The 71244-nt window shown below is 43.7% G+C and overlaps 1 protein-coding gene and 2 long non-coding RNA genes across 8 annotated transcripts; 1 reads left to right on the forward strand and 2 right to left on the reverse strand.

Moving 5' to 3' along the window:
• Window positions 1-18583: 18583 nt before the first annotated feature.
• Window positions 18584-21209, reverse strand: LOC140635052 (uncharacterized). Its single transcript, XR_012032394.1, has 2 exons — window positions 21105-21209; window positions 18584-20979 (listed from the first exon to the last, which is right to left on the reverse strand). It is a non-coding gene; the product is annotated as an uncharacterized lncRNA (long non-coding RNA).
• A 582-nt stretch (window positions 21210-21791) lies between these two features.
• Window positions 21792-25327, reverse strand: LOC140635054 (uncharacterized). Of its 4 annotated transcripts, none has more exons than XR_012032396.1 (4): window positions 24491-25202; window positions 24081-24181; window positions 22397-22883; window positions 21792-22190 (listed from the first exon to the last, which is right to left on the reverse strand). It is a non-coding gene; the product is annotated as an uncharacterized lncRNA (long non-coding RNA). The 4 variants fall into 4 exon arrangements; XR_012032397.1 differs by having other exon boundaries at window positions 24081-24108; window positions 24491-25200; XR_012032395.1 differs by lacking the exon at window positions 22397-22883 and having other exon boundaries at window positions 24491-25185.
• GATA6 (GATA binding protein 6) lies at window positions 25322-57547 on the forward strand. 3 transcript variants are annotated; one of them, XM_072829010.1, is made up of 7 exons: window positions 25322-25627; window positions 27067-28238; window positions 32719-32885; window positions 36355-36480; window positions 37341-37428; window positions 37524-37627; window positions 56144-57547. In XM_072829010.1, the coding sequence occupies exons 2-7, from the start codon at window positions 27110-27112 to the stop codon at window positions 56321-56323; spliced, it is 1794 nt and encodes a 597-aa protein (XP_072685111.1). In that variant the 5' UTR covers window positions 25322-25627; window positions 27067-27109; the 3' UTR covers window positions 56324-57547. The 3 variants fall into 3 exon arrangements, with proteins under 3 accessions (XP_072685111.1, XP_072685112.1, XP_072685113.1); XM_072829011.1 differs by lacking the exon at window positions 25322-25627 and adding an exon at window positions 26320-26782; XM_072829012.1 differs by lacking the exon at window positions 25322-25627 and adding an exon at window positions 26320-26544.
• The last annotated feature ends 13697 nt before the right edge of the window (window positions 57548-71244 follow it).

Raw genomic sequence — 71244 nt, forward strand, 5'->3', positions numbered from 1 at the left:
GGCAGGGGGAGGGGAACATAAAGAAATTCAGCTCCATAGGACTCATTAGATACAACCTCTTTTTTGTAGCTGAAATTTGTGTCTAAACCCAAGCTGGGGGTCTCACTCTGGCCCTCTGGCCCTCAAGGTGTATCAAGTGTCTTGCTGGGCACAGCAGCAGGTTTACTGTCACAGGGCAGCTCCACTCCCACAGAGAAAGACTGCTGAGCACAGAATCTCTGCTTTCTGAGGCATGAAAGTTCCTTCCTATACTGTGTGGTTCTAGGCTGGCAGAGTGGAGCAGGGAGAGGTGGAAGCCTCACTTACCTAAGGACATGGTAACAGAGACAAACATAGCATTGTTCCCTGATTGTTTTTCCCTGCCTATGGCACTACAATACCCCAAGAAAATCAAAGTTGTCCTTTATATAAAAAACAGAGAAAGATTCCAATCATCCTAATTACTATTTGCACACCTCCATGTCTAATGGCATATTCAGACAGCACCAGTAGGTTCTGAATTAAGGAATTAAATAATTGACTTTTAAGGACCAGTTCTTTTAATCTGATTTTGATTTTCCTACCTTTATTGAGATGTGATTGACATATATCATTCCATAAATTTAAGAGGTACAACATGGTGATTTGATAAACATATATATTGCAAAATCATGACTACAATAAGGTTAGCTAATACTTCACATAACTACCATTGTGCATGTGAGTGTGTGTGTGTGTGTGTGTTGACATTTAAAATACTCCCTTAGCCACTTTCAAGTGTATAACACAGTATTGTTAACTACAGTCACCATGAGGTACGTTCAACCCCCAGAACTTACTTATCTTTTTTTTTCTTTAGTGGGGAAGGGGTGGACAGGGGTGGTGGGGGAGAGAGAATTTCAAGCAGATTCCCCTGCTTAGCATGGGAGTCCAACTTGGGAATCCATCTCACCACCCCAAGATCATAACCTGAGGTGAAATCAAGAGTTGGTTGCTTAATTGACTGAGCCACCCAGGCTCCCCTAGAACTTTTTCAACTTAACGAGGGACTGTTCTGTAGAAAATACAGGTGTGATACTCTCTCCAAACAACTGAAAATCTTACTAACACAAGGCACACAAAATTTAGAAATGATGCAGTTGGTGCTGAAGAAAGTCAGAGGAGTCACACTAGCGATGGCAGGAGCAGCCTGAGAAGACAACAGATGGGCAGGCTTAAACTCGGCAAATATTACAGTACATAACACATGCAAGCGTGCTGAGTCCTGGGAAGGAGATTGGGGTTGTATGTGGGGGCTGTTAAAGGGGATCATTGATTTTTATTGCACTCACGTATCACTTGCAATAGTCAGTGGTGTGCTGGTAAATGTTTAAGAAAAAAAGTTTATATTGTAGTGTTCTCCATGGTGTAAATACTGCCACTATGGATAATTTCAAACAACCAATGTAAGACCAATCAGTTCACAAATTCTTGGAAATTTAATAATTCAAGGACGTATTATGTGCCAGGCTCTGGGTCAAGCACTGGGAGAGATGGAGAAAAAATTCTGATGCAATCCTTGTCTGCCAGGCGACAGAGATAGAAATAGAGCCAAGGAGCTCAAGAGGAACTAGTGGGAGGACACATTAGCCTCGGCAGGGTGTGGGGAAGCAGGAGAACCAAAGAAAGGTTTCTGAATGAGCTTTGAAAGATGGGATGATAGCTAAGTAATTAGAGAATGGGAAAAGGCCCCAAAGCATGAACGTACATGCTGCATTCAGGGAATTACACAAGATTATTGGCACTAAAAATAGGATGAGGCTGGAAAAGAAAATTGGGGCCATATTATCAAAGGAGATGAATTTTGCTGTATAGTAAGGAGAGCTACAGATAATTTTTGAGAAGAATCTTGCAATAATTCTTTTTTTGAAAAAAATGATTTTATTCATTTGAATAATTTCAATTATTTCAAAAATAATTTGAATTATTTATTCATTTGAATAATTCATTCATTTTGGTGGGGAGGATGTGGAGGGGCAGAGAGAGAGGGAGAGAGAATCCCAAGCAGACTCTCCACTGAGCACAAAGCCCCACAGGAGATTGATCTCAAGACCCTGAGATCATGACCTGAGCCAAAATTGAGTCAGAGGCTTAACCAGCTGAACCACTCAGGCGTCCCAATATCCAGCAATAATCCTGATGGCAATATGGAGACAAACCTGTAAAAAAGATCACTGCAATGTTTCAAACAGAATATAACAAGAGCTTCAATTAAGTCAAATGTAGTAGAGATAGAAATCGGGCAAATCCAAATGGCATTTAGGGAGGAAGAGCTGACAGGCTATTGGACTGGCTGAAGTGAGTAGAAGAGTTTGGTTGCTTGAAGATAATACCCAGGATTTTGAGAAATGACCACTCTGCCACCTGTGGAAATGAGTGACTTGAGAGAGCCCAGCTTATCGTTTTCTTTGTATCTTACTGACATTTGTGAGTTTGAAAGGGAAAAGGTCAGAGACATGAGTAAGGCCATGCACATGGCTTTGTTGTTCCTGTGTTTGGATTTATATATCTTGATTCTGGATAGTTATGTTATAAAAATTATGGACTTCTGATTTGGGATGGAGAGCCTTTGACAAATTTGGGAAATAATTATCCCAGGAGTTTACTGGATAAGTAAGAATTTATCCATGGAGCTTGAAAAGAGAATAAATGAGAGAAGGGAGGATAGCACCCAGGTAAACCTGTGAATCCAGTTATTCTGAAGAGCAATAGGCATAACATAAAAAGAATAAGGGAGTGGGAGGTGTTTGGTGATTCACGTGAGAAAACAGTTGGGAGGGAGGCCAGAAATAATACTCGGTGCCTTAGATGTCTGTGTACAAACACATAGGGCATAGGTAACAAGCTAAGTCAACTTGGGATTATAACACCAGGTGTAAACATGATCTCCCTGAAACCTTGTGAATGGGACTCAAGACTTACGCACAGTGATGAAATCAAACTTATGCCCTTTTCAAAAGAAGCATGCCTACGAAGCAGAGAAGGGGATTCATGTATGTTGTAGAGGAACGAGGTATAAGCCCATTGAAGAATGTAAAAATGAATATTTAGAAGGAGAGGATCAGAACATTACTATATACCATTTGGCCAGAGGTCATGGGGAAAAATTAAATTTCACATTTGTATAAAATAACTAGATAAAATTCTTCAAAATTTGTAATGGGAAATCTGACCCTGATTTCACAAACATAACCTTTTTATATCCATTTTTATGCTTGAAATTACTGCATGTGGTCCCTGACAAAAGCTTTATTTAAAAAAAAAAACTATTTTAGAGAGAGATCATGCATAAGCGTGAGGAGCAGAGAGAGAAGGTGAGAGAATCTTATGCAGACTCTGCACTCAGCATGTAGCCTGACGTGGGGCTCGATCTCACGACTCTGAGATCACCAGCTGAGCTGAAACCAAGAGTTGGACATTTAACAAACTGTGCCATCCAGGCATCCCCTAACAAAAACTTTTTAAAAATCAGTTCTTGAAACTCTCAATAATCTCTGTTAAGGAAAAAAAAATTTTGTTGTGTAAGTAGGTGACAAAAAATGGAAATGTTTTTATAATTATTTAAACATGTACAATTGTACTATTTACAACTATTTAAAAACATACAGTAGGACTATAGAGAATCAAACAGTACTTCCCTTTTTTTCTATTGACGTGTAATGTTGAAATTCATATGATAAGGCAATCAGATTCTTTATGATAGGCAGATACACTCAACTTGTCCATGGGGATAGGTTAATAACCCCCTGTAGCCAAGGACCAAAGTCTGCTCAAAGGGGTCTGCTAAAAAATTGAACAGTGGAGGGGCTTCCACCCAGGAGTTAAGTGTCTACCTTTGGCTCAGGTCATGATCCCAGGGTCCTGGGATTGAGACCTGTGTTGGGCTCCCTGCACAGGCGGGGAACCTACCTCTCCATCTCCCGCTCCTCCTGCTTGTGCTCCTTCTGTCAAATAAATAAAATGTTAAAAAAAAAAATTCAACAGCGGGAGTCTTTAGAAAGTGTCAGGCCAGACACATGTTGATGCTCTCAGGAGGTCTAATCTTATGTGGAGCCATATTCCATCAGTACCTGGATATGTGAGTGTTACCTCACATATGAATTGTGCCTCCCCCACCACAAATTCATATGTGGAAGTCCTAACCCCCTGTACCTTAAAATGTGACCTTATTTGGAAATAAAGCCTTTGAAGATATAATCAAATTAAAATAAGGGTGGGCTCTAATCCAATGACTAGTCCTTTTAAGAAGAGGGAAATTTAGACACAGAGGTGCACAAAGGAGAGACAATGCAGAGTCATGAAAAGAAGATGCCAAGAGGAAAGGCCTGGAACAGAGACTTCCCTATCAGCCCCCAAGAGGAATCAAACTTACCGACAACTTGATTTTTGGACTTCTGGCCTCCAGAACTGCGAGACAATACATTTCTGTTATTTATTTTATTTTATTTTTATTTATTCATGAGAGACTCACAGAGAGAGGCAGAGACATAGGCAGAGGGAGAAGCAGCTTCCCTGCGGGGAGCCTGATGTGGGACTGGATCCCAGGACCGTGGGATCATGACCTGAGCTGAAGGCAGACACTCAACCCCTGAGCCACCCACATGCCCCATTTCTGTTATTTAAGCCTCTTGGTCTGAGGTGCTTTGTGACAGCAGCCTGAGCAAACTCATCCAGTGCAAATACAGTTCAGTCTCCAGAAGAGGGAGGCCACTGGTAAGGACCAGGCAGTATGTTCGGGTAACAGCCAAGCAGGGGAGTGGAACTTTAGCCTCAGAGGAGGAATGAAAATGAAAAAGGGGAATGGAGACAATGTCTAGTGAATTTTGGGCAAACTGTGAAATTCAAGTTGTTCCCACTGACTTTTCCAAAATTCATCTTCCAAACATAAAAGATCTTACATCAAGGACAGAGTGGTAGGAACCCAGGAAAGCTGCTTGCCTCCAGGGAGAGTGGCCCAATGGTTGGGCAATGTCATGGTGTCTGAGGTTCCTAGTACCCATGGCTGGGTGGAGGGGGCAGGTGGATAGGCAAGGCAGTTGTGTGAAAACAGATTTAAGTTTTATTATATAGAAGGATAAATTTTGGGTCAAAATTAAGAGAACTTTCACTTTTTTCTCTGTAAAAACATCTGAAATTTAAAATATCATAGGGAATTCGTAAAATAGAAAAAAAATCTCCCCATGATTCCACTATCTTTTTAAAAAAGTAATCTCTACATCCAATGTGAGGCTCAAACTCACAACTCCAAGATTAAGAGTCACATGCTCTACTGACTGAACCAGCCAGGCACCCCAACAATTCCTCTATTTTAACCAAATTCACCATATATTTCCTTTGTCTTTCTTCATGTGTGTATATTTTAGGTAGTTGGATATAGTAAGTGTACATACAATTTGAATACTGATTTTTAAAGAAATAAAATTATAGTCTACGTATGTTCCTATTCTGCTACATGATTTCTTATTAAGATAACTTTGAATGGTTGCGTAAGCCCACAGAGTGCCTGAAGCATAATAAATGATTCCCTGTTGACAGATATTAAGGTTGTGGTTGGTTTTTTCCTTATCAATTTTTTCTTTAAGGTTCCTTCCAGCACTGAGAGTCTATGATTCTATGTTTGGCAAAGGGAAATGAAAACTACTTCTCAAATTATCTTTTCCATCTCTAATTACTTTTAAGAAAGGGCCTTTTGGGATATCCTGACATGTTACATTAAGTAAGTCAGATTTCTTTTATTTCCTGAGTATCACTTCACAAAAATAATTTTAAGAAATTTCTATCTGGTTGCCTAACTTGGACAGTTTTTCCTCCCAGATGTATCCCAAAATTTTAAAAATGGAAAACTAGTACCAACAATTTTTAAACACCTTTCATCCAGATTCCCCCAACATTACCATTTTATCTAACCACAGTACAATGATCAAAATTGGAAAAGTATTTTTGATACAATACTCATGAAATCTGCAGACCCGATTCAGATCACACCCATTGCTCTACTGTGCCCTTTTTCTGGATCCAGATCCAATGGGGAATCACAGGTTGTATGAGCTGCATGTCTCCTTAGTCTCCGTTAATCTTGAGTACTTCCTCAATCCTTCTCTTTCACACCTTGATACTTTTGAAAAGTACTGGCCAACTATTTTATAGAATGACCCTCAGCTGGGGTCTTTTATTTCCTCATGGATTTTTCATACCACCAAGGATGTCACGCCCTTCTCAGAGCACCTCTATGAGGAAGCACATGATGTAGATCTGTCCCATTACAAGTAATGTTAACTTTAATCATCTAGTTAAGGTGGTGTCTGTCAGATTCCTTCACTATAAAGTTACTATTTTTGCCTTAGTAGGTACTGTGAGGACCTACTCTGAGATTTAAAGATCTTGTTTCTCATTATACTTTCACTGACAAATTTTAGCTTTTGTTGATGATACTTCTCCAAATCAATTAATACAATTAAGTATTTTCCACATGATGATTTTTCTTTTTTTTTAAAAAAGATTTTATTTATTTATTCATGAGAGGCAGAGAGAGAGAGAGAGAGAGAGGCAGAGACACAGGCAGAGGGAGAAGCAGGCTCCATGCAAGGATCCTGATGTGGGACTCGATCCCGGGACTCCAGGATCACACCCTGGGCTGAAGGCAGGTGCTAAACCATTGGGCCACCCAGGGATCCCGATTTTTCTTTTTTCATTATTCTTTTTATTGTTGTTAGTTATAATTTCTTTGGACAGTTTTTATAGATTTCCTTAACCCATACAGCCCTTGATCATTCTTTCGTTAAAGTAAAAGAAGAGAATATTTATCTAGTGCTCACCCTGTGTTGTTCCTGTCATCAAAATGTAACGGGGCTGCCAAAGGCATGGTGGTGACAGAGCATCTTCATGCATCTGCATTAACTCCTGATTTTCTGAGTCTCCCTCAGCTAATTAGAGCTCATTCTGCCAAGGAATCACACACACTTTTTCATATACTATGTACCCATGAATCATGACTGTAAAGTGATAAAGGAGTAGCAATTGCCACTTCAGTTCTGCAGATGAGAAAAATGAAACCCAAGGAGGTAGATCCATTGCCTGGATCAGATAGTAGCACAATTGGAACTAGTTTCTAGTCCCTGGAGGTTTTTAGTTCCTATCTGGGGCTGGTCTAAAAAGTATATCCTAAAAGACAAATAAATAAATAAAAAGTATATCCTTCTATTTGTGTATGGATAAGATGATATGTCTTCAAGAAAAGATGCTGCTTTGGAACAAATTTATTATTAATAAGACTATCATTCTTTAGGGTATTTTGTACTGTTCACCATTATAATCCAGTCTGTTATTTGCAAATAACAATTATAATAGTTATTTAAACATAAGCTTCTTTCAGGTATAAATTTCATTGACTATTTCCATCTCAAGCTGAATTCCTGATGATGACCTTAAATTCTAAATATGGAATCTGCCATTTATCCAGAATGCAGAATGGTTAAGAGGTTCTGGTTAACTGAATGTTACCCTATGTAGCCAGCTCATCATCTTTCAAACTATCCAAGCACAAAGATGAAAGGCAAGTATTCTTTAAAATCAGACAGTATCGTATGTTAGGACAAATAGCAACTCTGAGTGGTGCCATTAAAACAGGAGGTAGGAGATAAGCTAATTTAAAAAAGTTATCTTGGGTATGTTACCTTATTTTCTTGCCATTGATCTTTTTTTTCTAAAAAGAGCATGTAAGAGAAAGAATTTTATATTAGGTGGACTTTTGGGTGGTTGGTTAGCTCAGATTTTAAAAATGTACTAATATATCTGTTAAACTAGTTTCTTTTCTTTAGGGTACCATAATTAGAATTTACCAATGGGACAGCAAGCATCTGCATTTGTTCATACAATCAAGACCCACTGTAAACTCAACCCTCCTGGTTGGTGTTGTTTTGTTTTATTTTTCAGTCATTTGTATCCCCAGGGCTCGTCTCTGTGCCTGGTACAAAGTAGGCACTGTATAAATATTTGCTGACTAATCCACTGACCCACTGACAGCCAGACTTTATATCCAGAGTGAGGGCCCAGGCTGGGCCTTCCTGAATTCCTGGGATTTTTTTTTTCTGATTTCAAAAAACAATACATGCTCTTTATAGAAACTTGTAAAATAGAGAAACACACACACTCAAAACAGAAAATAAAGCTCTTCCTTATCTTACCAGCCATAAAGCTGATTATGCCATAAAGATGAGCATTTTCCCATTTATTGAATATTCTTCAAAAACATGTTTTTAATGGCAATAGAATGATCCATTGTGTGGATGTGCCATACTTAATCATTTCCTTGTTGTAGGTCATATAAATTCTTTACAATTTGCCACCATTGGAGATAATATTGTAAGGTTATACAATAAACTCTTCAACTAGTAAAGCTGATTATCAAGTTACTTTCCAAAAAGATTATATCCATTTAAGTCCACTTGCTAGTGCCCCATAGATTTTAAATGCTGACAGTTGAGAAACAAGGGTTTTGAAACTACTCTTTTTGCTTTTAAATAGCTTCCAGCGTGATGAGAATGAGCTTAGCCTTTTCCTGCAGACTTAATTCTGGGCCCCTGTGAAGGGTAGAGTAAATCACAGGGGAGTGGATAATTTGGAAAACATGCCTGGAAACCTCAACCTAAATTGAAGAGAGAGCATTAGTCCTTTACAAAAAAGCTTTTAGGATAAAGCAAAGAAGCAATAATACCCCAAATTGAGTGATTAATAACACAAAACAACTAATAATATTATGCTGATTGTTGACACTTTATTTATGTCTCAAGTTAAAAACTATTTTCTCTTTTCAAAATACAAAATCATGCCAGTGAAAAGGAGAATATATTTGGGCTAGAAACTAGTCAGAAGGAAGGAGGACTTCACAAAAAATTAACATTCAATAAATAAATACAATTTTAAAAATAAAAGTTAACATTCTGAGGAATAGATTCATTTCACTCTGAAACAAGAACCCGATTTTCAAAAATAATATGTAATAAAAGCCAAACTTTCAAAAATTATTTGCTAATATTGTAAAAAAAGATTCCATTTTGGTGCTTGTCTTTTTCTGCAACTGCTTATTCTACCTCAGAGTCTGGTAGATCAGGTGTAAGACTGGAAGCTCTGCTCAGTTCCTACTACAAGTACCCTTTAGCTCCTAAATATAAGATGTATGCATCTCTTTATTAAGTCATCATTTAAAATGACTATGAGTCATTACAAACATTTGTAAAGTATTATTATTGCAATAGAAGAGTTTAAGTGTTTAAAATTTAACCCTTGGAAGGACAATTCTTTTCCAGGCTTCCAGTCAAGCAAAGGTTGCAATACTTGGAACTCTGTGGAAAGCTCTAGAAATCAAGCTCTGGGCTGTGAGCCAGTCATGCAGTGAGAAACCACCATTTTAGAAAGTGGGATTTTTGGAGTACAATGGGAGTGAGACTGAAATCAATCTTTATGTGGGGCAATTTTGCTGAGAAGCCTGAGTGATTGACCCTTTACTTTATTTTGTGTTTTTACTGATTGTCATGAATCACATTCCAGCTTATTTTCCAATCACAAGCTTACTTATTACATTTTACAGCTTAATGGCTCATGAATAAACACTGTAACTACCATTAGTCAAAAAGAAGATATTTTGTAGAGAGTTGGGTAATGTGCTTTTATTAATATGAGGTAGTTGGGAAAGCAATATTGACTCCACTTTCTTTGTACAGTTCTTTAGATGGTCTCATGGTTGACCTTGTAATCCTAGTGCATGATTGACCAAAGACAGACCATCAAAAGTGGACTAGAAGCCACCACAATTTTGCCCCAAAACATGCTGGCAAGTCAATGAATACCAAAGCTATTTTCTCAGGAGACAAAGAGTAAATCATATTTTGAGGACCCTTGTGTTTCCCTTCAACAAGGAAGCATAACAGAGAGGAAGGTGAAAGACTTGTAACCACTATTAAGTGATGTAAGAAAAGACATGTTTTTCTTTTTTTTCTAAATATTTATTTATTTATTTATTTATTTATTTATTTGGGAGAGAGAGAAAGCATATGCATATGAGTGCCCAGAGGGAGGGACAGAGGGACAGAAGGATAGGCGGGGGAGAGGGAGAAAATATCAAGCAGACTCCCCACTGAGCGTGGAGCCTGACGCAGGGCTCAATCACAGGACCCTGAGATCATGAACTGAGCCAAAACCAAGAGTCTGATACTTAACCAACTGAGCCACCCAGGTGCCCCAAGATACTTTTTTCTATTTCTATTAACATTTTCCTGTCTAGCGGTGGTAGATCTGAAGGTTCTAAGCTGGAGTGAAGGTCTAAGTAGCTGGGATTTGGGACAGAAACTGAGGATCTACAGTCTGGGCCTCCTAAAGGATGGAGGTAAATTGTATTCTAGGATGAACCGAAGTAGAACATTTCCATTTCCATCCTCTGCTCCCCATACTTTTATGCCTGCCTCTATTCATCTAGCTTTCTCAGCTCCACCATGCCACATAATACCTCCCTTGGTGGCTGGGGTTGGGGTCAACGGGGACAGATAGTTTCATGGATATTATTGGTATTCTGCCCATTTCTCCTCTTTACCCAGCTCAATGGACCATGTCTTCATTTAGTTTACATCATCAACCATGTACTCTGAGGTGAGATGATCTCAACCTCACCTGTTAGTTGGCTTAATCCGATCAGCCCATTCCACTTCCAAGGCTAAGGGTACTCATTTAGGTGTGGATATATGACTTACAGGGTCCCATCAAGGTGAGTCTCGGGACTCCTGCTTGAAATGCTGACTAGGGTGCTCTCTTTTTCCTTCTTATTTCAGGAAGTATAGGGACCACTGCAGTCCTTTTGCCACCTGATAGAAGTGACCTAAAGATAGAGTCAACAAATGGGAGAGGCACACAGGAGGGAGTGTGCCTCCTGTGAGGGAGTGTGCAGAGAAATGGAATGGGAGCTCCTGGGTTCAAATGACTCTGAAGCTTGTCTCACTCAGAACTTCCAGTTACATGAACACAATTAATGTCCTCATTTTTCAATTCAGTTAGAGGACTTTCTGTGTTTTGGAGCCCCAAATATTCTCTTTACAGAGGCATGCAGATGTCTTGTATCTAGGCATCATAAGGGAGATCTCCAGGAGCACTGTCTCCCTCTTTTTAAAATAAAATATTTTATTTTTAAGTAATCTCTGTCATGCTCAAACTTACAACCCTGAGATCAAGAGTCACACACTCTACCGACTGAGCCAGCAAAGTGCCCCAGTAGTGTCTTCCTTCTGACATGATGTTATGAATGGTAGTCAATCACTCATGTTAACCTAGAATGTAGGGAATCCCTGGGTGGCTCAGCAGTTTAGTGCCTGCCTCTGGCCCAGGGCGTGATCCTGGAGTCCCAGAATCGAATCTCACATTGGGCTTCCTGCATGGAGCCTGCTTCTCCCTCTGCCTGTGTCTCTGCGTCTCTCTCTCTTTCTCTGTGTCTCTCATGAATAAATAAATAAAATCTTTAAAAAATAAAAAAATAAAAAAAAAAAATAAAAATAAAATCTAGAATGTAGATTAAATGGTATATACTTGTAGTGAATAATGCTAGAAAGTAATACTGTTCAGGTATGTACAATACTGTATAACAAGAGGGGAAAGGGCAGTATTTGGGCTCTAATCATCACTTATCACATTATTTCTATGACAATATCTGCTCCAATAAGTGACTTACAAGTGAACTTTTAGGGACCCTCTGGATCTCAGGTTTCTCACCAGGGTGCATATTAGTTGAAGTTTGAGGTATCTTCTAGCTTTAATAGTCTATATTCTTTGTTACCAGTTCATTTCAAGTAAGTAAAAGTGAAACCCTGTAATAGGACAAGCATTCTTGAATAATAGGGCATTTGAAGATTGTGCATTTCCCATTCAGCAAGCTGTATCGTGTTTGTTTTCACACCAGTTGAAGATTTGCCATCATTATTTTAGTCATTTTTTAAATTCTAGCATACTGCTCACCTCTTGCCTTTAAATATTTGTACATAGAATACCTTACTTCCCATAGCAAAATCATTTTTTGATTTGTCAGTTTTATGGAAACTTTAGAGATCCAAATAGGCTCACATTTCTAAGCAAAAGCAAATAGTAATTTCCTCCTTCTCAACCCATGGATTTGTCAAAGCAGGGATCCTTTTCTAAGAGTAGAGATATTTGCCATCTTTAGATGGTTTTTCTTTTTTAATGTCGTTCTTTTTTTAAAAAGAGATTTTATTTATTTATTCATGAGAGACACATAGAGAGAGAGGCAGAGACACAGGCAGAGGGAGAAGCAGGTTCCATGCAGGGAGTTCGATGTGGGACTCGATCCCAGGACTCCAGGATTATGTCCTGAGCAGAAGGCAGACACTTAACCGCTGAGCCACCCAGGTATCCCATCTTTAGATGGTTTCAATCCCAAAATATAATGATTCAAAATACTTTTCCTTAAACACTTAAGTAATAATAGATTGAAAAACAAGTAAGCACAGAGGATGCCTTGAAACAAACAGATCTATGCCTGGAATTGTGATTAGGCGAAAACTACTTTACCTATAGGTGTGGTAGGTGATGGCTTACCTTGTAGAAAATAAATGTTACTAATTTACTTAGTAACATTTAGTAATTCCTCCCCCAACTCTCCTTCACAAGACCGCCAAGAATTTGGAAATTCTACCAATCACTCTTCAAAGAACTTCTACTACAAGTCCCCAGTAAAACAATAATATGTTATGTTGGATGGGCTGGTGATCAGCTCATTGACTTCCAGTACCACAATAGCTTAGATCAGCTCGAAGGCCACTTGTTTGGGGGTGAGTTGGTGGGAGAGAGAAGAAGACACAAAGCTTGACTGTGGGGTAGCCTGATGAGAGTCCCTATTGATTACACAGTACTAGTTAGGAAAGGTCAAAGATGATTTGATCTATTTCAAGCTGCTGCCTTGAGCTTTCCCTATATCTTCATTCACAGGAAGTCAATAGATCTCATTCTCCGCAAGTCTCAGAGGGTGTGGATTGGTATAGCTCCTTTTCCCCCACATTATTCCCATTCTTTGCCCTTTGGTTCCCCATTGTATGATCTCCTACACAGAAGTCTCACCAGGATCCCTGTTCTATAGCCTGACAGTTGCTCTGTAAGCAAGAGAATGGCTGATTTTATATGCTAATTCTCTTGCCTAAATGATGTACTTAGATTATGTCCAGAAATAGTGCCTCTTCAGTGAACCCCTAAGTTGGTGCATAGAGGGAGGAAGTGAGAGACAGTTCTTCTTTTGCTTCATCCTTGTCTCCAGCTCACAGTCCCTGTATCAGTGGAGAGATGAAGCGAGTAACAGAAAATGTGATACTGATGTTGGTTCTTGATGTTGTGGAACGAAAGAAGTGCAGTTGAACTGATGTGGGCAATGAATCTATTTGGGGTACAGCTAATTAGGTAGGATATTTTATGGTGACAATTCCTTAAAAAAGGAATCTGTACGGCAGGACCTTATCTTTGTAAGATACTCCACCCTCCACCTTTTTTGGTGTTCTGTGAGAATGTGTTTGACTTTAATTTCTTTATCAGGTGCCCCATTTCCCATGTATTTGAGGGCTTCTGGGAAGGGAGGACCCTTGGTGTGAATGATAGCTGGTTTTCTTCCAACAGGACACCAGGCCTCACACTAGGCACATCCCCTCCAATGAAAAGAAATTTTGACTACCCTGAACAATGACTGTACTCTTAAACTGAATTTAGCAAAAAATGAAAGGACTTGACATTGTACTTGAACAAGCCCTTCAGAAGTGCCTCTTGTACTCTTCTCCACTTTTTGGTGTGAACTTATCCTATTCTATTTTTGGTGTGCACCAGTTAGTCATAAATCTGTTCCTTTGTGTTATACCTAATGGCAAAAGGCATTGCTCTTAAGACTGAAATCTGTTCCTTTAATATCGACATGCTGGAAACAAAAGAGGAGCATGCAGCCAGCATGGAAAAAGGAAGTGACATCTTTGCTTCATGTTCATGGTGCTGGAGATATTGCTGATGTTTACTAAATTCTTCCTGATTTGAACAATTAGCCATTAATTCTCTTAAAGTGCTCTTTCCAATTGGCTTCATAAATTATTGGCTAATACAGAATTCTGAATACAGACAATATAATATTCTTAAGTGGCTGAATTAGGGGGGAATTATGTGGAGAGTATTCTGAAGTTGAGGGGTTGTAGAATAATGTGAAAGTATGCAGTCCATAAAAACCAAGACAAAGCTTCAGCTGCAATAATAGCCTCATAATAGCTTCTTTAAATAGTACACATTTCCACAAGCTACAGTCATGATTTGTTTGTATTAAGATTATTGAGTCAGAAAATGACTCATAGATATCATTTGATAATCAGCTTTATTCAATATAAATTCCCCTGCAAAAGTTGATGTTCAAATACTCTGGCTGAGGAGTCTATTTAGTAGAAGAAAAAATTGAATTTTAGGAAATGATATAAAGAGATCATTGTTTTTACTGTGAAATGATGTGGTGTTGATAATGCTGGATTTTATGCTTTGGTTTGGAGCACTGCATCTGAAATTTTCAATATTGTCACACTCAACTGTTTATTCAATGAGTATTTAGTGAGTGCTTTGTGCTAGACACAGTGTGTTAATGGGGAGACAAAAATGAATGAGACAAGATCTGTGCCCTTCAGGTCTTACAGACTAGAGGAGCACAGGGATGCAAAACAAGCCACCTGTGATTCACTATGTGTCACAATGACCATAATGTTGCCTAGGCATAAAGGTGGCAGCCATAATCATGAGAGTGTGGTTGGGTGGGTGGAGGAAGAAGAGGGCTCCTCTGTGGTACAGACATATTGTGATGGTCTTTGCTGGTTTGGGGGTGGGTTTTTCAATCATTAGAAACACACCAGTTGTGACTGTGGACACAGTCTGGGAGAGCTCATGAGGACAAAGCAGGTACAGAAACCCCAGGCCACATTTTAGCCATCATGCAGTGCTTCTCCAAGGGAAAAAGGTTATTGGCTCTGTCAGAAAGAAGACTCTTTTACACTCGTTAGACATTAAAATATTTGCAACCTGGAAGAGTTTCATTGCCTCTGAAACTTTCAGTTTTGCCTCTGATGTAAACATGCTATGGTGGGCAAAAGCCCAGGACTAGGCACCTCGGTGGTGCAGTTGGTTGAGTATCTGACTGTTGATTTCAGCTCAGGTCATGATTTCAGGGTCGTGGGATAGAGCTCCATGTGAGGCTCCATGCTCAAAGCGGAGTCTGCGTGTCCTTTCCCTCTGCCCTCATCCCATGCACTTTCTTTCAAATAAATAAATACATACGTACATACATGCATAAAACCTTAAAAAAAATCCTAGGACTCCATTCACAGGTCAAATTGTTGGCACATTTGTCACTGTGAGGACAGCACACCGGAAGGTGCCATATTAAAAGGGTGAGTTTATGATCTTAAATGATCCCCAATAGGAAATGTCGGATATTCTCAAAGCCTTTTCTCTGTATCTTTAGTTTTCTTTATGCCTTTGATTGCCTTTCTCCTTAACTTTTTGAGTGCTTGATACTCTCTCTTCCCCCTCATGTCTCTTTCCCTTAAGGGGTGGCTTGAACTAGAAATTTGCATTTGTACTTATTTATCAAACAATTCAAATCTGCACATGGAGCCAGGTACTCTTCTAAGCATTTTATAAAAATCAACTTACTTAGTTGAGTTGTCACAATTCTTTGGAGTGGTTGGTTACTCTTATAGTTGCCCCCTTTTTACAGATAAGAAAAGTGGGAAGTAGAGATCTTTAAAACATCCTTACGGACACACAACCAGGGAGCTAGCTGAAGAGCTGGGATTTGAACCCAGAAATCCATGCTCTCAGCCTCCACACGGGTGCTGAGTCCAGCCACAGCACTAAAGTGTGGGTACAGTCTGCCTCAGGTCCACCAGCTCAACCGCTCAACCACTGGGTAGGCTCTTTTTCCTTACTTACCAAGGCTTTTCACTTTGGCCCAGAGCATGCTGAGCTCTTTACAGAAAGATGCCTTTGAAATGCAAAGGTTGACAGCTTTATTTGTGGATCTACACTGTGGTTTTTGGCTGGAGTCAGCTGGGCACCAGCTATGTGGTAGTCAGTCTTTAAAAATGGTGTAATATTCACACTGTTTTTGTTGGATAATTGCATGCCTTTAATTTGTGGTATTATAAACAGAGCAGTAATCTGGTTTAGGAGTAGCCAGAAAACGTTATTTGATATCCATTAAGTCAAGCTGCTATTTTTATTCACCTCAGTAGAGGTGAATATTATTATGGTCCAGAAAAAGCAACGTTGTAATATATTCTAATGGGTGCCTCCTGACTGGATAGAATGGGGGAATAACAAAAGAACCTTCTAAAGAAGGTAGGGAACAATTCTGCTTGCTTCCCTAACCAGTGAGTACAATTTTCCCTTTAGATATTACAAGAGTTTAGCTTTCTCTAGAATATGAGCTTCTTAAAATTTATTTATTTGACAGAGAGAGAGAGAGAGCAAAAGCAGGAAAAAGGCAGAGAAGCAGGCTCTCCGCTGAGCAGGGTCCCCCAGATTTGGGGCTCCATCTCAGGACCCTGGGATCATGACCTGAGCTGAAGGCAGACCCTTAACCAACTGAGCCACTCAGGCTCCCCTAGAATATGACTTTTTTAAAAGGGAATCACACCTTTTTTAGTTCATGGATTTGGAACAATGATTTTTTTTAAAGACCTACTTAAACCACTGTTGCCTAAAATGTTTACCTTACTCTGAATATTCTGAGAGCTGAAGATAAATGAAAATGCTAAATCATGTAAAAATATTTAGTAAATGTAAAGTCCCTATATAGTAACCATATTGGAAATAAAATATTCATCATCAGTGGTTGCTTTTTATCAGTGTCCTGTGATTTAAGTTTACTTATTATATAATTATAGATAAAAAATAGGTTATTTAGATAGCATCTTTCATCCAAAGACATTTCAGTGATTTGCAAACTTGAGCCTAAGTTAACCGTTTAGTCTTTGGAGATGAATCATTCCTTTTGTTTAGCCCATTGGTATAGTATTTAGATTAACTTGTAGGTTTGTATTTAACCTGACACAATCCAAAAGAGCCAGATCAGATATGTGCTAGCAGTCTTCCTGGGGCCCCGACAGAGCTACATGCAGGGAGGAGGGCCCAAGTCATTAGTTTGTGATTAATGTTTATAGAAAGTAATATTTCTAGCATTTTATGGATGTAGCAACTGAGGCACTAAGGGGTTAAGTGGCTTGCCTTCGATCACAGAGCTGTTTAGTAGATCCAGGCAAGTCAGGCACCAACACAAGCCGACCATGATTTTACACTTAATTCTCACCAATTTAAAATTTTCCAAGTTATAGTTCCTGTACCTGCCCGTGGGCAGGTTATAAACTGGAAGTTGAAACTACAATGAGAGGATGTTGACAATCATTTTCTAGGGGAAGGAAGAGACCAAGGTTTGCTTTGGCTAACAGAGCTGGCAAGGGGGCCATTGTCCCCACGGACCCAACCCTCTCGGACCGGCTGGCTCTCTGCTGATCCCCCAAGGCTTCCATCCATGAGGATTCAATCAGCCTTAGGGCTGCTGGCCGGGGTGGGGGGGCAGGAGGACTGTAAATCTGGGAAAGCTTCAAGTATTCAGGGTCTTGAACTTTATCAGGTTTGAATGTGTGATTGTGAAAGTAAAGAGCAGAGAAATGACAGCACTCAGTAAATCAAACGTAGAGAAGATCAGGACTGTCAGAGACAAGAGAAAAACAGGCTCTGGGCACAAACCCTGGTGAAAACCTGCAGGCAGGAGAAGACTTTTATGTTCCCTCCAGACTGTGTCTTCTGAAAAACAAATCTCTTTCCCTGTCATTTTATCTAAAGAACAGTATTCTTTGTTTTGTCCCCCGGATTTCTTTCTTTACGTTTTCATTATTGAAGTTTAGATCTTGTTTTGGAAGATGGGGCTGTATACGGAAAAGAAAAGAAAAACCAAACTCAGAAGGAAAATCAGTTGAAAAATGGCTGGAATGGCCTGGATTTTCCTCTATCAGCTATGTGTTCCATAGTTTCTCAGTGATCTTTATTTTTCTACTCCTTAACAAAATGTAACTAAAGTAGAATAAGCCTCCTGAATACAGTGATACCAAACTGAAAGGTACAAAGCCTGAGAGTAGTATCAGATGATCAGATCAATTTAATTAGCGCCTCCCACCCCTTCTATCTAATGCCAGTCCACAGTTGCCCGCCTTCATGGCCTCATCTTTTAACTCACTCCCATCTGTTACCAGAAAGAAATTCCTAGGCAGGGGGTACTGTTGTGGACTGGGATACTTTTCTCAGGGGATGAGTAAACTCATCTCAGGGGATGAGTTTACTATCTCTGTCCTGTAGAAGATGTTGGAGTCTGCTGCTGGCATTTGTAAGGGAGAACTACAAGGAATGTTTCTTCTTCAAAGGAACCAAGAGCAAGGAAAGGATCTATAAGTGTCTCACCCCATTCCTTCCTATCATAATGCAATAAATAAAATCCTCACTGCTGGTATGTAGAAAAAGCCTGAGACCTTTAATGAATGGCAGGACTTCAAGTTGGTGCGCAAAAATGTTCTTTCCTGCAAATTATTTAGCTCTGGGGAACAGCTGGGTCACACAAGAAATTGAAATTTGTTGTGGTACATGCAAGTCTATTACAGTACAGTTATCGGTAATAATAGTTCACACTTACGGAGTGCTTGCTATGTGCCAGGTACTCTTAGCACTCTACCTATAAGAAATCATTCAATCCCCTTAACAATCCTGAAAGGGGGAGGTACTTTTATCATCCCCATGTCACAGATGAGAAAACCGAGGCACAGAGAGGGTGAGGCAATTTGCCCTGGTCACACAGTTAGAAAGTGGTGGCGTCAGGATTCCAACAGAGGTAATTCCTTCAGTCCGTGGACCAGAATGACTCCCTTCTTTACAAACTCACTGTGAAGGCTAGAGGACAATGTGAGCCTGGGCACATTTGCAGAGAAAGGATCAAGCATCCCTCTCCATCTTCGAAGCTGTCTGTGGTACTTTGCCTAACCGGCTCTACAGAAGCGCCAACCTTCTAGACTGTAAACACTTCAAAATTAGTTGCTAACCCTTCTTCTTTGTGGAGTATATACGCAGTGCTATTGGGCAAGTGCAGGAAACTGGAGGGCTGCATATGGGCAGACAACTCTTGGTTCTGATTCTCTGCATATTTTCAACATGACTGAGTGCAGAGGTTGTAATTCTGGGTGGCAAATGCAGTAGTTTTTTATTTGAGGGGGCACTTTCCCCTCTTTAATTGACTTAAAGGAGCATGAGTTACTTAGCAGATCTCTAAAAGCTTATCACCTCCTTTTCTGCTTCCCCTTAGCACTCCCCCCTCCACCTCCACCTGGCCCAAGAAAAGTAAAACAGAAAGGTCTCTGAGCTGAGACCAGCTCTGTGGCAGTGGCATCTGGACTCTGACCCTAGAACTGGCATTGTCTGCACATCTAGTGATACCAGCAAACCCCAGGGGAAGCCCAGATCCTGTCTGTCTAGTGTGTTGGAAATTTATGTATCTCTTCCACCTTTTGGGGAGCAGAAATGATCCCTTTCCTTCTGATGCCCTGATTTTCCCTATCCCTGGAGGCTGGGTGAGGGGGAAGGATTAGATAAGGTGGAAGGGTTTGGAGTTCACCTTATTTGGAGTGGGGCCATGAGAAAAGAGAGGCTTCTTTAACATCCGGGGCCCAGCATGAGGTGACGAAACCGAAGATGTTGGTTTGCCCTTTGGAATTCAGAGTCCAGTCTCCAACTTCACCATAGAACATGGGGGGCAGCATAAGATACGGAAAGAATCCCCACTGCAGGGAAGCCAATGCAGTCTCTCTAATCTGCCACCCCAAGGTTCTTATCCACCCATACTGCAAAGAGGTAGAAAAGGCTTAGGTGAGCCTAGAGTGGGGAAAGCTACCTCTACAGGGGGGAAAAGAAATGACTTGCAGAACCCCCCCAAAAAAACATGGCACCTGGCTCCCCAAGACCAGTTCCCGGTCCTGGGTCAGGAAAGTGGATATTGCCTGCTTCACCTTTAGTGAGAGGGAAGGGAGCACTCTCCGGGCAGGGCCTCCACCCAGCTGGCAGCCCTAGGCTTTGTGTAGTGATGCCAGCAGTAATTAATAATGACAATAAATATCACACTTCATAACCAAACCCAACCTGGCGATGACTGAATCATGGGACCTCTGCCTCCCACCTGCGTGCTGGCAGTCCCCACCCTCCCCATCGGCCTCAGTCTCCTTTGGATGCCCAGTTCCACCCACCAGGTTCTGACCGGCGGCCGGCGGAGGAGGAGGCCGGGGACTCAAAAGTTCTGCTCCCTGGGACCAGAGATTTGGAGGAACTCCGACCCTAGGCAAAACCGCAGGGGGTCGGGGGAGAGTGGGAAGGCAGGGGTGGGGTGACCGGAGTATTATTATTCAGCATCAGAAAATAATCAAAACGGGATAGTAACTCAGGCCCTCCTGAGCTGGGTTTAGATTTCCTGCCAAGCGCAGGGGCTCTGCTTTGGGAGCCCAGGCCCCTGGAGCCCGGAGTGCCACGGCTCCGGGGGACCCCGAGGCCTGGGCACCTCCACGTTCCCGGTGCAGCAGCCACAGGTCGCGCCGGGCCGGTGGAGGTCTGGCCCGCGGCGCGGAGATGCCAGGCTGTCGGGACGCACCAGGCCGGGGGAGGGCGGCCGGCGCCGGGCGGAATGTCTTTATCGGGATCAGAGAGCCACGGGCTTCTCCTTCGCTTCTCTAAGCGATCGCGGATAGACACCTTTCGATCTTTTGCCAGGCATCTTGGCCCTTAATAGCTAAATTTATTTGGTTTAAAGCGGCCTTGGGAGAAGCAGGGAGGCAGGCTCTTTCGTCGGTCATGGGTGGCCTAGATAACAAGCTTTAAAAGAGAGAGGGAAGAAGAAAGTAAAAAGGTTAATGGACCAGGGGAGGGCGAGGAGGCGCCCAGCGTGCGGCTTCGCGGCGACCCTCCTCCGGCCGCCCCTTATCGCGGCGCTGACTTACCCGCGGCGCAGGCAGCACATTAAGTCACGTAAACAGCGCGCGGGGAGGAATGCCACCGCGGTGACCTCGCGCGCCGCCGCCGCCGCCGCCGCCCGCCCACCTCCGCGCCGGGCAGGCGGCCGCCGGGGGCGCGCGGGGGCGCCCGGGGCTGCGGGGCTGCGGGGGGCGCCCGGGGCTGCGGGGCTGCGGGGGGCCCCCCGGCCCGGCGTCCGCGCTGCGAGTTCCTCGCCCCGAGTGACCCGCGGCGGGCGGAGGGGGCGGGGAGCCACGCCAGGAGGTGGGGGCCACCCGTTCCCTCCGCTGCGGACTCTTCGCGCTCCCGCCGCCACCACCTGACATGTCTAAACAGTACTTTCGGGGTTTCCAGAATTAAAAACAAAACAAAACAAAAAAACGCAAAAAAAAAAAAAAAACCAACAACCCCCAAACAACCCGTTTCCCCCCCCATCCCCCCCTCAAACGGGATCAGAACTCTCTGGACGCGCCTGCATCGGATTGACAGCCGCTGAGTCGCGAGACAGGCCGCCCCGACCCGATTATTGGGCCGGGAGGATGGCTGGGGCGGGGGTGGGGGCGGGGGCGGGGGAGGGCCGGGGTGACCCTTGTCCTTCGGCACAAGCATCCCAGGGACTGGGAGGAATCCGGTATAGACGAGAAGGCCCCAGAGATCTGGCTTTTCAAACGCTCTCAATGGGAAACCATGTTTTTAAGTCAGAAATTGTACTGTTCCTTTCTGAAACGTCGCTGGAGCAGCGAGGAGCTTTGTGAACTGACAACACGATGGGCTTCAGTTTGCAGGGGTAAAGGCGTGTCGTTCCGCGGGTCTCCGCCCGGGTCTTGAAGCTCCTCTGGAAGCAGGGCGCGACCGGGTCCCCAAACATCCCTTCGCTTTTGGCAACAAAGCCTCCGCCCCCTGCCCAATTGGCTGCTTTATTCTGGCTGGATTTGAACCGCGAATAGTAGTGTGGCGCGACCCAAATGAATCAACCCTGGGGACAGGTCGCGTCCCAGAGCCAGCAGCTCTCGGAGGACGAGGAGGGCGGCTCGAGGACGGAAGGCTCACTCCGAAGGGGCCACTCCCTGAGTCTAGATAGTCGGGAGAGAAATAATTTCGTTTCAGATTAGCAAACTCACCAAAAAGGAGACCGGCAGAAGGAAAGGGAAAGGAAAAAAGAAAGGGGGAGTGGGGGGAGACCCATGAAGAAAATAGAACTTCTAAGAGAAAGGGACTTCTCCAGCTCTAGGGTTCCTCCCTAGTTTAGGGAGCACTTTTTCCCACTGAGTCCCCCTACCTAGACCAGCTGCAGTGCTCAAAGGAAACCCGGAGCGCGGGACCTGGGGTCCCTCAGGGGGGTGGCTTTGAAAATGTGCCGCTCCTGCCCGGGGATGTTTTCCCCAGGGCCAAATCCAATGCATTGGGAAAATGGTAAACTGGATGGGTCAGTCTGGCATCCCTGCCTTTCTGTCTGAACAAACTCTGCGGGATAAACAGTTTTGTTTTGTTTTAAAGTTAACTGAAGAGAAAAACATTTTACCATCCATTCCTCCCTTTAGTTGGAAAACCAGTCTAAAAAAATTGTGACGGTGCAAAGGAGCAAATTACAACCTCCCGCCCTTGTTTTAGGCAGTTTTAAAAAGAGATTGGGAATCTGGAAATTAAAATGCCGGGTCCCTTCTGGAGCCCTTAGGAACTATAGGCTGCCGGCCGAGTTGGTCAGAGTCTGCCTGGCTGCTCACCTCTGTTCCAGCGGTGCCAGAGCCAGCTGCTGCGAGCTGGAGCTGCGGGAAAAGCAGGTCCCTGGGGGTTTAGCTATTGTCCAAGGAAATTCACCCAGACACCTTCATACTTGCTGATATAAAGAAACACACTCAACAGGAATCAGGTTCCGGGCTAGGTCTCCTCAGGGCTCAGGCTTGGAGGCCGTTCACAGCTTGGAATTTAACTTAGACAGAGGATTTTTAAAAACTCATCTCCATTAGAAATCACCTCACTGAGATATGAATTAAGGAAAAAAAAAAAACTCCTCTGCTTTTAAGAGTAAACCTGAAAATCATTTCAAAACAGTTGGACTCAAAAAAAGTCAAATGTCCACAACGTTTCTGTAACTGCTTGCAAATGAGATTCTAAAAAACTTCAGTCTACTTAAAAATTTGGTCGGAACTCACGTAACCCCCTGTTCCCCCCCGCCCCCCCAAAAAAGGTATTGGAAGCCCTGGCCAGTGTTAAGCGGAAGGCGGACTCCAGGTCATTTCTTCTGCTAGTCCCATTCGATCGAACTCAGGTTAAATTTTAAAGCCCTGAATCCTGCTCCGGTGGCCAATCTCTGTTCCAGAGTTTTCTACCTTCACTCCACCCGAATTGAGGCCACATTGAAACTGGGAGCCACCACAGTGATTGGGGGAAGCAAAGAGGCATGTAATAAAAATGACTAAATTGGATGAGAACGGTTTATGGACAGTCGTAATAGCAATTTAGAATTCAGAAGTGTTTAGCAGCAATTTACAACGAAGAATGGGGAAAAAAAACCAACCAAGAGTTCTCGCCAACTTCCTCGATTCCGCTTCTTCCCCTCACTGCCAGGGCCTGTCCCCTTTCCCCCGTTGGACACACAGGTTCACAGCTCATAATTATATTGAGAGGAAACATACTTTTAACGATGGGGGTCTCACGATCTCTCAAAATCATATTTTACAATGCCTCTAGCTACGCCCGTTCAACTCTGCTTAGGCTCCTCTCCCTTCCCCAAATGGAAAAAGACAAAATAGAAGAAGAAGAAGAAGAAGAAGAAGAAGAAGAAGAAGAAGAAAAGAAGAAGAAGAAGAAGAAGAAGAAGAAGAAGAAGAAGAAGAAGAAGAAGAAAGAAGAAGAAGAAGAAGAAGAAGAAGAAGAAGAAGAAGAAGAAGAAGAAGAAGAAAAAGAAGAATAATAAGAAAGACAGAAAAAGAGAGAGCCCAAATGCTTTCAGGGAGACTGACCTTTAGAAAATCATTTACTTCGATTCACCTGGGGAAAAAAAAAATGTAAAAATCCATCCTCCCAAAGCAAATTCTCTGTCCGCTGCCTTCTGGGGTCACATCTGTCGGAAGAAATCTTTTTGTGAGCGAAAGGGACCGAGACATATATCACTGCTCCTGCGGCGGATGAACCTGCGGCCGCGCGCCTCGCTGCTGACAGATCCGCGCTGATAACCCCGCGACGTTCATTTCCAGTCCCTTCGCCGGCTCGGGACCGTATCAGTTTGTACACAGTTGTGATAACCATTTGGAGGGAGCGAAGAAGGGGTGTGTATGTGAGGGTGGGGGGTGGAGGAGCGGTATTTCCCGCTGGGTCCAGGGAAGGTGAAGTGAACCCCCTCCCTCTTTCCAACGACTTATCCGAGACTTACCTGCAGTTCTCCGGGATAAGCTCAGAGCAAACGGGGACACGAAAACTTGGAAAGCATCTCGGGGTGCGACTGGGGTGGAAGCCCGTTTCATCACGCGCACCTTCCGGGACTAGCCTTTACGTACACCACAACCCCGAATTCAGAGTTCCCAAGGGTTAGCTGGTAAGTGTCGACGTGAGCTTCCCGAAACCTCCTAGGAATTTAGTCTGTTTCTAAAAAGCCTGGCAGAGATAGGGAGTTGGGCACTGGATTTCCTTCTTTTCCATATTCTTTGGAGCCTCAATCCCCGACGGTCACCACGACCCGAGCCCCAAGGTCTCGAGGAGAGGTCGGGGAGAGTTTAAGGTAGTTCACATACAAAGGCAGAGCAAAAAGCTCTTTTAACGTGGACGAAATAGAGCGGAAGGGCCGCGGAGTAAAGCACTTTCCCCCTCATTCTGGGGGCACATTGACCCGAAAGCTGGCGCGTCCCTCTCGCCGTGGTGGCCGCGCTGGGCTGTGCACAGCCAACTCCTCTCGTGCCGCACCCCCACCCCCCCGCCCCCGTAAGTGCGTGTGTAACTGGGGGCGGAGGAAAGTGCTGCGCAGCCGGATGGGTGTGGGTCGCCAGCCAGGTCAAGCGTTCCGCCACCTCCGCCCCTCCCCGTGCGTCCCGGGGCTCGGCGCCCCCTCGGTGGACTCGCCCCCACTCCCAGGAAGGTCCTCGCAGCTCGGCCCACACCCGCAGGCTGCGCGGCGCTCATTGTCTGCCCCGGCGGCGCGCTCCCCTCCCCCAGCCGCCCGAGGTCCCCTCCCCACCCTCTTTTCTCTCCTCCCCTCGCTCCCTCCTCCTCCTCCACCTCCTCCTCCTCCTCCTCTTCACCTCCAGCGCCCAGCTGCTCGCACAGCGCAGTTCCGACCCACAGCCTGGCACCCTTCGGCGAGCGCTGTTTGTTTAGGGCTCGGATGAGTCCAATCAGGAGCGCAGGCTGCAGTTTTCCGGCAGAGCAGTAAGAGGCGCCTCCTCTCTCCTTTTTATTCACCAGCAGTGCCGCGCAGACCCCGGACTCGCGCTCGCCTGCCGGCGCCCGCAGCCTCTCTCCGCGCTCGAGAGCCCTCTCCGCCGCAGCCGTTCTCCATGCGCAGCGCGCGCCCGAGGTTCGGCTGCTTTCTCGCTCGCTCGGGCTCCCCTCTTTCCTCCCCTCTACCCCCTAACCCGTCGCGGGCCCCTCAGCCCCGGGCTCTCCGGCCCTCTGCGGGCCGCGGTCGGCTGGGAGGGTGTCTCCCTTCTTCTGTCGCGGCTCCCAGGTTCCCGGGACAGACACCGCGGACCAACTTCTGCTGTCTCTTCCTCTCTCTCTGAAGCGCTTATCTGCGCGCAGCCTTATCTCCGACTTATCTGGCGCAAAGGGGCGGGAGCCGGCAGTCAGGCGGGCAGGGAGACTTCTTTCTTGCTATCTAGACCGGGTCTGTGTGTGGGCATTAATTTTAGTATGGTTATCTCCGATGAGCCGAAGCGATCTGGAAAAGCAGCTCGGAGGAGGCCCGCCTGGCTGCATTTCGCCTCCCTTCCCCACTGCCTCCGAGTCTCCCCGTCTCTCTTCCTGCTCTCCCCTTTGGGGTGGCCTCGGCCCCGGGGCGGTCTCACGCCCCCCGCTCCCGCCTCGAGCCCCCCCCCCCCCGCATTTCCCCCTCCTTTTCTCAGCGCTCCGCTCCACCCCGCTACGTCCGATTCCGGAACGGTCCGGCCTTTCCGCGGCTGGGGATGACCGCGGGGTGGGCGGGGGTGGCCCCGCCGGCGTGAGCGCACGCGCTGGTGGCTGCAGGCGCGAGCCGTGCCTAAGGTGTGCGGCGCCACGGGGAGGAGGGTTGGGCGTGAGACTGCGGCCCCGCGGGCACCCAGCAGTGCCTGGGCCCGGAAGGTCAGAGCCTGCGGTCTCCGCCCCGGCGCCCCACCTTCCCTGGGCTGCAGCACACTTCAGTCTGGAGCTCGCGTTGCGTCCGGTCCAGGGCGGTCCGGGAAGCTCCGGGGAAGCCGGTGTGGGAGAAGGCGGCGGTTTCGTTTTCGGGGACAGGTTGCCTTCCTTTACGCTAACGATTGTCACTCGGGCGGACCTCACACTGAGGCGTCCCGGGCGGGGACTCCCGCAGGGAGGCGGGAGAAGGCAGCGCCGACGAGCACGACTGCTTTAAAAAGTTCTTTTGTGCGCATCGGCCGGGAGAGAGCCACTCTGGGGCGGAAGGACGACCTCGGCGGGTCTCCCCGTCACCCCCGGGAACTGGCGCGCGGAGATGGAGGATGCTGCGGAGGGGGTGGGCGGCCGGGCGAGGGGCCCCCGGCGGTGCAGGCCGGGCAGGGCGGGTTTCCCGGGCCGGGGGCGGGGGGGGGGACCCCGCGGCGGATACCCAGGCCCCGCTCCCCTCCCCTTCCCCAACACCCCCCACCCGCCCCGCCCCGCGCCCGCGCCCGGGCCGGAGACGGGATGTTGGAGGAGCCTCATTAGCTCGAAAAGGCAGTGGGAGCGAGGTGCCGTGCGGCCTGCGCGTTTGGTGACCCTTTTTGATTTCTCCTCCCGTCCCCGCCTCCCCCCACCCAGCCTCAGGAGCTAGGAGTCGGCTTGGAGAGGCGCCGGACCGTGGATGGCCTTGACTGACGGCGGCTGGTGCCTGCCGAAGCGCTTCGGGGCCGCCGCCGCGGACGCCGGCGACTCCGGAGCCTTTCCAGCGCGGGAGCGCTCCTCGCCGCCGTCCCCCATCTCCTCCTCCTCCTCCTCCTGCTGCTCCCGGGCTGGGGAGCGTGGCCCCGGCGGCGCCGGCAACTGCAGGACGCCGCAGCTCGACACGGAGGCGGCGGCGGGACCCCCGGCCCGCTCGCTGCTGCTCGGCCCGTACGCCTCGCATCCCTTCGGGGCGCCCCACGGACCTTCGGCGCCCGGGGTCGCAGGCCCCGGGAGCGCCCTGTCGAGCTGGGAGGACCTGCTGCTCTTCACTGACCTCGACCAGGCCGCGACCGCCAGCAAGCTGCTGTGGTCCAGCCGCGGCGCCAAGCTGAGCCCCTTCGCGCCCGAGCAGCCCGAGGAGATGTACCAGACCCTCGCCGCCCTGTCCAGCCAGGGGCCGGCCGCTTACGACGGCGCGCCCGGCGGCTTCGTGCACTCTGCGGCCGCCGCCGCCGCCGCCGCCGCCGCGGCCAGCTCCCCGGTCTACGTGCCCACCACCCGCGTGGGCTCCATGCTGCCCGGCCTGCCGTACCTGCAGGGGGCCGGCGGCGGGCCCGCCAACCACGCGGGCGGCGCGGGCGCGCACCCCGGCTGGCCCCAGGCCTCGGCCGACAGCCCCCCGTACGGCAGCGGGGGCGGCGCGGCGGGCGGCGGGGCCGCGGGGCCCGGGGGCGCCGGCTCGGCCGCGGCGCACGTCTCGGCGCGCTTCCCCTACTCGCCCAGCCCGCCGGTGGCCAACGGCGCGGCGCGGGACCCCGGGGGCTACGCGGCGGCGGGGGGCGGGGGCGCGGGCGGCGTCGGCGGCGGCGGCGGCGGCGGCCTGGCGGCCATGGGCGGCCGCGAGCACCAGTACGGCTCGCTGTCGGCCGCGCGGCCGCTGAACGGGACGTACCACCACCACCACCACCACCACCCGAACCCCTACTCGCCCTACGTGGGTGCGCCGCTCACGCCCGCCTGGCCCGCGGGACCCTTCGAGAGCCCGGTGCTGCACAGCCTGCAGAGCCGCGCCGGAGCCCCCCTCCCGGTGCCGCGGGGCCCCAGCGCAGGTAAGCGGAGCGCCGCGGCGGAGCGGGGGGCCTGGGCTCCGGGGCGCGCGGGGTTGAGGAGCGGCCAGTCGCCTGGGCCTTGTGCCTGGGGCTTTTCTCTCTGGGCGCCCCGGGAGGACTCGCAGAACTCTGGCGGGGCCACCCGGAGCCCGGCGGACTTGGCGAGGTGCTTCTGTTTGGCCGATTGTTGTTTCAGTTCCTTTCCACGAAGGAGACTTCGTGCGCGTGGACGTGTCAGTGCCTCCGAGAAGCTCGGGGGACGTGAGCAGGGAATGGGATGGGGAGGAACTGACAGGGCCTGAGACTTGTCACAGGCCCCGATTTGCCCAAGCACAAGAATAGGACTCTGTGGAGGGCGGGCGTGGGGGGGGGGTCAGTTTAGGAAATGTTGATTCACCCCTCCTCGGATACGGTCTCACCCAGTCCAGCTCCCCAGAGGTGAGGAACTGTGTGTCCCTCAAGGAGAGTATTTAAGAGCTGCCCAGTGGAAAAGAACCTAAGGAGCCGGTTGGCTTCCTCCTAGGTGAGAGGGACAGTAGAGAGGCCACCTGGACTGGCCAGCCTCCTGACTATGCCGAGGAAAGCTGGCGGAGGGGTCCTTTTGCTTGACATCAGCTGAGCAGAACTGTCTGGGGTTGCTGCTGCTCCTGCCCGGCTGCCCCCCACCCCCACCCAGGGACCCTGGAGCTCCCACATCTCTTCTTCCTCCAGAGCTCAGCCCACCGACTTTTCAGTTTTCCGGGCCACCCAGACTTTCATTCCAGTGTCTGGGGGCAACGCTGGGTGAACTGGGAAAAAAAACAGTGGTCAAAATACCTGGAAGCACCCCCATTTTGAAAAGCGTTTTGTGCTCAAGCAGAGGAGGTTATAAACGGTATTGTCCGGCCTGACAAGGCCTCTTGCTTCTTTTCTCGGCAGCTGCAGCATTCTGGGTCCTTCTAGGTGCGTTCTCAGGTCTCTTACTTTGTATTTAACCTGTCTGATAACCCGACAGACTCCTAAGACAACCTTTTGGGTGGGGGGTAGGGGCTGTCGTTTGTTTGAGGGGAGGTGTGGGAGTCACAGAGGTGACAAAGAGGCAGGAGGCATGTCAGCCTAAATTATCCTACCTGGTGTCTTCACACTCCAGATCTGGGTTTTTCATGGAGCCTCAGTGCTCGGTTTTTGGGACAAGCCTTTTAGGGGCCCTAACTAGTAGGAGAAAGTGATGAATCGCCAGCCTTGTATTCAAAAGACATACTGGAAATGCCAGGGGCCCCAAAGTGAAGGATGTGTCTTGAACAGCCCTGCTGGTAACACTGGGAGGGTGCAGCAGGCGTTTTGGTAACAAGTTCTTCCTTTCATTCTCTACTTCCTAAGATTCTGGTCTCGGAACTCGCTCTTTTCCTCTGTGAAGCTGGCCCTGGAGACATCTTCACCATTGTGTAGAGTGGGTGTGGAGAGCCCTGCTGAGGAGAGACTTGGGAGCAGAGAAGCATAGGGACGCACGGCTGGTTCCCTGGCCGGAGCTGAGGGACTGGAAGATGAGGAATCTTCAAAGAATGGGAAGGAGGTTGGGGGTTGTTAGGATGAGGCTTTTGTCAGCCAAGAATCCAACCGGGAATCCGAAAGGGTACATGAGTTGGGTTAGGGGCGAGATCCTACAGCTCCACCTGTTTCGGGACATACCTTAGGCTGGTCTCCGTACCCCTCTTCTCCAGTCTTCTGGCATTTCACAGGACTGAGGAAGAGAAGTAGTCCCAAAAGACATAATCGGAGTCTTCCGACGTTTAAAGCAACTTCTTTAATATAGAAAATCTTTTCAGGGGCCGTAAGTGTGCAATTGCAGGCGACTTACAAATTTCATTTTAAACCTAGCTTATTCTTTCACCAACTTTTCAACCTTCTGGATGGGACATTGCAAAGTCAGAAAAATCTTCCATAGATCCAGCATATGTTAAAAACAACCAAAAATGGGAAGGGTTTTGGGAATACACACCTTTTGCTTAAGAGTCTTTTAAGAAAGCAGGAAGCTACTGAGAATCAGCCAGTCTGGGAGTGGGGGAGCAAAAGATCTAATTTTGGTTGTCCTCAGAGGTGTTCTCCTGCGAGGGAAACCTTGACCTCCAACCCCTCTTTCTCCTCCTAGCTTCCTAGCTAGATTTCTCCTTCTCCACTTTGATGGTTTAAAAAAAAGCGCCCCCAAAACGGACCGTTGTTGAAGGCACTCTTTTGCCTTCTGTTTGGGCTAAAACCCGAGAGCACTGAGCCTTTTCAATCTACACTGTGTGGAGGACTCCAGCTACCTGCTCCATACACCTCTCCCTGATTTTGGTGGTGGATGGGTGGTAGGGAATCCTGGGGTGATTATGCTGAGTGCTTGAGTCCCTGAGACCAGCGCCCTCCTAACCTCCTGCTGAATTGTGCTCCATTCTTTGGGTCCTGGGATGGCATTCCCTGGCCGTACCCTTCTCCCTGGAGCCTCTTATTTATTTATTTTTTTCCTAGGAATCCAAAGCAGTTGTGTTGGGAGACGATGATGAGTAGGGGGGAAACTGATGAACGAAAGTCCAGTGCAGTCAGATTTCCTAATTGTTAAAAAAAAAGTTTTTCTTATTTTAGTCCGTTGAAGGATTATAGCTGCTTGGTAAGTGGTAGGGAGAAAGTTGGGAGCTCTAGATTCGATTTAATGAAACAAACAAACTTCCTAAATTTTATTTATCCAAAGGGGCTTTTGGTTTTCAGATGACTAAAGAGATTTACCTGGAGAGTTCACACTGTCTTCTCCTGGGAACTTTTATTGTTTCCAGCCTGGGGGAAGGAGGCCAGGCATAGGGCTGGGTTCTCCAGGGAATGCCCCACTCCTCTATCGAGAGGGTCTCTGATAGGTAACATTTTAAAGTCAACAACTAAGACAAATACCTTGTTTAACTTCAGTGTCCTTGAAGTCCTGAGCATTTTACTGATTACCGTAGTCAATAGTGGCTTTTAGGGTGGAGAAGAATAAATCTTTGTGATGTGTTGTAAGTCGCGGTGTCCCCGTGACAACTTTGAACTCCAGTTATGTAGGATGCTAGTTTCTTTTAAACTTATTTCTTGAGGAGGAAAGAGACTTGTTTTGTAGCGTAAATTGCATTAATGGACTTAGAGAGTATTCATGCCCAAAACATATTTAAATATCTTTACAAGTAGTTAGTTGATGGTAGGAACAGGCTGTACACTCCTCGGGAATGAGAAAGAACATAAAGATTTGCTGGCACACATCTTCAAATAAAGCTTTAAAATGTAACATTTATTTACTTTAAAAATTGATTCAGAAATTCTTGGTAAAGCCACATTTGGACATTTAAGTCCTTTATAAATAACCCTAAACAAAAGGCTATTTTTATTTTTTATGAAGTTTATTTTAAAAGCACTTTTTAAATTAGTGAGTACCCATCTCATTTTAGATAGTATTTATTTATTCATATTTAACAAATTTAAGTGGAAGTAATAAATATTACAACTATTTACTCTCAAGATTTTTTTCTTAATAACAGGCTTGGGTTAGTTGTAAACACCAAAAACTAACCAAAAGCAAAATGACAAACGCAATTTAGATAGATTGCCTAAACTGAAGTTCAGTGTAGGAAAATATGAAAGTTTTGTTGAGTGTTACTAAACGATTTTAGTAATGTCCCGAATCAAAAAGATATCAACCGTTCGTAGGAATTTTGCAGATGGAAGCAGTGGAACTCAGAATATTTTAGCGTTTGCTCCTTGTGACATGAGAAGAAAATTTAACATTTATCTCGGTGCTTGTTAATGTTGGTGCGTTTTTCCCCCTTTAGGAGACCGGAGTCATTTTCTAATTAATGGATAAAGTGCCTAAGAACATATTTCTAATTTCACTTGTCCATTTTTTTTTTAATTGGAGGAAAGGAAGGTTGACAGATACAGTAAATACATTAAAATAAAAATTACGTGGGATAAAAGTAATAAGGTAGCCGGCCTGTATCCCAGGATATCTGTGGGTCTGGTTGCAGGGGTCAGTGATCAGCGTTGATATTGTATGGCTGGCTGGGGTTTGGCAGGTGGTCCACTGTAATTATGATGGATTTCAGTTTTGAAACGCTTGGAAACAGCGGGAAAGGAGGGGGTCAGGGGACCCAAACCAGCTTGCCCACAGCTCTCCATTCCGAGGTCCTTGGAGACCAGGCAGATGAGATGATTCGGGCTCGGCCTCCAGCACCATCTCCTGCCACTTTTCTTGGGGTTCTCCCGGGCGCGCCCAGGGCTGCAGAAGTATTGGATACAGGCTCAGCGGATCGATGGAGAGACTACGGCCGGCTCCGGGCTCGGCCGCCGAGCGCGCGGGGAAGGAAGGGCGCGGGCGGAGGCGGAGGCGGAGGCGGGCGGGAGCTGGGGCCCGGGCTGCAGGGGGCCGGGGAGCCCGGGAGGGGCGGGAGGGCCCGGGCTGCAGGGGGCCTCACCGGGGCTCCCGTCCCCGCTCTCGCCGCAGACCTGCTGGAGGACCTGCCCGAGAGCCGAGAGTGCGTGAACTGCGGCTCCATCCAGACGCCCCTGTGGCGGCGGGACGGCACCGGCCACTACTTGTGCAACGCCTGCGGCCTCTACAGCAAGATGAACGGCCTCAGCCGGCCCCTCATCAAGCCGCAGAAGCGCGTGGTGAGTGCGAGCGCCGCCCTCCGCTGCGGCCCGGGCGCCCCCGCGGGAACAGGTGCGGCGGGGACCCAGCTGCGCCCTTCCCGCCCGCGAGCGCCCGAGGCCGGGGGGCGAAGACCGCCCTTCCCCACGTTCCCACCTAGGGCAGGATGTCTGTCAGCGCGGGACCAGCAACGTGTAGGGGGCTACCTTGTTTTTTTTTTGTTTTTTTTTTTTTAAAGTCTGTGTTTATATATATAATCTCTAGATGTACTTCTAAATGCACTAGAATCATTCTGGAAGGAGACACAAGAAATTAGTAATGACGGTAACCTCTGGGGAGAAAAAACTGAGTATACCGAAACCAGGTCAGATGAAGGAAGGAGATGTTTTTCACTATGTACTGTTTGGTCTGGTTTGGATTTTATTTTTGAGACTCGAACCCCCTCCCTCTCGCCTTAGAGTATCACAACCACAAACCCACACTCCCTTTCCCCTACACCCTCATTCAGGGTTCCTTTGATTCTGTTCCTTATACTTTTGGATCCCTTTTACCTCTCCTCCTGGGAATGAGACAGCTTGTAGCCCCAAATTCCATCTTTTGGATTGTCTTTGAGTTTGATCAAAATTTACTCTAACCTTTGTTATTTTGAAATCTAGCTGTTCAGAAAACTGCATAGCACTTGAGGGGAAAAAAAAATGCAGTCTTATGTGCTTCCCAAGTTGGGGATTTTCACCAATCCAAACACATTTTTAAATGTATTTTATGTGTTTTAAATTCTGGGAATTCTGATTTTTTTTCAGGGATAAATCTCTTCAGAGTTAGGTGTGGTTTTAGGAGAGGGCATTTACTGCTGTAGTGATTAGAGAAAATAAATGAAAGTGTTCACAGGCCCCACTGTAGGGCTAACATTTGTTTAACCAAGCACTCATACTCTTAATACCTTTTAAAGTAAAATATTTTACAGTGAGATGCCAGACATCTTAAGTATCCAAGTAATTTATTTAATTGTTATACTGTAATTAGCAGGAACAAATGCTACACATGTTGTTTGTGTTAAATAGATTAGGGTGAAATTGCATCACAATGGAAGTCTGACACCTTAAAGAGAAGCAATTAGTTTTATGGTTGTTTTGTTTTTAATGCATTTAAAATAAAGTGGCTGAGGTTAATTTAATGTATGTGCCTTAAACTTGTTACAACCTCCTGCAGCTTGAAATTGTCTTCAGAGGGCATCCTTAACTTCAGCATCTGACTCCCTATGGTTTTCATTTCTTATGCATCATATTAAAAAAGTAGTGGCCAGAAACTATCCCAAGAAGTTTGTCGTTTTGGTGTGTCAACAGTGAAACTGATTTTTTTTTTTTTTGAAAGGTACATTGAGCTGAATACTAGCTGAGTTCAGCAAGATAACCTTTTCTTGAGATTGAGGGAAAAACTGGTAGAAGAGTAGCTGATTAAGTTCTAGTTGCATTCTAAATTTGATCTAGTAACATCCATTATTTAGATAGTGCCATTTGTTTTGTGCACTTACCAGTAAAAATAACTTAACAAAAAAGAGTTTTTGACATCTTCAATTTGTTGGTTTCCCTTCTGTGTGGCAGGTGTCTTGGCCATGACCAAGGTCAGCCATTGTGCTTTGTAAATGGGTTATAAATGATACCAATTGAAGGGTGTGTTCATCAATTAGTTCTTGTGGGCTTCTTATTTATGGTTTTGATGGATCTAGCTTAGTTCTCAGAATGTTGAACCCAAGTTTGTTTAGCTAGCAGTCCAGAACCAATCACTGTGAATTTGAACTTGTAATATATTGCAAAATAAGAGATTTATGGTGTAACTTGAATTCCTTGTCAGTGATGAATATAACTGAGATCACTTGTTACAAGGAACTTTTATAACCCATTCACCTTCATTTCACATGTTTATGGAGACTGGCTTCACTTATGATTTGCAGTTGACGGTCATAAAGTTCTTTGTTATAATGGTAAATTCTGATAACAAGTTTACTTCACATTGGCTTCAAATTCCACTGGAAACTGTCATAAATGACCTGTTTATAAAATGAACCTTCTTGTCCCTAGTTTACTGATTTCACGTTTATGAAGAAAAAGGAGTGCTCTCCTAGGAAATTATTTTAAAAGAAAGAAACAAATCTCGACATGCAAAAAGTTTTGTTTTTATCATTTTAACAAAACAGTTCCACAGATGGTTTGCCTGTCAGCCAAGCATGTTCATTTCAACCAAAAGTCAAATCGATTTTTCTTAGCATTGACTTCTTACAAATGTTGTAGTGCTAAGGGTTTGCCAGTGTCTGCTTGTTTTTATGACTTGTCTGTAAAGAATAATGCTACAGTCATCAATAGGATGTGAATTGTAAATGCAAAATTCAATTTTATCTTTTAAATATGTCGGCAAAGGATTTGATAAATCTGTCCTTTAGCCTGTGAATATTCAACACACCCCCAGTTCGTATTTTTGTTATACAAGACTATTCTTTTCTGAAATTAATTGATGTAGCTAACTTACCAAATTCTGTTGAAAAAATTTTCGACTTATTTTGATCCTTGGATTTTTCCCTCACAGCTTCTTTACTGAAGTCATAATACTGTTTTAGTTGCCTCTCTAGGTAATTTAAAAACAAATATAGATTTTGGCCTTTTGGAGAGAAACTTATACTAGCTTAAACTCTTCTTTATCACTCACACACAATTTAGATGAGATAAATTCCCTCTTAAGGATGTTATGGGCATAAAGGTCACATGGAAATCGGAATGACAGTGCCTTTTCTAATATTTAAATCTTTGTATGAACAGAAGCTGAATACTGTACTGATAGGACAAAGAAAATATATCCCTATCACCGTAAATAAGACTGCCAGCATTAAAACAGTGCCACAAAATTTGCTTATACTTTGTAAAAAGAATAATACGAAAACTTAGAGGCAGCAGGCAACCTTAACCTTGCAAATTATGATATGTATTACAATATATTTCTTTATAAAAATTTTGTACATTTTACAAGATCCGTTTCTTTATACCTGTCAGTCTATCTACCTGACTGCCTGCCTTTGTAAAGTTTTTGGGTTATTCCTCTGCACATGTCTGAGAAATAGACTTGATTACAAATGACAAGTGGAGACCACCCAAAGCCACTTAGGACACTGGCAGGCAGTTTGTGATTGTGTTTCGTGACTCTTATAATTCAGACCTGAAAACAGTGAGCGCAGTTATTGGCCAACATTGTCCGGGTTATTCTGTACGCTGGGAGAATAATCTGGAGCAAACCAAACACTGTGGGATGGAGCACCCTACATAAAATTCCAGTTTCTTGGTTCAAGAAGTTCAGTCTAATCAGACTTTAATTTTTTCCCTATATTTTAAAATTATTGTAAATAAAAGATCCATGCTTGTTGATGACAGGGAAATGATACGTTGATGTATGTGGCATATACATAAAGTCATTCATATCTGTACACTTTCTTCTACCTTTTAGCCTTCCTCCCGGCGGCTTGGATTGTCTTGTGCCAACTGTCACACCACGACCACCACTTTGTGGCGCAGAAATGCGGAGGGTGAACCTGTGTGCAATGCTTGTGGACTCTACATGAAACTCCATGGGGTGCGCCACGTATTCTGCTCATGTGTATACGTGTTTAGAATCTTATTTGTACATAGTTTCAGTTAAAAAAAAAAACAGCCAAGGAGAGGGGATAAAAGTGAAGAATCTGATTTCCTATATGTACGTTACTGAATTTAGGATGTTATTAATTATAAACCATTATCTTACATATCAGTAAGAAACAAAGAAATGCTGCCAGTTAAACTGCCACACATCCATTTTAAGACATCTCAGTTTTAGAAATGCTAAAATGTGAAAAATGTGCATTTTAGAATCAATAACATAGTAGTAACTTTAAAAATATATATACTCGAAGAAAAAAAAACATGGCACCAACTAGAAATGCATAACTAGTTTATACCTTAACTTTAAACTTTTTGATGCAATCAAGTACATTTATGTAAAGGAGCAATAATATATTTGATAGTTATAGTTAGCAACACTGTCCTTCATTTGGAGGAAACCGTGAAATATTATAAACACATCAATCTTAAAAAGGAAATTAACCTTGTATGTGTAGGAGGAAGAGAATACACAATCTCTTTGCAATAAAAATATGTACCTAGTGGTTTTACTCTGTGATTGAAGTTGTTTAAAACAATAAACAGTAAGTTGAAGGAATAAATTTTCCTTGACAAGTCACCTCATTTTCTCTGAAGGAATCTGCATTTGCTGGGGAAAGTATAGTCTTTGTACAGGTTGGGATCTATTGAGTGTGTATAAAAATTGAGTGAAATTTATGCCAACTTCTTTTAAATGAGGGCTTTCAGTTCTGATGTTGAGTCTTTAGTTAAAGTTGAGTTTTTCTTCAATATAATATTCATTAAACTTAAGGCCTGTTTGAAAATTTTTTTTTTTAGGTGCCTCGACCGCTTGCTATGAAAAAAGAGGGAATTCAAACCAGGAAAAGAAAACCTAAGAACATAAATAAGTCAAAGGCTTGCTCTGGTAAATACAATAAAATGCTATTTGATTGTAAAGTATTGGCCAACTGTAACGGTCGAGTATGTGTGTATTTATGAGGTTAATTTTGACTGTTGCAGGTAGTAGCAATAATTCTGTTCCTATGACTCCAACTTCCACCTCTTCTAACTCAGATGACTGCAGCAAAAATACTTCCCCTACAACACAACCAACAGCCTCAGGGGTAAGTGTTAAAGGAGTATAGACGCTTTCTAAGCTAGTGGGTTGCTCTCTAGTATATTATCACAAGTTTTATCTTATCTGGTAGTACAATAATCTAAACCAACAGTTCAGTTTAGTTAGCTGATACCTAGGAATAGTTTTTAGAGGAGATTACATTTGAATGTCAACAAAATGACAAACCTAAGTACTTTACAAACCTCTTAATTAAGATCTATATCATTTTTTATGGTTAAATTAACCCAAGTAAAAGCAAGAAGTTTTGGTGTGAAGTGCTTGAAGTTGTTTTATTTCCAGGTTTCTGTCTTGAGCTGCTTGTATAGATGTATTTGTGATGTAGATCAAGAACACTATGAACTCAGGTTTTATATATCTCGGTGCCCATGGCATTTAAATTTGCTTATCGTAGCGACTCCATCTTTTTGCCTTTCTTCTCTTCCTTTTTTTTTTTTTTTTTTTTTTAAGTCATTTCAAAAAGCAAAACTCATCATAATGTGTTCTGTGCTGCTGTAGTCACTGATCTTACCCACTGGCCTTCTGCTTGGGGGCCCTTGCCTTCTAAGGCCCCTTCATTGTACCTTGGCTTATTTCAGCCTTGCCACAAGCCTGGGAGCAATTCGCTTTTGAGTAATTCACACCCCTAAGGATAGGGATGCCTGGGCTTGGTGAAGATCACAGTTTCTGTAAAGGGGTGATTGAAACCCAGTTTTCCTTGAGTGTTGAGCACATTCCACCGTAAATTTGTTTTCCAAATTTACCTGGAATGCTCTTTTAATGATCAGGCCTTACCCTAGACCTCAGTGTGATCCGGGGCGAGATCTGGGCCGCAGGACTTTTTTTTAAGGATTATGCTGAGACTGGTTTAAGTCAAAATACCAGCATTAAAATCCCTATTTACTTAGTAATTGTTTTTTACATTTAGCTTTGCCCTGTTTGGGGTACTTTGAAATGCTACAGATTCCTGGGCCCCACCCTGGATTTTCTGAGTCAGAGTCTCTGGGGGTGGGGCTTGGAAGGCTGTGTTTTTGCATAAGCGCCCCAGGTGAAATTGAAACTGTTGCCCTCGAGGTGTCTTTAACCTGGGTTCAGGAACCACAGAGCCGGTTTCTTTTCATTGTATTTTGAATGGCTTAAACAAGCAAAAGGGAAACATTAAAAAATTTAAGTTTGATATTTCTGTCTTTCCTCCATCCCAAATTCTTTTGGCTTTTTCTTTTGCTTTAATGATGCAAGAAGTATGTTCAGTTTCACAAGGCAAAAAGCCTTTCCGTCATTTTCATTTGTTGCAGATAAGGTGTTAAAGAAGGCTTCTAGCCTTTTTAAAGGTGGACTCTGGTGTAAGATTTTTTTTTTGTTTATTTATTTATCTTTTACAAAAGGGTTAGTTGTGATTTCAAGAGTCTAAAGTGGTTACTTGTGTGGGAATGAAAAGATAAAGATTATTTAAAAATATTCTTTATGTTCTCAGTTCTCAGCAGCACTTAGGTAGTAGCTAAATGAGGCAGGTAGTAGCTAAACGCCCTGGTTTTTAAAGCACTGGGGGAGCCGTCAGGTTTTTTGGCTTTGGTGTTGGTCTCTTGTAGCTGAAATAATCACTGCCAGCTTTGGGTCACTTTTGTTTGTTAAGGCCGGCTTAAGCCTGGAAAAGGCCAAATTTGAATGATAAATGGCACAGAAATACAGGTATTTGCCCAACAATGGACTTGGGGGACTCGGGGTTTCTTTTGCTCTCATGGTTTTGTGCTGTGTAATTTCAGAACTGGCTATTTGTGAGTCTGATCGGTTGTCCTCACCGGACAGGCGCTGGGGAGAAAGTCGGGGAGGGGTCTGGCTCTGGCCTGCCTGGAAGAGGGGTCTCAGGAGCTATGTTGGCCATCCTCCGCCTGCTTTGTGGGCACCTCCTACCTGGGGCCCCGCATGCTGGAGGCAGCTGGCCGGCCCTCACCCCTCGAAGGAACTCTTCTGTCCTGCGCTGGAGGCCGGGAGGCAGGGCGAGCAGGACTTTGGAGGTTGGTGGAGTCTGAGAGCAGTTCCAGGCGAGGTCTTGGGCTATAAGCCCCCAGCACTCCTTAGCCCAAGCAGCAGCGTGCGTGGGAGCTGGCAGTGTGAGCTGCCGACCAGGCAGAGTTTGTGTATGCGTGAGTGTGTGAGCCTGCAGAGCCCCAGCGGCCTCAAAGGCTTCCCAGCACCTTTTCCCAGGGCAGGGGGCACAGACTGCCTGCCTTCTCCCTACATACAGGGACCCACTCCCTCTGGCCTGGGTTCCACAGGCACCTGGGCTTTGGGGGTTCCCTAGTCTGCTAGCCCACCACACACGTCTCTAGCAACCCCTATGTGACATGGCTGTGGTGGGGAACCAGGCCGACAGGACAGAAGCCCATCTGCTGGCTGCCTTTGGAAAGTGTCCCCTCCCAGAATAATTGTAGACCCTAATGGTCTCCCCAGGTGACTACCTATGGAGGAGTGCCCGTGTGTGTGCCCCGTGGTCCCTGAGTACCTTCACGGCCTTCTCTGGGTGGAGACTTGGTTGGTGTGTGCCCTTGGGGGGCGGAGGGCAGGGAGCTCCCTGAGCCACTGGGGGAAGCACTTGAGAAAGGTGGCTGTGCCGACAAGATGTGTCCTTTTTCCCATTTTGGTCACAGTTTATGATGTTGGAGGGCAGCTGGTGTTGTGCCAGGATGATTACAGGATTTGGGGAGGTGCTGTAGGTGAAGAAAATGTTGCATCCGCCTGGCAAGGTTGCGCCTGGTATGCAGTATGCATCACCCTGGTTGGCTCAACGTTTAAGCCTCCTTTGATGTCCCGCTGATCTCCAGTGTGGCCCTGTGGTTGACGTGGTGGAAATGAGTAGTTCAGGGTTATTTCACTTTTAAGAGGGTCAGCCGAGCTACAAAACAGTCATCTCAGGCATACTCCCAGTGGAAGAGCGGAACTGGGGGGGCCACATGGTGTAAGTGGCAACATAGCTGCTTTGCCCATCTTTCCTTAATGGTTGTAATAGCAAGGAAGTCAGATTGTTGCAGTGGTCCACCGCACACCTGCTGTTCCTTTTTAATCCCGCCACCCTCAGAAAAGCAGTGTAGGAGACGATCAGTAGGCGTTCCCAGCAGGCTCCTTTTAAATCCTTCTGTTCCTTCCCTCTCCTGTGGGGGGTAGGGGGCAACAGGTTCCCATGGCTGGTTCCTGAGCTAGCCTGGCAGGACCTGAACGTTCTGGAGGGAGGGTAGTTTTCTGCTGCTGAGAGCAAAGGCTCTAGGGCTCCCTCCTGGGCAGCAGTAAGGTGAGGGCAGGATTCCTAGCATGCAGCATTTGGCATTCTTCCTTGACAAGTGTCTCAGGGGCACGGAAATCATTTTTGTGGTGCTCTGAGGCCTTATGTCTTTCCTTATTTGTCATGAAGCTACAATGTCTTAGCTTTATGTATTTGTTGCTAATTTGTGTTTTAACTTAGAAAGAATGTCGTCTTTTTTCCAAGAGATCTAATGGTCATCAGGTTGCTGACTCAGCTACCTGATGACTCAGTTTCTCTTTGTAGGTTTTCTGTGTGGTGTGTTATGTGTCGGAGACAGAGGGAGGGCAGTGTGTTTCCTCTCTGAGATTGGGAAGGCTGACTGCTATGCAGCCTAGTATTAAAATAGCCCCTGGCTTGTTCTTTTTGAATTTTTGTGATTAAGAAATATGTCACACTTACATTTTGATAGACAGTTGATTATTTTTTGTGCCTTTTGAACTTAAAGATGCATTTTCCAAGAAAAGTCTTATGTACTAAAATTTTCTCTCGTGCAGGTTTACTGAAAAATATGTATTTAGTTGACTTAAATATGTAACAGATTTTCTTTAGCATTTATATTCTTGGTGGATGGTAAGAATATTTAAATCTTTCATTGAATTCCATTTATTGACTAAATCACACTAGAGTTTTTTTGTTCTTATTTAGAAGGGAAATATGGGAACAGTGTTCTATTTTAGCACTTCCCAAATAAGATTTATTTTTTCCAAATAAGATTTCATAATTTCTAAATATTCTTACCCTTCCTATGACTTGTAACTAAAAATTAGTAAAACTGGAGAAATCTTTACATATATAAAAATATAATAGATGTGTATATATGATGTGTGCATATTATACATCATATATACTCATTATTATCCATACATTTCATACATCATATATATTAGCTTATGTTTTATAGCTCAGTCCCCAAATTTTATAGATAAAAGGCATTTCTCTTATTTTTCCTTTGTGGCAGGAAGGATTAATTTGGGGATGAAAATAGCAGTGAGATTTAATGTCTGAGAATAAGATACCACTGAACATATTGCCTGCCTAAAAGTAGTTCTATAAATAATTACTTTAAAAAATTAAAAGCCACTTAAGTTTATATTAAAACTGCAAATATAATGTTGAAGTCATCATAAAACATAAAATGTTGGAGATGAACTCTAGCAGACTAATCCTGGCTTTATAGTCGTTGTTCCATTTAAAAAGTATTGTGCTCTGAGAGGCCCTGTTTACCATTGAATGAAACAAGGTACCTGACCTCGAATTGTTTATAATGTGGTGGTAGTGGTAGGGACCACACTGCTGGTCAGGTGTGGAAGTGCCTTAAATGAGCTACGGGGTAGGGTAGAAGTTGAAAGGAGGGAGTGGTTAATTCTGACCTCAGAGTTGGAAGTGGCTTCACAGAGTGCATTTGAATCAGTGGGATAGGATTTTTGCAGGGCAAGGAAAGCACCACGATGACATCCTCCAGAAAGAAGAGCATGGGCAACTGTGATGCTTTGAGGACATAGCTTTAGTGTTCAGTGTTGCTGGAGCATAGGGTGTGGAGCCAAAGGTAGGAGGTGAGACTGGTGAAGTAAGTGGAAGGTACACTTTTGAAACTGGTTCACATCAATATAAAGTCAACCTTAAGTGGGGTCCAGTTGTCTTCATTTCTAAATGATGGACTTTCTCTAACCCCCATCTGTGTTGACAAATGTGTTTCTTTTTCTATGCTAGAATACAACAATTAAAGCACTTTTTAAAAAATTTATTTATTGAGAGAGCAAGAGAGAGAGCTCACAGTACACACAAGACAGTACACGAGCTGGGGTGTGGAGTGAAGAGGGAGAGGGAGAAGCAGACTCCCCAGTGAACAGGGAACCTGATGCAGGGCTCAATCCTGAGACTCCAGGATCTTGACCTAAGCCGAAGGCAGATGCTTAACCGACTGAGCCACCCAGGCTCCCCAATTAAAACATTCTTAAGAGAGTATTTTGATAATTGATGTAAACAAATACTGGCATGCTCCTGCTTGTACATTTTATAAGCAGGGTTTCCCCTCATCATTAGTAAGGAAAAGACTCCCTCAGAGCTGGTTGACATGCACTGGCCTCATGGCACTATGATGTAGGCCTGGGCTCTGGTTTCTCTATCCCCAGGGCTTCTCAGGGCAGGATGGTTTGGGGTGGCCTGTTGAATTTTCTGAATGGAGACATATTGGGCATGGTGTGTTGGAGATAGGAAATCTTTCTGTACCTTTTGTGGTTCATCGCTGGTAATAGACGACTGCCACGAAGAGAGGCAGACTTAAGATTTGATGCTGGCTGATTCTGCCCCTTTGGCTGAGGGGTGGGGGCGCTTACCTGCTGATTGGTCATTTTGATACAAAGTAGGTATCTTCATTCTTGCCTTATTTATTCTTCTGGGATGCTCTGTGCCTAGATAGAGCTGTTTCCCAACTAGTCACTCCTTGGTAGTAACTTCATTCAAAAACCTTGTCAGAAGAAATACTTCCTCTGAGCTGCATGGTGCTAAATCTTGGGGCTCCAAGTGGTTTGAAAGAATAAATGCGCACCTTAGTGCTTGTGGCCACAGCAGCGACTGGGGACTGATACTTGTTAGGGTATGCGTGGGTACTCAGATGGCCTTCTGAAGAAAGTTTAGGTGCTTTGTAGGTTAATATTTAAAGTTCTTTTTATAGGTTTTACGTGCTAATATTTGCATCCTATACTGAAAAATGGAAAACACCACTTTAGTCACGTAGCTTATTACTTTTTTTTTCTCTAAGATTTCATTTTTTTATTCATGACAGACACAGAGAGGCAGAGATAGGCAGAGGGAGAAGCAGGCTCCCTGTGGGGAACCTGATACAGAACTCCATCCCAGGATCCTGGGGTCACGCCCTGAGCCAAAGGTAGATTCTTAACCGCTGAGCTACCCAGGTGCCCCAGCTTATTCCTTCTTTATTAGCAAATTTATACTCCACTGTCTTTTTTTCTCCAAGGGATTAGGTCATACTGGATTTACTAAGGCATTGTGATTGGTCACAAAATAATAATTCCTGTTATTATTAACTACTACTACCATAATTAAGTAGCTGAAAGGTACATTCATGAAGGACTCATATACAATATGAGTTACTTTCACTCAGAGGAACTTGATTCTGCAGAGCAGTTCTGATTCATATGAGACTCCTGGAGAGGGTCAAAAAATTACCGCTCATCTCTTAAGTTGAATATTTTATGAGAGCCTTTAGGTTGCAGGAGAGCAGGGCATTAGTGTTAGTTTTGCATTTTATCATTGTCCTCTTGCTTTTGAGAAGATTTCTCCCTTTTCTGTATTTATTATTTACAAGATACTGGACATAGAAAAGCAGAAGCCTGCTTCTATCAAGTACTTTATGTATTTTGTGTACATTTTCTCTTTTAGTCATAATTATCACTCTACCTATGTTTTATTTCCATTTTTGATTTAGGGGGGCAGTGAGACTCAGAACAAAGTAATAGGCCCAAGGTTCTGTATGTATTTTTTTAAAAGATTTATTCAAGATTATGTACGTATTAAGAATCAGGATTTAGACTCAAGTCTGGCAGTCAGTTGTTACCTGTGGCATGCTAGAGTTTTTTTAAAACCTTTTATTTTTCAAAATTTCAATTAATTAACATTTCAGTAAGGCATAGATTAAGACATGATAAATGTGATATTGAAATCTTCAGAAAGAAAAATATTTTCTGAAAGAAATCTAATTTTTATTAGTAATTTGAGCATCAAAAAAAGTCCTGCAGAAACAGGTGGGAAAATTATGCCAGAGAAGTGATTTGCTTATAACCAAATATATAAGGCAATATTTGTAATTTTGTACAAATTTTCATGTATTTCTAATAAAATGTGTTACAGTGCTAAGACTATGTCAATTGGATAATAAAAGAATAACACATAGTGAAATTGGCTGTGGTTGGTGTACTTAAGGTAATTATTAAAAGGCAGTACTTACATCCTTCAAATGATGTGATTTCTGATACATAGTAAGTGCTAAATTAGTTGGAATTGTTCAGAATGTTCAAATTGCCTCCGGTCTTTATGAAATCATTGAAAAAGCATTTAATAGGCAAGTGTCCATTCCTCCCCCCACCGCCCCCGGAGTTTATAGTCCACGATGCTCTTTTCTAAATGAATAAAAAGAGAGTTAGAAAGTCATCAGTCTCCCACAGCGGTCTGTGAGAGTGCTGCAGTTAGGTTTTATAATTGCCTCATTTATAAGCCAGGATCCAGAGTGACTCCCTAAGGTCACAAAACCAGCCGGTGTTGAAGCCGGGACTGGAACCGATGTCTCCTGCCTCTCTCAGTTCCAGGGCTGTTACCACTCCCAGGGAGCTGACCAATCATCACAGTTATTAATATCCCACTTGCCACTCGCTGCAAGCCATGAACGTAAATATTTTGTTGGCATTTTATCTTCACGCTCCCTATGTGCCAGGCTCCCTTTCTTCTTTCAGTTCCTTCTTAATAACTCACGTTCCTGTCTGACCACACTGGCCTTTGCTGAGAAAGTCACACGCCAACCTGGCAAGGAACATGGAAGCATGTGGAGTTTGCATACTTTCATTTTGATCTCAAGGCCTTTTCTAGACTTCCCGTTTTTTGTCTTGTATGTGTGTGTGTGTTTGTGCGTGCGTGCCTGTGTGTTATGGGGAGGATAGTAAGGAGGAATAGTTAGAAATGCATTGCACTACAGTAATACCCAATGCCTTTATATATGTGTGTGTGTGTATATATATATATAGAGAGAGAGAGGTCAGCACAAGTATATCATTCTTTAAATAGTTTATAATATGTAAGTCCACCCAATTTATCACAGGACTGTGGCTTATTTAATAAGTGACTCATTATCACAATCTGAAAGCCAGAATGCTAGGTAAAGAAGAAGTGTGGGTAGAATGTCGTGTGCCTTCTCACGGCCTCGGGTTGGGCAGCTTCGTCGTAGAACACAACGTTTCTCTGTAGATTACAGATTCTTTGTAGTCTCCCCCCCCACCCCCCCACCCCGCCCTGCCTCTGTAAGAATATACAAATTGTCACAAAACATGAAATAATGTTACGGGAAACATGGCCAAATTTAAGAAATCTGGCTTAGAATGCTCTGAAATGTTATTGCTAAATGAATCTTCGAAGAAAATGAATTCCTTTACTGGAACGAAAGTAATTTATTATGCATTTCATGGGTGTCTGCCAAAAGAGTTACTAGCAATATGAAGATCTAATGGATATGAATTCAATACAATCTGTTAGCTTTGTTCATGTTGAGAGCTACCTGTTATTTTTTTTCCTGAAATTTTAATAATTTAAAAAAGCATCTCCAAAGACAGGTGTTGGCATGTGCGATAATTCATAATTCAGTAACCTAGTGCACCAGACCCAGCACTTGGAATCTGTGGGAATGAGCACAACCAAATTATTTTATTGACTTCGGATTTTAAGAAAGACTTGAACAAATAAACGACAAGTATTGATCTCCGTGTCCTGTTGGAGTCTTGCGAGTAAATAGTTCCAAGTCAATATCTGACGATGTTTAAATTTACTTGCTGTGCTGCTGTTTTCGTTGTTGTTAACATGGCATGGTTTCACTAGAGCCGGGGTGCACACTCTGGAATCATATTTTTTATCTTATTAAGGGACACATATTTTTAATTTAAAGCTCTGATTAAGCTTATTTGCTTGATTCATGGTGAAGCCTTGGTATGGTCTGAAGTTTATTTCTGGGGGTTCACAGATTAGCAGCTGGAAGGAAACAGATTCAGGCAGCCAGACACTAGCTCCAGCTCTATGTGTGACTCTAGTTAGCTGCCAAGGTTTTGTAAAGCCTCTGTTTTCCTCCTACTAAAAGAGAAAAGTAATTCCTACCATCTGGTCCTTAAGAGCATTGTGTAGCATAAGTGGGAGATGCCTGCAGACCTCTTTGAAGCTCAAGGAGAACAGCACTATTTAAATATAATCTTGGAAGTTAATAGTGCTGTGCTTTATTCACATGGCATTTCCCACCCCCCTTCCCCATTTCAAGACATTAGAAATAAATCCTTACTTTCCTGGTGGGGGGAAATGAAGAGATGTAGAGCTATTGCATTAACAAAGTAACCATGGGTAGGTTTTTTTGTGTGTGTGTGTGTTTTTTTTTTTTTTTTTTTTTAAAGATTTTATATATTTGAGAAAGGGAGAGCATGTGTGTGGGGTTGGGGGATGGCAGAGGGAGAAGCAGATGCCTCAGTGAGTAGGGAGCCCAATGTGTATAGCTCGATCCCAGGACCCCGAGATTGTGACCTGAGCCAAAAGCAGATGTTTAACTGACTGAGCCACCCAGGTACCCCCAAAGTAACCATGTTTTAAATATTTTTATTTTTCTGATAGCCACAAATTTTCACTCCTTGTGACACTTAGTACTTTCATAATGCTTTCTTGTAAATGCTGCTTGGTTCTCCGATCATGGTCTGCTTTCTCTGATTGAGATGGTGAGATTAAGTTATCCATCTGAAAGTTTTGTTATAAAAGATCATAATTCACCAAGTTTTAAATCTTTCCTTGGGATCCTTTACCACTTTGACTAGAGTAGAGCCATCCATTTTAATTCATTTTAGAAGATAAACTTTTTCTTTAGAATACCAGTGACTTCAGTTTGTGGGACAAATATTCCCCCATGCCATTTTTTAAAATTTGTTTTCATTTCATTTGTTTTTATTGAAGTTCAATTTGCCAACACATAGTATAACACCCAGTGCTCATCCCACCGCCATTTATGTTTGTGATCAGCATTTAAAAAAAAGATTTTATTTATTTGAGAGAGAAAGTGTAGAGACAGAGGGCATGAGCACTAGCAGGGGGTAGGGCAGAGGGAGAGGGGGAAACAGACTCCCCTGCTAGGCAGGAAGACCGATGTGGAGTTCGATCCCAGAACCCTAGGATTATGACCTGAGCTGAAGGCAGACGTTTAACCCACTGAGCCACCCAGGCGCCCCTGTAATCAGCATTTTACTGTTAACCCAAGGGCACTTAAACTTCGGGCTGTGCCTTTCTTCACTGTGACAAACCTGCTATTTGAATGTGTACAGATGTATGAAACAATCTGCTCCTTTGCCCAGGGTAGATCATGTGCATAGAATTGCTCTTCCCTCCTTGAAAAGGGCAGCATTCTGGGGTATGGATAGAACCTGGCCTACTCAGGCCCAGAAGGGGCGAAAGGGCCCAAGGGGGGCAGCCAGTGAGCTCTCCATTACAGAATTTGCTTGTTAAATTACAAAAATAACTAAAATATTTTGCTAAAAACTGAATTAGGTCATTGGCTACAATGACCGTGACTCTTCCTTCTTGCGAGAGAAGGTGTTTATGTTCTTTTGCTTTGAGTTGTTATGGGAGACATAAAGGGCTTTGTTTTGATTGACAATTTTTACAGGTCCTGATGGAGACAGAACGCTTGTGTGTTTGTGCCACTTCCTAAACTATTAGTGAGTCACTTTTATGTCTCCCTCCAAACCGAAATGAGTATAGTTTTTAGAGTGAAAGTTTATTTATCTGAAAGTGTTTCTCCTTTGTTGGAATTTACGCATAGTTTTTTTGAGGCAGGCCGCTATAAAACACTGGGAGAGCCTAACCTAGAGGTTACAAAAGCAGAGAAGAGAGTGTTGGCAGTGAGGGATGGCTGGCTTCCCCTCACAGAAGAGAAAGCCATAACCACAAGCTTACTTAGATGTGTAGGAAGGACAGATCAGAGGCCATGGAAGCCGACAGTCTGAATTCGAGCTAAGGAGGCAGTGTGATCATCATCAAAGTCTTAAGCTCTGGGAATGATCACACACTCACCCTCAACCTGCCTGGGATGCTGTGTTTTGTTTCTTCAGATCAGGGCTCCAGTAAGTGATTACAGCACAGAGGACAGAACACACCCCAGTTGACTCCTTTTCGGTTTCCTTCCTCAAAAATGAAATTGATGTTTATAATTCACAAGCTATAGAACCTACGTTGTTCTGGAGTGGCCGTGTCCTTTAAAGGGTTTCCTTGGCTCTGATAAGAGCTCTGATAGCCAGAGCTGCCTGAGGAGCTGTCTCTGGGCCTGCCTGTTACCGGGTCTGTGAGGTAGTGGGAAAGATAGACAGCTGCCAGTGTTGGTGAGGCCACTGCGAGCCAGACACTACTGGGCACTGACTCTATGACTTTATCAAATCAGAAATTCTTGACTTTTCAGATATATGTCCAAAAGTTGTTCTCACAGGAAAAAAAAAAAAACCAACAACCATGTGATCTGAAGATGAATTGTGCCTACTTTGCAGGCTAGTAGATATTTTCCATGACCCAGCCTGCAGAAGCCCGGGTTGTCCCTGAAGTCATTTATTCCTTTAAGAGGGAGATTTCCAGCCCAGCCATCCTGCCAGGTCTCCTACCTAACCTGGCCTGAGTTCAGTGCTAAGCCCAGGCTGAGTCTGGTGCTGATAACACATTCTTTCAACAGGAAGTGCCTCCATTTTCACTTGTCTGTGGGAGGGTGGAGGGCAGATAAGCCATGAATGGAAACACAGAACAGATTTCGGCCCCACCCTCATAATGCACTTTGATCAGAGAAAGAGCGAGGACCTCCGCCTGTGTGCACTGCCCACCAAGACTGGGAAGGATGGTGCAGCTGTGGGCATTCCACAGCCCTCCCCTCAGAGCTTCTGTTCAGGAACCCTGGCGGGGTTGGGTTGGGTTAGGTTAGGGAAGTGTCTGCTTTGGCTGTGTTCTCATGTCCGTGATCTGAACTTTCAAGGTTTTTCCACTAGATGTGGGGAAACATATTAACCAATCGAAACTTATGCTTGTAATTTTGTGTGTGTGGTACAGGATCCAGGGCCATAAATTTTCTCTGAATTTTTTTTTCCTCCAGGTTGCACTGATTCTCAATAGGTAGCTCTTGAACATCACCAAAGAGGGAAAGACACTCCAGACAAACGATGATATGAGAAGCCAGGTTTCATAAGGAGAGTTGTGCCAATTCTAGATTTCTTACCCAGTTAGAATACTGTTGCAAGAGCTCAGGTTACACTAATGCACCCATTATACCATTTTAACATCCATGGACCCATGTTTCACATCATCCAGGTTCCAGCCAATGGCAGGTGGCATGGATGTAGGTGACATCAGTTGCTTGGGATCCCCTTCTGGGCCTCTCTTCTCTTAGTGCCTCCACTCTGATTCCTCCCTGTTTGATCCCGCTACTTTATGACTTTTTCCAGGCTGGCTTGTCCTGTCCTTGAGTGCTTGTGCGTTTTATTTCTGGTGCTAATGTTTTCTACCTTCCCCAAAGTTACACTGCACTACGCCATTCAGTTAAAATATTCAAAGGAAGGTACTGATGACTAATAGATGGTCCTCTGTCCCCAAACTCTACCTGGTTCCCTTGAAATACTTCTGCATGTGCAGGAATTGTAATGATGACATAGTTAGAATTTGTATCCTGCTGTTTTTCAGTTAACATTGCATTACGGGATTTTTTCCGTTTGCTGCATGATCTTATTATTTTTAATAATTGCATAATAGTTCATTGAGCGGATGTAACTTGCTTTTCCAAACCGACCCGTATTATTAGGCATTAAGATTATTTCCATGGTTTCCACTATTATAAGTTACCCTGCAATGGCTGTCTTCCCTTGTGGAACCTTTCCCTTCCTTTGAATTCTTTCCTTATAAATACATTTCCAGAAGTGAAATTACAGAGCTAAGTAGGGTATAAAGTTCTTGTTGGCTTTGCGAACTGTATTCTAAGGCATATACCAGAATACAGCCCCACCGGCCATGGATGAGGGGATTGGGGTTATCACGGTCTCAACAGATCTCATCGCTATGATCTCATATGTATTGTGACATAAAAATTTTGTTTTTTATTAAGATATGATTGGTATACAAAAGCTGTACATTGCAGTATTTCTTTTTTAATTTTTAAAAAAGACTATTTATTCATGAGAGACATAGAGGCAGAGACATATACAGAGGGAGAAGCAGGCTCCCTACATGGAGCCTGATGTGGGACTTGATCCCAGGACCCCAAAATCACAACCTGAGCCAAAGACACTCAACCACTGAGCCACCCAGGTGCCCCCACTGCAGTATTTCATGTTTGAGTACCATATCCCCATTTATAAATAAGCTCCTCAAGTGTTGGTACAAGCACCTCTTTCCATTTTTTTCTGAGAAAGTCGGATGTGGCTTTTGATTTCAAATGAGCTATGAGTTGCTCACATAATTTGCAGTTTGCCTGCCCTTTGACGTAGGAGTGGTGGTCTGCAGTATAGCTTAACATTTTTGACTGGACAAAGAAGACAAAGATATTTGAGTTGATAGCTTTTGGAATTATTGCTCAAGTGTGAAGAACAAGGTGTTAGAATTTCTTTACTTAGAAGAAAGTCATTGCTGATGTGGATAGGTGGTTTTCACTTAGCTCTGAACGAGTTCCACTGCTGCTCCCATTAGGTGATGGTAGTAACTCACCTGGAAAAGGGTAGAAATGGGGAGATCAGGGACACCTGGGTGGTTCAGTGGTTGAATGTCTGCCTTCAGTTCAGGTCATGATCCCAGGGGTCCTGGGACCAAGTCCCTCATTGGGCTCCCTATGGGGAGCCTGCTTCTCCCTCTGCCTGTGTCTCTGCCTCTGTGTCTCTTATGAATAAATAAAATCTTAAGAAAAAAATAATTGGGGAGATTAAGTTAGGTCTATGCTCCTTAACAAGAATAATAAAATACTAATAGCATATGTTTGTGTTGTCTTTCCTGTTGTCTCAGATACTGTTGGAAAGACTTTATGTATGTTAATGAATTTAATTCTTGCAGTAACCTTAGGACATAGGTGCCTCTTTTAAATTTCCATTTTCTAGGGGTGCCTGGGTGGCTCCATAGGTTAAGCATCTAGCTTTTGATTTTGGCTCAGGTCTTTATTTTGGAGGCCTGGAATTGAGCTCCACATTGGCCTCTGCACAGTGCAGTCTGCTTGTCCCTCTTCCTCTACTCTCTCCCTAAAATTAATAAATAAAATCTTTAAAAAAATTCAGTTTTCCAGTTGAGGAACCTGAGACACAGGGTTTTAGTTCAGGCCTTCTAGTTTACCTCTCCCACATTGTTTCCTTGCCTCCTTTGCTTATCCTTCTGTTTCTGCTGGCTTTGCTTAAGAGTAGGTCTCTGGTATGTCCTACACACCTCCCATGCTCAATACCCTTTCCTCACTAATCTGCTTACCGTGGCAAGGCAACATGCTGATGCTTTCACAAGCACTGTACTGTCACAGCCCTGCTTGAGGGTTGATGTGAAGGCGAGTTTTGCCAGGAGGAGCCTTGGAGAGGTGACCTTACTCCGTAGGTGGCTGAACTAGGATAGTACTCAGAAGTCCGTCCACACTGGTCCCCACTGTTGCAGGCTGCGTGCGGCCCATCCCCAGGAATCCTTTCCCTTCCGTGTCCTTTTTTTGACCTATTGCTCCAACCCTATATCTCAGCCACTCATTTGTCATTCATGATAGGAAGTTGATCATTGTTACTTTCCAGTGTGTATGTGGCCTGGGAGCTCATCCAGGGAACAACCGTGTCTTTGGGGCCTGGTGTCTGGCTCTCATAAGCATCTTGCTAATGTTTCTCGTTGCTGACTTGTGGTAGTGACCAACCCCTCTGCTATCTCAGCATGTCTGGCCATGTGAGGTGGGCTGCATCCTGGGCCAATCCAGGTATCCCTTTTTGATTCTGAATGATACAGATCATTCAAATCTGTAGTGAATTCAGATTTAGTCAGATAAATGCACATGTGCTTTTTCTGGAAATAGGTAGATCAGTTATGAGATTGGATGTGACATAAATCATTTATAATTGCATTAACTCTTTTTATTAGTTTTATGGTAGCTCCTTCCTAAAATGAGGCCTTCTGTGTAATTGAATTTTTGTTTAAAATAAACTTTTGTTTATTTCTTTGGGTGTTAAATCTGAGTCCATGTTGGATTTGCTCATAGTGGAGTTTCTGGAATTAATGGTTAAAGTTGGTTACCATATTTATATGGGTAACGAGAACCATAGCTTTGTGTTTGACAGGATTCTTTGAGCCATTTCAAAATCTGTTTTAAGTTTTAGACATCTCAATGACTTCGTAAAATGTTTTTTATGTACCCAAAGCCCTCAGTTTAAGTCTCCTGTTAATTTAAAAAGAAGTTTGAGGGTAGCCCGGGTGGCTCAGTGGTTTAGTGCCACCTTGGCCCAGGGCGTGATCCTGGAGACCCGGGATGGAGTCCCACGTTGGGCTCCCGGCATGGAGCCTGCTTCTCCCTCTGCCTCTGTCTCTGCCTCTCTCATGAATAAATAAATAAAATCTTAAAAAAAAGAAGTTTGAGTGTGGTGGTACTGTTGTGACTGGATTTTTACAAACCCTCATTTTTGCCAGGAAAGGGAAGGCTTGGTTCCCCGAGGGGCTGGATTGGGAAGTTGGGATGGGCAGATAGGAAGTCCTACGACCAGACCTTCTGAAGCCCTTGTTCCCAGCCTCATGCAGGTATTGTGAGGATTAGAGAGAGAACCAGATTTTTGATTCCAGAAAGAGCAGGACTACATTGACTTCCAGGCCCCTGAGTTGGAGCCAAGGGGGGCTCAGCATATACCTTCCATTCAGTTCAGCCTGTGTGTGGTGCCCAAAGTTTCTCTGAAGTAGATGCCACATCAGCTCAGCCAGACAAATGGATGTTGTGTCAGGGGGAAAATATCCAGTAATTTATGGGATGAAACTGTGAAAGGTAGGAAGAAATAACAGATTTCTGAACTTTTTAGAAGGAAAAGCCATGATTTAAGTATGGATTCATGGCTAGATTTTTTTTTAGGCCTTTATTTATTTACTCATGAGAGACACACAGAGATAGAGGGAGAAGCAGACTCCCTGCGAGGAGCCTGATGTGGGACCTGATCCCAGGACCCTGGGATCACGCCCTGAGCCAAAGGTAGATGCTCAACCAGAGCCACCCAGGTTTCCCTCACGCCTAGATTTTTTTTTAATGAACTTTTTACTTTGGAGTGATTTTAGGTTTATGGAGAAGTTGCAGAGGTGGCAACCTTCACTCAGTTTCCCCAGATGCTAGCCTCTCAGGCTTCCACAATGCTTTGTCCAAATCATGGAAGCAGCATTGGTCTGTGACTGACGCAGGCTCGGCACCATCTCTCCCCCACCGCCCCGCATGCTGCTGGCCCCAGGCATCCATCTCAGGCCTGGCCTAGCAAGGGCCCCCCCTTCATGCAGAGCAGTTCTTCTGAGCTTGCTCTGAGCTGTGAGTTTTTTCTCAATGAGCCTCATTTAGGGTCTGTCTGACTTAAAGCGAGGTTCCGGGCTTTCAGGCAGAAGACCATAGAGGTGATTTCCCTGCTAACATCACAGCGGGAGAATGTGACATCTTGTCAACAGGATACTGGCCTGTGGCTCCTCTGTGGCCACAGGGGCTTCCATTCTTTTTCCAAAAGGGTTGAGAGTGTGATGGTCTTTCCACTGTCTTTTCTCTTTGGAAGGAAATGCAAGTGTTGCAGACAGGGTGGTGTTTTCAGGTGGAAGGAAGGCTGATATGTATAGACTTCTTAGCTGCATCAGCTGTCACTGCACCTGTTGTTTCCCTCAGGAACCTGGATGTCACTTGTGAGGTTTCTATATATCCTGTAACTACCTTCTTCTTCTTCTTCTTTTTTTTTTTTTGCAAAGATTTTATTTGAGAAAGAGAGCATGAGCAAGAGCAGAAGGGGAGGGAGAAGCAGATTGCTGCTGACCAGGGACCCTGAGGTGAGGCTGCATCCTAGGACCCAGGGATCATGACCTGAGCCGAAGGCAGATGCTTAACTGATTGAGCCACCCAGGCACCCCTAAATCCTCTAACTTCTTAACCAAGTATAACATGCATATAAATCCTGAGGGGCACACCCCCGTATTTTCTGTACCTGCCTGTCAGCACACATGTTGCTGGAAGGAACAGTGGAGTGTTCTGCAGGTTGAAGTTGTGGCTGATTCATGTGTACAGGCTGAGTTCTGACACCCAAGAATAGTATGTGCCTGCATTCAAATTAGTAAAGGATGCAGCAAGAAGACTTGTTATTTTTGATATGTCAGAGCTTTTGGGGGCACTGTGTGCAGATGGGGCACTGTCTCTCTGATGTACACGTCACTGACCTTGTCCTTGGAGCCACACTGAGCAGCTTGGGCGTCATGCTAGTCAGGGCTAGATTTAAGAAAAAAGCCAAAGGCAACGGCTTTCTCAAACTGTAGTCTAAACATGATTTTGGTTATTTTGGTTTGATTCTATGAAATTATATCATGTTTTCTATTTGCCTTTTTCATTTGGATGGAAGGAAGGAATGAATGAAACAGAACAGTGATATTTTGCTTCAGGTAATTGCCACAACCATGACAGACACAGGATGTTAGCATTTACTTTATAATATGCTCTGCTCTCAACATGGCCTGTTCTCCTCGAAAAGAATTTAAAGGTAAATGCAGTAGATGTTAAAGCCTGTGTACGGGTTACTTTTCCATGAAGTCAGTGCTCAAAAATTTCATTTATCAGGCCTTGCTGAGCTGTGTAGCTTTCCATTTAGACTTTGGCGTAACTGCTAAGGTTGTGGCTCTGCTGTGTGTGTGTGTGTGTGTGTGTGTGTGTGTGTGTGTGTTACTTTGTTTCTCTTGGGAAATGATTAGATTGTGTGGGCATCATTAAGACCTGTTTACCCAGGTGGTATGGTTTGCCTCACTGTCCAAGAGCTGAGAGTTTGGCACTGTTTATAAAAGATTTTTATTGACGTATTCATTCATGAGAGACCAGAGAGAGACAGACACAGGCAGAGGGAGAAGCAGGCTCCACGCAGGGAGCCCGATGTGGGACCCGATCCCGGGTCTCCAGGATCACACCCTGGGCCGAAGGCGGCGCCAAACCGCTGGGCCCCCGGGCTGCCCTGGCACTCTTCATGGATAGGCCTCACGCGGTTCCCCTTTGCCACCTTGTCCAGCTGCGCATCTCGCTGCGTGGCTGCTGCCATGAGGCCTCAGGTTCACGGGAGAATGTTTCTGAGAGTTTGTGCTGCCAGGGTTAGGCCGAGGGCGCCCGCGCAGGGAGCGGCTCTCGCCCGGCCCCACGGCCCGTGGCAGGTGTCCCCGCGTGCAACTCGCAGGGGACTGGCGCCTGACAAACGTGTCGGTAACCCTCTCTCCCCTTCTCTTTCCTCCCCATCCCTCTGCGGCCAGGCGGGCGCCTCAGTGCTGTCCGGCGCAGGAGAGAGCACTAACCCCGAGAACGGCGGCGGCGGCGGCGAGCTCAAGTACTCAGGTCAAGATGGGTTGTACATTGGCGTCAGCCTGGCCTCCCCGGCCGAAGTCACGTCCTCGGTGAGACAGGATTCCTGGTGCGCCCTCGCCCTGGCCTGAGCCGCGCCGCGGGAGCGGAGGGCACCCGGCCTGCGGGGACTTGGTCCAGCCGTCCCAGCCGGGGCGAGTGTGCTGACAACGCTGACGGAACGTTCCTCTGATGCGTGATTTCCGTGCCTTTATTTTGAAAGAGATGTGTTTCCCAAGAGGCTTGCTCTGCCTTCCCTCCCTGCCCCTGTCTCTGAAGAGCCAGAGAGAAGATGGAGAGCTTCGGAGCGCAGGTGCAGCCCGCCGCGTGTCGCCACCTCCCTGGCCACCGGCCACCGGCCACGGCACGGCCACTGCCAGCCAGCCTGCCTCTGGGTCCGCCGGGGATCTGGTGTCCGCTGTGCCGCTTCCAGAAACCGGGACTAGGACCGGGGCCTTGCCTGCTAAGGAATATTGAGAGAGATTTTTTTTTTTAAAAGATTTTATGTGTATTGCCCCAAATCATGTGCTTCTTCTGATCGGTTTTGGTTGTTCCAGAATTTCTTCGTACTTTTTCCACACCTGAATTTCACATGCTTTCATGGAGAAGACCATTTGAGGCCATTTGGTACACACTCTGGAGGCTGAGTCAAAAATATTACTCAGTTTGCAAGACTGCGTTATAACTGTAACGTACACTGTGACTGACGTTTCTCAAAGTTCATATTGTGTGACTGACCTGAAGTCAGTCGGGATTTGTAAACAGGGTAGCAAACAAGATATTTTTCTTCCATGTAAACAATAATTTTTTTAAAAAGTGCAATTTGCGTTGCAGCAATCAGTGTTAAATCATTTGCATAAGATTTAACAACATTTTTTATAATGAATGTAAACATTTTAACTTAATGGTACTTAAATAATTTAAAAGAAAAAATGTTAACTTAGACATTCTTATGCTTCTTTGACAACTGCATCCCATTTCTATATTTCCAATTGTAAAAGAAAAATACTTCAAGAACAAATCTTCTCTCAGGAAAATTGCCTATATCCATTTGTTAAGAATTTTTATACAAGAACACGAATATCCCCTCTTTATTTTACTGTGGAATATGTGCTGGAAAAATTGCAACAAAACTTTACTACCTAACAAATAACATTTGTAAATATTCTAGGCATCTGTACACACTACGATGAAGTCTATAGTGTGACTAACCCACAGGCAGGTTGGTTTACATTAATTTTTTAAAGATGGGATGTCATGGAAACCTATTTCACCAAAGTTTTGAAAATAAAAAGGGTATTGTTTTGTCTTCTGTACAGTGAGTTCCTTCCCTTTTAGTTTCATTTTGATACTGTATGTGGCTAGAGATATTCATATAAAACAAGTGCATGTGATGTTTGCAAATTGCCTTTCGGCTTTCCTTTCAACAAATTGTCCTTTGGGAGTTGCTTCATACCTTGGTTTATTTGAAATTGGCATATGGAGTTGTCACCTTCAATTTGCATTGGGGGCAATTTTTATAAGTGAAAAGGACCCACTATTCTATGATAACATGGGAGACTGTTTCACAACACAATGGTGGCATTTCATTTTGGGCTCCCTAAGTGTGAGGCATTTTTTACTTCTTTTCGTGATTATAGTCATACTATGGGGGCCAGCCTGAGTCTTCCAAGAGAGAGGAAGTCTTGCCTTGTGGTGGGTTGTATTGCAAGTGAGACTCTAAGCTGGGGAGAATGTGCATCCGGGGAAGCTGCTGAATCCTGCGTACACCCTGATACCAAACAGACTAGAACAGTGGTCTGGGTGTGGCATCAGACCACACGGCTTCAGGTCTCTGCTCTGCATGCATGAGCTCTGACCTTGGACAAGTCACCCCATTCTCATTTTCCTCGTCTGTAAAATTAAGTCCAATTAACATATAACTCTTAGGATATGCGAGAGAATCCATATGAAGTGCCGAGAGCAGTGTCTGGCACATAGGAAGCATGAAGTGTTGACTTTGAAGTAGGGTAGCAGGAGCTCTTACCGCGTGGGTGTTTTGAATGTCTTATTCCCTGTGGCGTATTTAGAAGTTTATTGTCTGTGAGGGTCTGGTGTCCCTCGATCCACTTGCACTTTTTGAGCAAGGCTAGGATGACTGAAATGAGGGATTCTCTAGCCCAGGGAACAGCAGAGTTGGAGGGAGGGAGCATGCTTGAGACACACCAGTCTGAGTTCCGCTGACGGGGTTGGTCTGACAGCAAAAGAAAATTATTATCCCGACTACTTTTTCCCCTTTCTCTTCTTAACAGTTCTCATTACTTTGAGTGCTTTCTGGTGGGTGGGTTGGAAATTGTTAGAGTTAAAATGCTTTGGTTAGAAAATAAGTTTTTCTTATTGGGGCTTCCAAATAATCTTTTTTCTGGGGATGGTCTCAGATGTTACTCCTTCAAACCCAAGACACCATCAGGTTGCTAAAGCTCTCCTCCTCCTTCTTCTCCTTCTTGTTAGAACATAAAGGGAAAGAAATCAAGCTTTCATAAAATAAATTACAAGGAGTAAGAATAAGGGGAACAGGGCTTCTTGTAGCCTGTCTTAACACAATGGCCTCTCTCCTAAACTAGGCCTTTTCAATGGTAACTTTCTCACCTGTGATTATACATAAAGAAGTTTGGTAATTTGTTCCAAATATATGATCTCAGCACTGCTCCTCCAAAGTGTGACATATAAAAAAACCAAGTCATTTCTCAAAAGGGAGTGTATTTAAATCGATGGTGCACCTCATCTTACAGAGTCCTTAGACCCATTACCATGGGTTGCAGAATTTCTGTCCTCTGTTGCCTATGGCTGACTTTAGGCTGCCTTACATAACTAAGGTTCCTGTCTGGGGTCTCTCTTTGGGGCCACTTTATGTTGTTTCCTGGTGCCTATGGGAGGGCCAGGAAAGCAAAGGGAGCCATTCATTTCCCCCTGCAAATCAATTAACTTCTTGCTCATGGGAAATGTTTTCCCCAGTCCTTGGAAATTTGATGTAATTTCAGATCATAGATAAATTAGCTGCTGGGAGGGCAATACAGCAAGTCTTTGGTGGCTAAGCCAGATTCCAGGCTGCTTTTAATTTTGGGTAGTGCGGTAGCTTTGGCGCATTCAATTCTATGTACTGGCATTTTTCATGGCGTCTTCAGATCTTACGACTCTGAGAAGGAAATAATAGCGTGTGTGTAGGCGAGGCAAGGTAGGGGAGCAGGGATCAAACATTCAGGGTAAGGCAGCTCTTGCTAATTAAAATGTGTTTTGTTTCTGGGTTGAAATACTATGTCAGCTTGGCAACACTCCTGACTGATCCCCTGTTGTTTGGAAGCTCTAATGGGGAGTCAGACATGAATTTGATTATTTTAAATAAGAAACAATACATTTGCTGACCAAATCTTTCAAAACAGGGTCTGTGGGATAATTTATCTACAGCTCTGCTGGCTACTTGAGGCTTTGAGATGGATTCAGTGTGGCTGAACCTGTAACTGCAACCAAAGCAGACCCTTCTGATGTGGACCCTGGTGGTGGGTGGGGGCTGGGGCACCCAGACAAGGTGGTAGCCATCTGTAGCACCTGCAGAGGAAAAGAATCCTATGGTGTCTTTGACGGGTTCAAATGTCAGATATTAGGAGATTGGAAAGCCTAAGTAAATTTACAGGGCCTTTGGATAAAATAAATTATGGCTGATACACATAGTTTGTAAAGGAAAGTTAGGATGTGGCAGGTACACGTCTGAGTTAGACGTTAGAGCAAGCGACTGTGCTCCCAGTGAGCACGCTGGCCTCTCTGTAATCTGCATCTCTAATTTGCTTGGAAAGCTTTTTTGGGGTTGTTTGCTTTTAAGGAATGGGCATTTAAAAAATGGCTAAAGTATATCAATTAGAGATGAAATAATACTTTAATTAGTAGAAGGGCTTATGTTTCAATCATCAGTGGTTCCCTGTAGTAAGATCATCATCTGGGTATCCCTTCACTTTGGGGCAAGTCATTTCCTCTCTCTGGACCTCAGTCTCCACACAGCCATAAAATGCAGAAATCAGGCAGCAAGCGTGGTTGCTCAGAGGTCCCTTCCATCTGCATTTGCTGCCCACAGGTCCACACGTAGATTATACGCAGAGGCGATGGCGCGTCTGTGAGAAGCTGGAGCTGGGCTCTCCTAGTTCTCTACTGGTTCCTTCACCACCTCAGGTTTTGATCTATGGAGGGCATGTCCTGTCGCCTTAGGCCACAGAGGGTGAGAATCCTGGTCCCATCCATGAACATAGGGGCTTTGTAAGGGGTGCTGCTCCACTCCCTAATGCCAAACCTGCTTGGTCTGGGGCCCCTGATATAAAACTTATACAGTGATACGGACCCAGACCGGAAAATGGAAACGTCTGGCAGCTGAGCAGTCCACAGAACAAGGAAAAAACAGCTTTGCTTTGCTTGGCCCATTGCTTCAATATCTTGTAGTTGGTTTTTTATTTCTTGGAAACAACCAACTTTTCATTGTTGTTTGCCTTCTGTGTCTTCTCTTTAGCCATTAAGAGTTTTCCTCCTTGTCTCTCCACCCCTTCCCGGGTTTTACCCCTATTTTTGTGAATTCTGTTCCTTTAATACTCCAAGACTGGTATGAAATAATAATAGCAAATATTTACCCAGCACTGACTACGTACCAGTTTCTATACAAAGCGTCGCACATTTATGTAATCCTCATACCAAATGAATGAAGTGGTGCTATCCTCATTTTACAGATGTGTCTACAGAGAAGTTAAGAAAGTTGCCCAAGTGGCAAACTTACACAGTGGCACAGCTAGCATTTGAGCCCTGGCAGTCTGGCTCCAAAGCAATGCTCTTAATCTCTCCGTCATATTGTCTTTTCCTCTTGACTTAAAGGGGAAGCGATTGAAGAATGCAGAAAGGGAGCAGAATTGCCTGAGACTTGAGGCTAAGTCCTTCCTCTCTCCCCGAGCATCTCAGAAATAGGTAATTATGATTTGCAACACAGGTATTCCTAGATTGAAGACACCTAGTAAATGTGTACGTTTCTTCCAATGATTTCTTTAGAACAGAGAAGGTAGTGAATAGTTGTTAGCTGGAAAGTAGAGTTTGGAGGGATTGTGCCGTATTTGAACAATTAATTGTCTTCTTTTCGTGGAACTCCAAGTAAGGCTGGTTATGCCCTTACCTGGCACAAAAGATGAGAGTAAAGCATTTTGCAAAGTGTAAAAAGCTGGCAAAATTATTAACAGTGGCTAAAACTGAACACGAGAGAACAAGGAATGCTTCATTGTAGTGTCAAATCTTTCTCTGGTTGTGCCAAGGAATTTTTTTCAGAAAAACTTGTGCAAGATGTTGGCAGTGATGTCTTAGGCTTTATCTTTTTGAATAAGTGTTCATTAGTGCTTACATCATTGTTGCTATTATTATTTTGATAAGTGTACATTACTAACAATGCTCTCTGTCAGGGGTTCTCAGACTTTTATTTACATGAAAATCATGCATAATGTTTGTTAAAATTGCAGAACCCTTGACTCTTTCCCCAGAGAATCTGATCCTGCAGGTCATCTGTAAGGCTAAAGAATGTGCATTGTTTTTTACCTTGCATTAATGAAAATTTCTTAAATAGTACAAAATTCAAGTTATAAGTTGGAATGCAGTGAAAAACAATTGCCCTTCTTACCCCTATTCCCCAGCCACTCTGTTCTTCTCCCAGATGTAACTTATTTCTTGTATTGATTATATGCATTGACTATTGGTGCACACACAAGCACATACAAGTATATATACTCAAAAAAAATTTTTTTTTTTACTCACCTGGTAGCATACTATACACATTGCATTTTGCTTTTCTCACTTAGTATGTCTGGGTAGTTCATTATTTAATCAGTGCCTTATTGAAGAACATTTGTTTCCAGTCTTTTGATATTCTAGCAGTGTTGCAATTACTATCCCATATCTATGTCATTTCACTCATATGCAAATATACCTATGAGGTGAATTTCTAGAAATGGCATTACTGAGTCAAGGGATGTCTCTACTTTTAATTTTGATAGGTATTGCCGAATTAGTCTTACAGAGGTTGGCTCAGTTTGCACTCCCATAGGCAATGTACAAGAGTGCATGTTTTCCCTTAGCCAAACAAGTATGTTATCAAACATTCTGATCTTTGTCATTTTCACATCTCTGAATTTTGTTTTGCATTTATCTTGTTGTGAATGAAGTTGAACTTTTTTTCCTATGATTAAGAGCCATGTGTAGTTCCATTTATGTGAACTCTACCCAATTCTGTTCGTATTCTTTACCTATTTTTTTCTATTGGGTTATTGGTTTCATTGATTTGAGAAGCTCTTTGCATATGAAGGACATTAGCCTTTTGTCTGATACTCTTTAAAGATATTTATTCCTGGTTTTTCTTTTGACTTTGTTTATACTTTTAAAAAATCATGATGATCTTTTCTTTTTAAAAGGTATTTCAGTTTATCAATCTTCTTTTTTTATGGCTTTGGAGTTTTATGTAATATTTAGGAAAGCCTTCTCCACTGTTAAGATTATTTTTTAATCCCATGTTTTCTTCTAGTACTTTCATGGTTTTGCTTTTGAGGTTTACATTTTGTTTCCATCTGGAATTTTTGTTTTTGGTGTTTGTAATATGTAGAGAATATATTTAACCTTATGTTTTTCCAAATGGCAACCGAATTGTCCCAGTATCATTTCCTGAATAATCCATTTACCTCCCACTGATTCAAAATGGGAATTAAAAAAATATGTAGATCCTCATATGTATATGTATTCTTGTATAAATTCTTATGTGGATATATATATATAATATAAATTTTTATATATATTTGGCTCTATTTCTGGATTTTTCTATTCTCTACCAATGATCTGTTTATTCATGCTATGATCCCAAATTGCTTTGACTATTCAATATATTTAGAGGGCTAACCCCTTCTCATTAATCTTTTTAAAAAATGAGGCCTTGATCACTATTTTCACTTTATTTTCCATACAAACTTTAAAATCGACTTGTTCATTTAAAAAAAAAAATCCTATTGGTATTTTTATTGGGATAATATTAAAATGTTAAGGTAACTTAGGGGGGAATTAATATATTTTATTAAGTCTTCCAGTCCAATATGAAATATATCTTTTCATTTATTTAGATTTTTTTTGCATCCCTCATAATTATTTTAAACTTTTCATTTAGATCCTATGCATGTTTCCAGTTATGTTTATCCCTAGATCTTTCACACTCTCTGATGTTAGTCTTGCTTTTCTAAATGTTTGTTACATACGCTGAGTGTATTATTAACTTTGTTTCCCAGAATCATTTTGAATTTTTCTATCTTCTTTTGGTTGATTCTCTGGTGTTTTCTGGGGGGACATGCAGTTTCTGTTCGCACTGCTGGTGACTTGGGTGTCAGTGGGAAACCTTGCTCTTGGTGTTGTTCAAATAAGGAAATACAGTACCTCTTAATGTACTTGTTCACTTAAATCATGGATTCATTTAACTTTAGAAATGGAAGGGATCTTGCCGAGGTCCAGCAGAGGAAACTGAGTCGTGAGAGGTTAAATCCTGCTGGCCAGCGTGGACAATGAGTTTCCAGGTTCCTGACTCAGTGGTCTTGGCTCTGGGTTAGGCTGAGAGGTCACTAAATGAAACTAGAGAACTAAACATTGTGAGCAAAAGTTTGGCCTTTGGCAGAGGCTAGTAACTTCTACTACTCTGAGCATTGCTTCATTAATCAGTTTAGAAATTAACAAGCTACTGAGACTTGGGCCAATAGAGTTGTTCAAAGATTGCATATGTCCCCAAACACCAGCTCAGAGTTATCTCCAGGGAGTAGCACAAATGACCATTGGTCTTCAGTGAATCATCAGGCTGCATTTGCTGGAATAAATGAAAGCATTGTGAGAGCAGGAACTCAGGACAAACACCTACACTTGCTAACCCAAACAGTTTTCCTTTCTGAGCCCCTGGAGATCACTTATCACCAAATGGACAGATACACTCTGAAAAGTTTTTGTAGGCCTCACAGCTTATAAATAAGAGACTGCATTCTTTATGCTACCTTCTTGTTGAATCTGGCAGAGGGAAGATCTCTGGCTCCAATCAGCTGGGCAATGACCAGTAGCTAGGTTGGCTGAGGGTGATGACTAGTCAAATTAACTTTGTAAACCCAGTATATTTAACTCAGAGCACCCTACATTTTGAGAACACAAGCCATCTTATTCATGGAAGATCGTGTTGGGAGCAACTGTTGTGTATTACCTATCGTAAAGCCAATATTGAATGGCAGTTGGTCTGTGGGGAACATACTGGCATAGGTTGCCTAATATTTAACATTTCTATAACTCTTTGCTCTTTCTTACACATTTATGATTCCTTAAACACTCTTACCAGGACTTTCTTTTTGTTTATTCTGTTCTTCCATTTACATTTTGCTGAATATGTGAGTCTACAACAAACATTTCTGATATTTTATTACCACTAGATTCATTGGTGAAATTTCTAGTTGAGTCCCCCCAGGAGAAATTCCAGAAGATGCCTCCTTTCTTTTCCAAATGAGTGAGAGATTCTTTTATTTTGAAACTGACTAGAAAAAGCCTTTGGTTGGTGGCTATATCTTCGATTGGGGCAGTGGAGGAAGCTGCTTCTTGATTCAACCTTCTTTCCTTGACCTCCTTAAGGCATTTGACATTGTGGCCTACTCTATTATTGCTGAAACCTCCCCTTTTGACTTTTCATGATGTTATAAATAAATCAGGAGTGCAATGAAGTGGAAAGACTGTGGACTTTGGAGTTATGCAATCATGAGTTTGAATCCCAGCTCCATACACCAGCTCTGTGGCTTACCAACTTACTTAAACTCTCTAGGATGCAGAGTTCAGTGTTCAAAAAGGAGAACAAGATTACTACTTCATAGCCCTGTCATCAGCCTTGAAGCCTCAGTCAACTTTGTGAAGGGAAGAGCAGCGTTTGTAACTCTGGGCATGATGCTTTTAGTGCGCATATGAGACAGACACAAATTTATTTAATTAATTTATTATTTTTTAATATTTTAAGAGTTTTTTTAAGATTTTATTTATTTATTCATGAGAGACACACAGAGAGAGGCAGACACATAGGCAGAGGAAAGACACTCACTTATTTAGTTGCTTTTTATTTCCCATGTGCAACCTGGAAAAACCTCACTCATTCATTCATTTACCATCTGTTAGGGTTCTTCAGAGAAACAGAACCATATGTGTATATGTACATGTAGGTATGTATATATTTGTACGCATGTATGTGTATTTGCATTTGCATGTATATATCTATATCTCTCTCTATATATCTATATATCTCTGTGTGTATATATATCTTCTCTCTTCTTTTAAGGAATTGGCTCATGCAGTGATTGTGAGGGGTGGCAAGTCTGAAATCCATAGGGCAGGCTGGCAAACTGGTAACTCCTAATGGTTGGAGTTAGATAATGTTGGATCAATACCCATTTATGATAAAAACTATCAACAAAGCGGGCATAGAAGGAATATACCTCAACAAAATAGAAGCCATGCATAATAAGCCCTCAACTAACATCATACTCAACAGTGAAAAGCTGAAAGCTTTTCCTCTAAGGTTAGGAACAAGGCAAGGATGCCCATTCTCACCATTTTTATTCATTATGGTATTGGATGTCCTATCCAGAGCAATTCTATAAGGAAAAAAAAAATCCATCCAGGTTGGAAAGGAACAAGTAAAACTGTCACTATTTGCAGAAGACATGACTTATATATAGAAAACCCTAAGGACTCCATCAAAAAACTAATAAATGAATTCGGTAAAGTTGCAGGATACAAAATCAATACACAAAAATCTGTTGTGTTTCTATACACTGCTAAGAGACTATCAGGAAGAGATAAGAAAACAATCCCATTTATAATTGCATCAAAAGAAAATACCTAGGAATAAATTTAATCAAGGAGAGGGTAAAAGACCTGTATACTGAAAACTACAAGACATGAATGAAATTGAAGAAGACACAAATGAAAGACATTCTGTACTCATGGAGTAGAAGAATCAATGTTAAAATGTCTATACTACCCATAGCAATCTACTGATTTGGTACAATCTCCATCAAAATTCCAGTGGCATTTTTTTTCACAGAAATAAAACAAATAATCCTAAAATTTGTATGGAACCATGTAAGACCCAGATAGCCAAAGCAATCTTGAGAAAGAAGGAAGCCGGAGGTATCATGCTCCCTGATTTCAAACTATATTACAAAACTCTGGTAATTAAAACAGTATGGTATTGGCATAAAAGCACATAGATCAATGGAGCAGAATAGAGAGCCCAGTAATAAACCACACACATATGGTCAATTAACTTACAACAAGGGCTGAAAACATGGGAAAAGATCAATCTCTTCAATAAGTGATTGGACATTTGTTCAATTGGGAAAATTGGACAGCCACATACAAAAAGCAAAAGTGGCCCACTATCTGACACCATGCACAAAAATTAACTGAAAATGAATTAAAGATTTAAATGTAAGAACTGAAACCATTTAACTCCTAAAAGAAAAAAATAGGTGGTAAGCTCTTTGACATAGGTCTTGGTGATAATTTTTTTCAGTCAAACACCAACAAAGACAACAAAAGTGAAGATACATCAAACTAAGAAGCTTCTGCACAGCAAAGGAAACCATCAAACAAAATGAAACACCAACCTACTGAATGGAAGAAAATATTTGCAATTTATATATCTGATAAGGGGCTAGTATCCAAAATATATGAAGAACTCCTACAACTCAGCAGCAATAAAACAAAAAGTCCAATTAAAAATTGGGCAGATCTGAGTAGCCATTTTTCCAAAGAAGATATACAGGTGGCCAACATGTACATGTAAAGGTGCTCAACAGCACTGGAAATGCAAATCAAAACCACAGTGAGCTATCACCTCACACCTGTCAGAATGGTTATTATCAAAAAGATAAGAAATAACAAGTGTTGGTAAGTCTGTGGAGGAGAGGGAAACCCTTGTGCACTGTTGGTGGGAATGCAAGCTGGTGCAGCCAGTATGGAAAACAGGATGGAGGTTCCTCAAAAAAGTAAAAATAGAACTACTATGTGATCCAAGAATTCCATTTCTGGGTATTTATCTGGAGAAAACAAAAACATTAACTTTAAATGATATGTGCACTCCCATGTTCATTGCAGCATTATTTACAATAGCCAAGATATGGAAGTAATCTAAGTATCCATCAATAGATGGATGGATAAAGAAGATGCACTATGTATATGATATATACATATATATATATCTCATATATATATCACATTAATTTTAACCATATGTGAATATTATTCAGCCATAAAAAAGAAGGAAATCTTGCTGTTTGTGACAACATGGATGGACCTTGAGGACATTATTCTAAGTGAAATAAGTTAGGCAGAGAAAGACAAATACCATATGATCTCTCTTATATATGGAATCTAAAACAAAAACAATGCCTTCCTAAAAAAACCCAAGCTCATGGATAGAGACAAGAGATTGGTGATTGCCAGAGGCAGGGAGTGGGAGGTAGGAGAAATGAGTTAAAGATGAAAAAAAGGAAAGAAAAAAAGATACCTTGCCCAGTTTTGCAGAGCAGTAGTCTAGAAACTCAGGCAGCATTCCTTTCTTTCTTTCTTTCTTTCTTTCTTTCTTTCTTTCTTTCTTTCTTTCTTTCTTTCTTTTTTTTTTTTTAGATTTTATTTATTTATTCATGAGAGACAGAGAGGGAGAGAAAGAGAGAGCCAGAGACACAGGCAGAGGGAGAAGCAGGCTTCATGCAGGGAGCCTGACATGGGACTCCCGGGTCTCCAGGATCAGGCCCTGGGCCGAAGGCAGCACTAAACCGCTTAGCCACCCGGGCTGCCCTCAGGCAGCATTTCTATGTTGCATTCCTGAAAGGATTTTTTTATTCAGAAAACCTCAGTATTAGCTATTTGCCTCCCATTGATTGGACTAGACTCACCTATATTATGGAGGGTAATCTGTTTTACTCAGTTTACTGTTTATTTTTTTTTTTAATTTTTATTTATTTATGATAGTCACACCACAGAGAGAGAGAAAGAGGCAGAGACACAGGCAGAGGGAGAAGCAGGCTCCATGCACCGGGAGCCCGACGTGGGATTCGATCCCGGATCTCCAGGATCGCGCCCTGGGCCAAAGGCAGGCGCCGAACCGCTGCGCCACCCAGGGATCCCTCAGTTTACTGTTTATATGCTAATTACATCTAAACCATACCTCGGGAGCAACATTTAGACTAGTGCTGGGTGGGGACTCTCTTGGGTTTCTTACTGGGCAGGGGAAGTTTCGTGGGAGTGCTATCCTGAAGTGCAGGAGCTGTTGACTCCCACCTCTTCAGTTTTTTTGCTTGGCTTGCCGTGTTCTAGCTGTGTGACTCTGGGCCAGTCACTGGGCTCTTCTGGACTTCAGCTTGGACATTTAGACTTGATGCACCTTACATTTTCTTCTCACTTTTTAACACTGCATTTCTCTGCTCCTCTAGTGTTGGTACAAGATTTGCAGAGACTTGTTAGGAATTCACAGCTTGTGATTGCTTCACTTTTTTGGATATGGCTCCATGTTTTCAGTTTTAAATTGACATCACATGTTTATTAACCAGAAAAGGGATGTCTTTTTATCACTGTTATGTGATGATGTCATTCATCTAGTCAGTGCTTTGAGAGGTGTTTTTAGATTAAAAAATATTTTTAAAGAGTATGTCTCATTAAAAAGACATGTTCCCAGGAGAAGCTCCAGGGTAATGATAGGTAGACTCACCATCTGTATTAGCTTTCTTGATATTTAGTGAACTGTAGAGTATACTGGAAAGAACCAAGGCTTTGGAGTAAGATAGATCTCGACTTAAACCCTGCTTTTCCACTTACCAGCTGTGCGAACGTGGTCATAATATTTAACTTCCCTGAGCCTCAGTTTACTCATCTGCAAAGTGAGAATAATGGGATAACTTCTGGGGCTGTTGTGAAATTAAATGAAACGCTATATGTGAACTGCCAAGCATCATTCTGGACACTGAGGAAACGTGAAATAAAGATGAGCTCCTTTCTCTTCCCCTCAATTGTTTCTGAAGTTCTGGAGCACCCAATGGTGCCAGTAGTAAGTTTGACGCAAGAGGCTTACTTTCAAGGATGCAGAAGAATTATCTGCCTTAAAAAAAAAAAAAACCCCAACACCCCACATCCGGGTGTAGTTACCATCTGAGTGTCTCAAATGAGAAAAGGAAGGGTTAGGTTGTGGAGTGCTTTGCTTTTTTTAAAACAGACAGTCTGTACTCTAGGAATCAGCAGTACTTCCATTCTAGGAAGAAGTGATTAATCATTACAGGAAATAGTTTTGTATTGTTTTTTTTTCCTCAAGTACCTTACCAATGAAAGTAATTAAAACTAGAAATTCAGTTGAGAACAGTTTTGGGAGAAGTCAGAACGGAGATGAGCATCCCAGGACTGGAGTTGACCTGTTAAGAGTTATTTCATCCTGTCATGGTTTTAATCCCTGTCGTGATCTTTCCAAGGCCTCAAGGGGCTTATATATTGAAAAATAAATTTGTTTAATGCTTTGTAGCAAAAGACTTAGAATACCATCTTTGGTATTCTATTTTTTGGTATTCTTTGGTATTCTATTTTGCTACTTCCCATCAGCAATGGGAATAATGGTAAATAATGATAACTAAAAATAGGCTTCTGTGGGTTGCTGGAAAAGAGCTCTTTTCCAGTTGCAGAAAATGGGGAAGGTATGATTCTTTGCAGCCTGTGGCTGGGTCATGCTGCTGTCTGGCAGGGCTGGGCACAAGGGTCTGACCATTTCATTTTCTTTACAGCATCATTTGTGCTGGACCAAGACGTATTCACCCTCTAGTTCCACCTGGTTTAATTCAAGCACTAAATTGCTGCTGATTATCATTAACCAGTTTCTTTCAAGAGGCTGGAGTTTGTGGCCTGTCCAACAACTAGCTTCTTAGCTCTCATCTGAGGTAGGTGTGCCCTCAGGAGAGAGTCCTCTGTCCACTGGCCTGATCTGCCTCTGCCTCCAGGCAGTGGAGGGCAGGGGGCCCGTGGCTCAGCCTCACTCTTGAACACACAAAGACCACAGAGGCCTGAGTTCTGTTTGCAGGTTCTCTTCTTAACTGTTTGCTGCTCACATTCCAGCAGGGTCAGGAAATAGGAAGCCACACCGAGGAAAGAAGTACAGAGGGAGAGACCTCACAGAGAAACAAAGAAAAGATAAACTCTCAGATCCAATCCACTAATTGGCTCATTCCTTTAACTGCCGGTAGAGTAGGCAGTAGGACTAGAGAAGACTTTAAATATTTTTATTTTGATGAAATATATAAGCCAGGGGCACCATGTTAATCAACGTGGCTCAGTTGGTTAAATGTCTGCCTTTGGCTCAGGTCATGATCTCAGGGTCCTGGAATAGAGCCCCGTAGTGGGGAGTCTGCTTCTCCCTCTGCCCCTCCCCCTACTCATGTGTGTGTTCTGTCTCTCACATAAATAAAATCTTTAAAAAAAAATGAAATAGATAACCCAGAGAGCATATGCATCTGCATATATTCAGTTTAAAGAATAATAATGAAATACCTAGGTCCCGTCACTCAGCTTAAGAAATAGAGCATTAGGCAGCCCTGGTGGCTCAGCGGTTTAGTGCCGCCTTCAGCCCAGGGCCTGATCCTGGAGACCCAGGATCGAATCCCACGTCGGGCTCCCTGCATGGAGCTTGCTTCTCCCTCTGCCTATGTCTCTGCCTCTCTCTCTGTGTGTTTCTCATGAATAAATAAATAAAATCTTTAAAAAAAGAAATAGAGCATTACCGGTATTTTTAAATCCCTTGTGCTGCTCCAGAAACAAGTTTTCAGTTACCTACATCTAAATAACCAATATCAAGTATCTGAATCCACTATACATTTACATTTAAATATGCCAATTGTCACCTCTTTTGACATTCTCTGGATAAGAATTGGCTTTA

Source organism: Canis lupus, chromosome 6 (genome assembly GCF_048164855.1).
Source record: "Canis lupus baileyi chromosome 6, mCanLup2.hap1, whole genome shotgun sequence".
In the NCBI taxonomy this organism is placed as follows: domain Eukaryota; kingdom Metazoa; phylum Chordata; class Mammalia; order Carnivora; family Canidae; genus Canis; species Canis lupus.

Bases quoted from the DNA above. Each gene is read 5' to 3' on its own strand.
- GATA6 (XM_072829010.1), top strand. From the start codon at position 27,110: ATGGCCTTGACTGACGGCGGCTGGTGCCTGCCGAAGCGCTTCGGGGCC. The intron at 36,481-37,340 runs GTGCGCCACGTA...TTTTTTTTTTAG, and splicing joins TCTACATGAAACTCCATGGG to GTGCCTCGACCGCTTGCTAT. The intron at 37,628-56,143 runs GTAAGTGTTAAA...CTCTGCGGCCAG, and splicing joins CACAACCAACAGCCTCAGGG to GCGGGCGCCTCAGTGCTGTC.